This window comes from Lolium perenne, chromosome 2, assembly GCF_019359855.2.
Source record: "Lolium perenne isolate Kyuss_39 chromosome 2, Kyuss_2.0, whole genome shotgun sequence".
Classification (NCBI taxonomy): domain Eukaryota; kingdom Viridiplantae; phylum Streptophyta; class Magnoliopsida; order Poales; family Poaceae; genus Lolium; species Lolium perenne.
This window is the reverse complement of record NC_067245.2, coordinates 38943268-39015356: the sequence shown is the minus strand read 5'-3', so window position 1 is coordinate 39015356 and position 72089 is coordinate 38943268. Positions and strand designations below refer to the sequence as shown.

General features: G+C 43.4%; 3 protein-coding genes across 3 annotated transcripts; 1 reads left to right on the top strand and 2 right to left on the bottom strand.

Moving 5' to 3' along the window:
• Positions 1 to 25707: 25707 nt before the first annotated feature.
• Positions 25708 to 27932, bottom strand: LOC127331848 (large ribosomal RNA subunit accumulation protein YCED homolog 1, chloroplastic). Its single transcript, XM_051358056.2, has 2 exons — positions 27371 to 27932; positions 25708 to 26420 (listed from the first exon to the last, which is right to left on the bottom strand). The coding sequence occupies exons 1-2, from the start codon at positions 27898 to 27900 to the stop codon at positions 25997 to 25999; spliced, it is 954 nt and encodes a 317-aa protein (XP_051214016.1). The 5' UTR covers positions 27901 to 27932; the 3' UTR covers positions 25708 to 25996.
• Positions 27933 to 38296: 10364 nt separating this feature from the next.
• Positions 38297 to 40140, top strand: LOC127331845 (uncharacterized). The gene is made up of 3 exons (XM_051358054.2): positions 38297 to 38436; positions 39599 to 39758; positions 39851 to 40140. The coding sequence occupies exons 2-3, from the start codon at positions 39600 to 39602 to the stop codon at positions 39896 to 39898; spliced, it is 207 nt and encodes a 68-aa protein (XP_051214014.1). The 5' UTR covers positions 38297 to 38436; position 39599; the 3' UTR covers positions 39899 to 40140.
• A 2743-nt stretch (positions 40141 to 42883) lies between these two features.
• On the bottom strand, positions 42884 to 44893 carry LOC127329888 (uncharacterized). The gene is made up of 3 exons (XM_051356300.2): positions 44537 to 44893; positions 43655 to 44456; positions 42884 to 43031 (listed from the first exon to the last, which is right to left on the bottom strand). Exons 1-3 carry the CDS (start codon positions 44891 to 44893, stop codon positions 43009 to 43011), a joined length of 1182 nt encoding a protein of 393 aa, XP_051212260.1. The 3' UTR covers positions 42884 to 43008.
• Between the last annotated feature and the right edge of the window lie 27196 nt (positions 44894 to 72089).

The following is a 72089-nucleotide window of genomic DNA, read 5'->3' as shown; positions in this document are numbered from 1 at the left end:
TGCTTGCAAGGAAGATGCATGATTGTTTCTATCACATGTATATTTGTTTGTTTCCCTCGACTCTTATGCTTGCTAATTAACCTTGCTAGCCAAAGACCTGTACTGAGAGGGAATACTTCTCGTGCATCCAAACCTTAACCCAAAACCTATGTCATTTGTGTCCACCATAACTACCTACTACATGGTATTTCCTGCCATTCCAAGTAAATACTTCGTGTGCTACCTTTAAATAATTCAAAATTGACTATCTCTTATTTGTGTCAATGTTTTATAGCTCATGAGGAAGTATGTGGTGTTTTATCTTTCAATCTTGTTGGGCAACTTTCACCAATGGACTAGTGTCTTCATCCACTTATCCAATAACTTTGCAAAAAGAGCTGGCAATGGGATTCCCAGTCCCAAATTAATTAACCTAAATAGACACTCCTCCATGGTATGTGATTGATGGATGGCACCCGAAGGATTCGGTTAGCCATGGCTTGTGTAAGCAAAGGTTGGGGGGAGTGTCATCGTAATAAAACTAAAATAAGAAGGCACTCCTTCATGGTATGAGATTGTTGGCAGGCACCCGAGGATTCGGTTAGCCATGGTTTGTGAAAGAAAGGTTGGAAGGAGTGCCACACAAAAAAATAAAATGGGAGCCGCTCTTTGAAGGTTTGTCCGGCAAGGGGGTTAGAGTACCCGCTACCAGTCGTTGACAACAAAAAACACCTCTCAAAATGTTACTTTCATTCTCCTTATATGATTTCAAAACTGAAAAAGCTCTAGCACATGATTTAATCCCTGCTTCCCTCTGCGAAGGGCCTGTCTTTTACTTTATGTTGAGTCAGTAAACCTATTTCCCTCCATCTTAAGCAAGCATTTGAGTTGTTGTGATCAAACCATTATATTGTGATTTACCTCATCATGTCTTTTACTTTTCCTTGTTTAGTACAAGTTTTATCTGCATGAATATAGCTTTGAAAGTTATCAATGATCATGAGGAGATTATTATGATTGAGTATGCAAGTTGTGCCATATAAACTTTAACATGAGAGCGCTGCTCAATAAGATAAGTATAACCTGTTAATTGTTCTCTGACCAAGAACGAAGTTTGCCATCACCAACTATGATTTCTTATGCACCATTATTTGTGATTACCTTATACTTGTTTCAAGTTGAATTATATGAGGAAGTTGTTTGCTAGAATGTCTTGTGTGAATGAATATGATGCTTCTTGTCCGTATTTTATTTATCGACTCTTCACTCCATAAACATGTGGTCCTGTTTACCGAGTTCAGCTTCGCTTGGGGACAAGCGAAGTCTAAGCTTGGGGGGAGTTGATACGTCCAATTTGCATCACTATTTTATATCATAATTTGCTGTTATTTATTGATATATTTCATATTTGGAGATGATACTTATGTTATTTCATCTATTTTGCATGATTCATGATTATTGGAGGATCGCGCACCGGAGTCAGGATTCTGCTGGAAAAAGCGCCGTCAGAATGCAATATTTCGGAAGATCAACAGTTGACAGAAATTATATGAAAAATCCTATTTTTCCAGATGACGAAGGGAGCCAGAAGGGGGAGCCGAGGGGACCCGAGGTGGGCCCACCTCATAGGCCGGCGCGGCCCAAGGCCTGGCCGCGCCGCCCTGTGAGGAGGGGGCCCACAGCCCCCTCTCGCCTCCTTTTCTTCGCGAACGTGTTCGTCCCGAAAACCTAAGCTCCAGGGGATAGGTCGCGAAGAGTCACAGCCGCCTCTGCGAGGCGGAGAACACCAGAGAGAAAAGAGCTCTCCGGCAGGCTGAGATCCGCCGGGGAAATTCCCTCCCGGAGGGGGAAATCGACGCCATCGTCACCGTCATCGAGCTGGACATCATCTCCATCACCATCATCATCATCTCCATCATCATCACTGCCGTCTCCACCGCTGCACATCGTCACCGCTGTAGCAATTTGGGTTTGATCTTGATTGTTTGATAGGGGAAACTCTCCCGGTGTTGATTTCTACTTGTTATTGATGCTATTGAGTGAAACCGTTAAACCAAGGTTTATGTTCAGATTGTTATTTATCATCATATCACCTCTGATCATGTTCTATATGATGTCTCGTGAGTAGTTCGTTTAGTTCTTGAGGACATATGTGAAGTCTAAATGTTAGTAGTGAAGTATGGTTGAGTAATATTCAATGTTATGATATTTAAGTTGTGGTGTTATTCTTCTAGTGGTGTCGTGTGAACGTCGACTACATGACACTTCACCTTTATGGGCCTAGGGGAATGCATCTTGTACTCGTTTTCCAATTGCGGGGTTGCCGGAGTGACAGAAACCTAAGCCCCCGTTGGTATATCGATGCAGGAGGGATAGCAGGATCTCAGAGTTTAAGGCTGTGGTTAGATTTATCTTAATTACTTTCTTGTAGTTGCGGATGCTTGCAAGGGGTATAATCACAAGTATGTATTAGTCCTAGGAAGGGCGGTACATTAGCATAGGTTCACCCACACAACACTTATCAAAACAATGAAGATTAATTAGCCGTATGTAGCGAAAGCACTAGACTAAAATCCCGTGTGTCCTCGAGAACGTTTGGTCATTATAAGTAAACAAACCGGCTTGTCCTTTGTGCTAAAAAGGATTGGGCCACTCGCTGCAATTGTTACTCTCGCACTTTACTTACTCGTACTTTATTCATCTGTTACATTAAAACCCCCTGAATACTTGTCTGTGAGCATTTACAGTGAATCCTTCATCGAAACTACTTGTCAACACCTTCTGCTCCTCGTTGGGATCGACATTCTTACTTATCGAAGATACTACGATACACCCCCTATACTTGTGGGTCATCAGTATGCCTCTTAACTAGCTTGTTGATTAATGGATGATTAGTTTCATAATCATGAACATTGGATGTTATTAATAACAAGGTTATATCATTGTATGAATGATGTAATGGACACACCCAATTAAGCGTAGCATAAGATCACGTCATTAAGTTATTTGCTATAAGCTTTCGATACATAGTTACCTAGTACTTATGACCATGAGATCATGTAAATCACTTATACCGGAAAGGTACTTTGATTACATCAAACGCCACTGCATAAATGGGTGGTTATAAAGGTGGGATTAAGTATCCGGAAAGTATGAGTTGAGGCATATGGATCAACAGTGGGATTTGTCCATCCCGATGACGGATAGATATACTCTGGGCCCGCTCGGTGGAATGTCGTCTAATGTCTTGCAAGCATATGAATAAGTTCATAAGAGACCACATACCACAGTACGAGTAAAGAGTACTTGTCAGGAGACGAGGTTGAACAAGGTATAGAGTGATACCGATGATCAAACCTCGGACAAGTAAAATATCGTGTGACAAAGGGAATTGGTATTGTATGTGAATGGTTCATTCGATCACTAAAGTCATCGTTGAATATGTGGAAGCCATTATGGATCTCCAGATCCCGCTATTGGTTATTGGTTGGAGAGAGTACTCAACCATGTCCGCATAGTTCGCGAACCGTAGGGTGACACACTTAAGGTTTGATGTTGAAATGGTAGAACTTGAATATGGAATGGAGTTCAAATATTTGTTCGGAGTCCCGGATGAGATCCCGGACATCACGAGGAGTTCCGGAATGGTCCGGAGAATAAGATTCATATATAGGAAGTCATTTTATAAGATTTAAAATGATCCTGAAGGTTCTATGGAAGGTTCTAGAAGGTTCTAGAAAAGTCCGGAAGAAACCACTTTGGAAGGCGGAGTCCCAAAGGGACTCCACCACCATGGCCGGCCAACCCTAAGGGGGAGGAGTCCCAAGTGGACTCCCCTAAGGGGGCCGGCCACCCCCTCCCAAGGAAGGGTGGGAATCCCACCTCTAGTGGGAGTCCTAGCTTGGGTAGGTTTCATGTGATATGGAAGGTTTTGGTTTGGGGTCTTATTCGAAGACTTGTAGACCAACTCTTGGGTGTTCCACCTATATAATGAGGGCCAAGGGGAGGGGGCCGGCCACCCCAACACCACAAGGTGGCCGCACCCCATAGTGGCCGCGCCCCCCTCTCCCAAACCCTAGCGGCTCTCTCTCCTCCAACACTTCCCGCACGCTTAGCGAAGCTCCGCCGGGTTTCTCCACCACCATCGCCACCACGCCGTCGTGCTGCCGGATTCAAGAGGAGACTACTACTTCCGCTGCCCGCTGGAACGGGGAGGTGGACGTCGACTTCATCAACACCGAACGTGTGACCGAGTACGGAGGTGTTGCCCGTTCGTGGCGCCGTGATCAAGATCTTCTACGCGCTTTTGCAAGCGACAAGTGAACGTCTACCGCAGCAACAAGAGCTTCATCTTGTAGGCTTTGGAACTCTTCAAGGGTGAGTCTCGATCATCCCCTCGTTGCTACCGTCTTCTAGATTGCATCTTGGCTTAGATTGCGTGTTCACGGTAGGAAAATTTTTGTTTTCTATGCAACGAATCCCTACAGTACCCCGGTGATGATGGTGAGCTTGAGAAGTTGCGGCTGGCGAGATGCTGGCTCCACTCGGGCTGGCCGCCGCCCAAACTGAGGCACGCTTCCGCATCGGACGCCGCTTTCGCTACCTCGAGAGCGGCTACGCGGCGCTGATACGTCTCCGACGTATCGATAATTTCTTATGTTCCATGCCACATTATTGATGATATCTACATGTTTTATGTACACTTTATGTCATAATTATGCGTTTTCCGGAACTAACCTATTGACGAGATGCCGAAGGGCCAGTTGCTGTTTTCTGCTGTTTTTGGTTTCAGAAATCCTAGTAAGGAAATATTCTCGGAATTGGACGAAATCAACGCCCAGCACCTTAGAATCCCCGGAAGCATCCAGAACACCCGAGAGTCGCGAGAGGGGGGGCCACAGGCCCACCAGACCATAGGCCGGCGCGGCCTGGGGGTGGCCCGCGCCCCCCTATGGTGTCGTCGCCTCGTTGACCTTCTGACGCCGCCTCTTCGCCTATTTAAGGGTCCTCGACCTAAAACCACGATACGGAAAAGCCACGGTACGAGAAACCATCCAGAGCCGCCGCCATCGCGAAGCCAAGATCTGGGGGACAGGAGTCTCTGTTCCGGCACGCCGCCGGGACGGGGAAGTGCCCCCGGAAGGCTCCTCCATCGACACCACCGCCATCTTCATCACCGCTGCTGTCTCCCATGAGGAGGGAGTAGTTCTCCATCGAGGCTCGGGGCTGTACCGGTAGCTATGTGGTTAATCTCTCTCCTATGTACTTCAATACAATAATCTCATGAGCTGCCTTACATGATTGAGATTCATATGAGGATGCTTGTAATCTAGATGTCGTTATGCTAGTCAAGTGAATTTTACTTATGTGATCTCCGGAGACTCCTTGTCCCACGTGTGTAAAGGTGACAGTGTGTGCACCGTGTGGGTCTCTTAGGCTATATTTCACAGAATACTTATTCACTGTTATGAATGGCATAGTGAAGTGCTTATTTATATCTCTTTATGATTGCAATGTGTTTGTATCACAATTTATCTATGTGCTACTCTAGTAATGTTATTAAAGTAGTTTATTCCTCCTGCACGGTGTAATGGTGACAGTGTGTGCATCCGTGTTAGTACTTGGCGTAGGCTATGATTATGATCTCTTGTAGATTATGAAGTTAACTATTGCTATGATGGTATTGATGTGATCTATTCCTCCTACATAGCGTGAAGGTGACAGTATGCATGCTATGTTAGTACTTGGTTTAGTCGTGTTGATCTTTCATGCACTCTAAGGTTATTTAAATATGAACATTGAATTGTGGAGCTTGTTAACTCCGGCATTGAGGGTTCGTGTAATCCTACGCAATGGTGTTCATCATCCAACAAGAGAGTGTAGAGTATGCATTTATCTATTCTGTTATGTGATCAAAGTTGAGAGTGTCCACTAGTGAAAGTATGATCCCTAGGCCTTGTTCCTAAATACTGCTATCGCTGCTTGTTTACTGTTTTACTGCGTTACTACTGCTGCGTTACTACTGCTTGTTTACTGTCCTGGGCAAAGCACTTTTCTGGTGCCGTTGCTACTGCTCATACTTATTCATACCACCTGTATTTCACTATCTCTTCGCCGAACTAGTGCACCTATTAGGTGTGTTGGGGACACAAGAGACTTCTTGCTTTGTGGTTGCAGGGTTGCATGAGAGGGATATCTTTGACCTCTTCCTCCCTGAGTTCGATAAACCTTGGGTGATCCACTTAAGGGAAACTTGCTGCTGTTCTACAAACCTCTGCTCTTGGAGGCCCAACACTGTCTACATGAAAAGGAGGGGGCGTAGACATCAAGCTATTTTCTGGCACCGTTGCCGGGGAACGAAGGAAAGCTACACCATTTCCTCCCTCATCAATCACGCGTCAGTCCTGGACAGCATCAAGCTATTTTCTGGCGCCGTTGCCGGGGAGGAAAGGTAAAAGGCACTCATACTCCGGTTCCAGGTAACAGTACTTTTCTGGCGCCATTGTGTTTGTGCTCGAAGCTATTTCTTTAGATCCTGCAATTGCATCTTTTTGTTTCTTGTTTACACTAGTTAGGCATAATGGAAAACAACAAAAATATAAGAGATCTTTATGAACTTTATCTTGAATTAGGACATGATGTGTTTGAAGAGAGAATTAAAAAACCCATGGAACTTTATATGCATGCTAATGGGAATGTTATTAATATGAATGCTTTGAACACTATTGTTGCTAATGCTATGGAAAATTCTAAGCTTGGGGAAGCTGGCTTTGATGAGCATGATCTTTTTAGTCCCCCAAGCATTGAGCAGAAAATTTACTTTGATGATACTTTACCTCCTATTTATGATGATTATAATGATAGTAGTCTTTTGGTTCCACCTGTTATGGAGGATAAATTTGATTATGATTACAATATGCCTCCTATATTTGATGATGAGAATAATAATAATAGCTACTTTGTTGAATTTGCTCCCACAATTACTAATAAAATTGATTATGCTTATGTGGAGAGTAATAATTTTATGCATGAGACTCATGATAAGAATGCTTTATGTGATAGTTATATTGTTGAGTTTGCTCATGATGCTACTGAAAGTTATTATGAGAGAGGAAAATATGGTTGTAGGAATTTTCATGTTACTAAAACACCTCTCTATGTGCTGAAACTTTTGAAACTACACTTGTTCTATCTTCCTATGCTTGTTACTTTGCTCTTCATGAATTTGTTTATTTACAAGATTCCTATGCATAGGAAGCATGTTAGACTTAAATGTGTTTTGAATTTTCCCCTTGATGCTCTCTTTTGCTTCAAATACTATTTCTTGCGAGTGCATCATTAAAACTGCTGAGCCCATCTTAATGGCTATAAAGAAAGAACTTCTTGGGAGATAACCCATGTGTTTATTTTGCTACAGTACTTGGTTTTATTTTGTGTCTTGGAAGTTGTTTACTACTGTAGCAACCTCTCCTTATCTTAGTTTAGTGTTTTGTTGTGCCAAGTAAAGTCGTTGATAGTAAAGTTCATACTAGATTTGGATTACTGCGCAGAAACAGATTTCTTTGCTGTCACGAATCTGGGCAAAATTCTCTGTAGGTAACTCAGAAAATTATGCCAATTTACGTGAGTGATCCTCAGATATGTACGCAACTTTCATTCAATTTGAGCATTTTCATTTCAGCAAGTCTGGTGCCTCGATAAAATTCGTCTTTACGGACTGTTCTGTTTTGACAGACTCTGCCTTTTATTTCGCATTGCTTCTTTTGCTATGTTGAATGGATTTCTTTGTTCTATTGACTTCCAGTAGCTTTGGGCAATGTCCAGAAGTGTTAAGAATGATTGTGTCACCTCTGAACGTGTGAGTTTTTGATTGTGCACTAACCCTCTAATGAGTTTGTTTCGAGTTTGGTGTGGAGGAAGTTTTCAAGGGTCAAGAGAGGAGGATGATATACTATGATCAAGAAGAGTGAAAGCTCTAAGCTTGGGGATGCCCCGGTGGTTCACCCCTGCATATTTCAAGAAGACTCAAGCATCTAAGCTTGGGGATGCCCAAGGCATCCCCTTCTTCATCGACAAATTATCAGGTTCCTCCCCTGAAACTATATTTTTATTCGGTCACATCTTATGTACTTTACTTGGAGCGTCTGTTTGTTTGTTTCTATTTTTGTTTTTGTTTGAATAAATGCTTAGGTGGGAGAGAGACACACTCCGCTGGTTCGTATGAACACATGTGTTCTTAGCTTTTAATGTTCATGGCGAAGGTTGAAACTGCTTCGTTAATTGTTGTATGGTTGGAAACGGAAAATGCTACATGTAGTAATTGGTATGATGTCTTGAATAATTTGATACTTGGCAATTGTTGTGCTCATGTTTAAGCTCTTGCATCATATACTTTGCACCTATTAATGAAGAAATACATAGAGCTTGCTAAATTTGGTTTGCATAATTGGTCTCTCTAAGGTCTAGATAATTTCTAGTATTGAAGTTGAACAACAAGGAAGACGGTGTAGAGTCTTATAATGTTTACAATATGTCTTTTATGTGAGTTTTGCTGCACCGGTTCATCCTTGTGTTTGTTTCAAATAAACCTTGCTAGCCTAAACCTTGTATCGAGAGGGAATACTTCTCATGCATCCAAAATCCTTGAGCCAACCACTATGCCATTTGTGTCCACCATACCTACCTACTACATGGTATTTCTCCGCCATTCCAAAGTAAATTGCTTGAGTGCTACCTTTAAACAATTCAAAATTTATCACCTCTGATTTGTGTCAATGTTTTATAGCTCATGAGGAAGTATGTGGTGTTTATCTTTCAATCTTGTTGGGCAACTTTCACCAATGGACTAGTGGCTTCATCCGCTTATCCAATAATTTTGCAAAAAGAGCTGGCAATGGGATTCCCAGTCCCAAATTAATTAAGAAAAATAGACACTCCTCCATGGTATGTGATTGTTGGACGGCACCCGAAGGATTCGGTTAGCCATGGCTTGAGAAAGCAAAGGTGGGGAGGAGTGTCATCATAATAAAACTAAAATAAAAAGGCAGTCCTTCATGGTATGAGATTGTTGGCAGGCACCCGAGGATTCGGTTAGCCATGGTTTGTGAAAGAAAGGTTGGAAGGAGTGGCACACAAAAATAAAAATAAAATGGGAGCCGCTCTTTGAAGGTTTGTCTGGCAAGGGGGTTAGAGTGCCCACTACCATTCGTTGACAACAACAAACACCTCTCAAAATTTTACTTTTATGCTCTCTTTATGTTTTCAAAATCAAAGCTCTAGCACAAATATAGCAATCGATGCTTTCCTCTTTGAAGGACCTTTCTTTTACTTTATTGTTGAGTCAGTTCACCTATCTCTCTCCACCTCAAGAAGCAAACACTTGTGTGAACTGTGCATTGATTCCTACATACTTGCATATTGCACTTGTTATATTACTTTACATTGACAATATCCATGAGATATACATGTCACAAGTTGAAAGCAACCGCTGAAACTTCATCTTCCTTTGTGTTGCTTCAATACCTTTACTTTGATTTATTGCTTTATGAGTTAACTCTTATGCAAGACTTATTGATGCTTGTCTTGAAGTACTATTCATGAAAAGTATTTGCTATATGATTCATTTGTTTACTCATGACATTTACATTGTTTTGATCGCTGCATTCATTACATATGCTTACAATAGTATTATCAAATTTATGATGGCATGTCACTCCAGAAATTATCTTTGTTATCGTTTACCTGCTCGGGACGAGCAGAAACTAAGCTTGGGGATGCTGATACGTCTCCGACGTATCGATAATTTCTTATGTTCCATGCCACATTATTGATGATATCTACATGTTTTATGTACACTTTATGTCATAATTATGCGTTTTCCGGAACTAACCTATTGACGAGATGCCGACGGGCCAGTTGCTGTTTTCTGCTGTTTTTGGTTTCAGAAATCCTAGTAAGGAAATATTCTCGGAATTGGACGAAATCAACGCCCAGCACCTTAGAATCCCCGGAAGCATCCAGAACACCCGAGAGTCGCCAGAGGGGGGCCACAGGCCCACCAGACCATAGGCCGGCGCGGCCTGGGGGTGGCCCACGCCCCCCTATGGTGTCGTCGCCTCGTTGACCTTCTGACGCCGCCTCTTCGCCTATTTAAGGGTCCTCGACCTAAAACCACGATACGGAAAAGCCACGGTACGAGAACCCATCCAGAGCCGCCGCCATCGCGAAGCCAAGATCTGGGGGACAGGAGTCTCTGTTCCGGCACGCCGCCGGGACGGGGAAGTGCCCCCGGAAGGCTCCTCCATCGACACCACCGCCATCTTCATCACCGCTGATGTCTCCCATGAGGAGGGAGTAGTTCTCCATCGAGGCTCGGGGCTGTACCGGTAGCTATGTGGTTAATCTCTCTCCTATGTACTTCAATACAATAATCTCATGAGCTGCCTTACATGATTGAGATTCATATGATGATGCTTGTAATCTAGATGTCGTTATGCTAGTCAAGTGAATTTTACTTATGTGATCTCCGGAGACTCCTTGTCCCACGTGTGTAAAGGTGACAGTGTGTGCACCGTGTGGGTCTCTTAGGCTATATTTCACAGAATACTTATTCACTGTTATGAATGACATAGTGAAGTGCTTATTTATATCTCTTTATGATTGCAATGTGTTTGTATCACAATTTATCTATGTGCTACTCTAGTAATGTTATTAAAGTAGTTTATTCCTCCTGCACAGTGTAATGGTGACAGTGTGTGCATCCGTGTTAGTACTTGGTGTAGGCTATGATTATGATCTCTTGTAGATTATGAAGTTAACTATTGCTATGATGGTATTGATGTGATCTATTCCTCCTACATAGTGTGAAGGTGACAGTGTGCATGCTATGTTAGTACTTGGTTTAGTCGTGTTGATCTTTCATGCACTCTAAGGTTATTTAAATATGAACATTGAATTGTGGAGCTTGTTAACTCCGGCATTGAGGGTTCGTGTAATCCTACGCAATGGTGTTCATCATCCAACAAGAGAGTGTAGAGTATGCATTTATCTATTCTGTTATGTGATCAAAGTTGAGAGTGTCCACTAGTGAAAGTATGATCCCTAGGCCTTGTTCCTAAATACTGCTATCGCTGCTTGTTTACTGTTTTACTGCGTTACTACTGTTGCGTTACTACTGCTTGTTTACTGTCCTGGGCAAAGCACTTTTCTGGTGCCGTTGCTACTGCTCATACTTATTCATACCACCTGTATTTCACTATCTCTTCGCCGAACTAGTGCACCTATTAGGTGTGTTGGGGACACAAGAGACTTCTTGCTTTGTGGTTGCAGGGTTGCATGAGAGGGATATCTTTGACCTCTTCCTCCCTGAGTTCGATAAACCTTGGGTGATCCACTTAAGGGAAACTTGCTGCTGTTCTACAAACCTCTGCTCTTGGAGGCCCAACACTGTCTACAGGAAAAGGAGGGGGCGTAGACATCAGGCGCCTTTTGTGGTCGGCCATCACAAAGGAGCAGCGGCGTATCTCCTCCTCCCACTCCTCCTGCGACATGGTCGCCGGTTCTCCTTCGGCGTCACGGTGCGCGGCTTCGGCCGCGCCTTTGTCGGCGGCTTCGCTGCCTTCGCCGGAGCCTTTCTCTTCGGTGGCATGGTGGCGGCGAGGGTTTTTTTTGGGTTGGAGGCCAGATGGGAGATGGAGTGGCGGGCGGGAGAAATGAGCGGTGGAGGGAACAGAGTTTTGGTGGAAAAGATGTATAATTTTGGAATGTGTGGCTGACAGGCGGCTCCCATCCCAAAAACAATTCGCCAAGCGCTGGCGCGCTTGATTCGCGCCCTTCGCTAAGGGTCCGGCACGGGTTGCCGGTGCTTCTACTGGGCTTGAAAAAGCACCGCCGCTATTTGGGGCGCGCCGGTGTGAGCCCATTTTCGCTCCCGGCCCTCAAAACACTATCGGGGCAGCTATGGGGCGCGCGGGTGGAGATGCTCTAAATTGTTGCACATTTGGCACATGAGGGCATTTGGTTGTTGGAAGATTTTCAAGTTGTAGGCGGCATGGTTTTTAAAGCACCTTCAGAGACCTGTTTTGGCAAGAACAGTCGAATCACCCGTTCCCAGCGAGTCGTCATCGTCTCATCCAAAAGCTCATACATGGCCACCAAAGGGAGATAGCGCGAGCTCGCGCGTCATAGCGAAAAAGCAGCAGGATGAATTCGGTCACCACTCGTGAAAAATTTCGCCAGCATATTTAGGGACGATCCTCCCATGGCGAAATCAAAATCCCTCGTTTTCCCCATTTCAAACTCACCATTCAAGATCTAGCGACAAGGTCCCCGAGGTCGGTGGCGGCAACTCAGCTGTTGCAGCGGCGACTAGCCACGGAGAGTCCGCTTCTTCCTCTGCATCTGTTCATCCAGTTGTTGTAAGAATCCCAACCCCTACCTCTAGGTCAGATCAAACTGAGTGGTACATAGGGGAAGATCTGGTAGCTTCGATTCGATTGTAGGTGATCCCTTCTAAGACGCTCGCCCTTCCTGGGTCTTCGTCGAGCACTGCGATGTTGGTTCTCCTTGGATCTTCGTCGTCTATGGAGACGATTGTGTTGCCTGCCTCTGTGCGGGGGTATCCTTCTTACCCTACATCCTGTGCTATATTTTTGGTTTTTCAGTGGTACAATGCTTAGCAATGTTCTTCATAGCATATTGTAGGTGATCATTCTTGTTAGCTCCCCGATATGTCAACTCCGTCAATTAAAATCATTGCCATGACCTCAAATGAGCCCACCCCTTTTATGCATGACGAATCATTGTATGCACACAAACCTGTAACGGTTTGGCGACCTAATATGTCTGAGTTCGTCCTGAACCGGTTAGTTGAGCTTCTGAAAAGCGGAGTATGCTTTAACCAAGGCTTCAAAGAGTCCTAGATGAAGAAGGTCACCAATGATGTTCTTGATTTCATTGGCATCGTTGTGAGCACTCTTCAGATCTACAACCACATCAGAAAGTGGGGGAACATGTGGAACCTCATTAGCAGGCTGAAAAGTGATGGCAAGCTCAAATGGAGCGAACAAGGCACTTGCTTCATGTTTGAAGATGAGGACAACCTGCATGACCACCTTAAGGTAATAAACCTCGTCATGCTTTCTTGTTGTTCTTTCGTGCACATTGATATGTAGTGACACTAGCTCCATGTATATTGCAGAACACAATCCGAAGCACCTTGAGTTCTTAAATAGTACTAGCCACACTTGCTTATCAAAGCAGTCAACTTCATTGCTGATAACAAAGATGAGCGTGCTAAATATCATGGGTTGCAAGCATGGGAGAGGAGGACCTGGCCTAGGACCTAGGACCTAGCTACGCAATCAATTTTCTTAGGGTTGTTCCTGTAGGGATTCGTTGCATAGAAAACAAAAAATTTCCTACCGCGAGAACGCAATCCAAGCCAAGATGCAATCTAGAAGACGGGAGCAACGAGGGGATGAACGCGACTCACCCTTGAAGATTTCCAAGGCCTACAAGATGAGGCTCTTGTTGCTGCGGTAGATGATCACTTGCCGCTTGCAAAAGCGCGTAGAAGATCTTGACGGTGCCACAATAGGGCAGCACCTCCGTACTCGGTCACACGTTCGGTGTTGATGAAGACGACGTCCTTCTCCCCGTTCTAGCGGGCAGTGGAAGTAGTAGCTCCTCCTTGAATCCGGCAGCACGACAGCGTGGTGGCGGTGGCGATGGAGAACTCCGGCGGAGCTTCGCTAAGCTTTGCGGGAGAGGTGGAGGAGAGGGGCGGCTAGGGTTTGGGAGAGGGGGAGGTGGCCGGCCACTATGTGGGGGTGCGGCCACAATGGCTTTGGTGTGGCCGGCCCCCTCCCCTTGCTCCTCATTATATAGGTGGATGTAATGTCCCAGGTTTAGAGACGATCGAGGGGTAGATTTTAGAAAGGGATGTGCATTGCATGGTAAATTCTGGGGAAATTTCGCGCTTTTAAACAAAAACTGCATCGAAGGGGAACAAGTTTTTCTCTCGACACCTTACAGGGTTAGGGTTTCGAGAGTGCGACAAACTTGCATCTCACTTAACTAGTTAGGGTTTTGAGAAGAGAGGGGAGAGTTTGCATCAAACTTAAGTTGCATGATTGAATTCTAAATGAAGTGGCATGGTTGAATTTAAACCAAAGTTGAATTTGAATTTCAAATTCAAACATTAAATAATTACCCTAAATATTTGAATTGTGAGGAAATTCATTAAGTAAATAATACATAACACACCTTATGAATAATTTAAACAATAAGACAAGCTCATTAGAGAAAACCTTGAGCTTTATTGATTAACACACAAGATACATTGTCTTTACAATATTCATAATGGAAATAAATGAATTTTACAACACATTACAAGAATTGGAGAAATTGAAAAATAAAAGAAAATAAAAAGAAAAGTACAAGGATGGATCCTATCCTAAATACTTCAAGATCATCTTCACTTGATCTTGGATTTGATGACTTCCATATCCATTTTGATCAATTGTTGATCCCTGCACATAATCACAACAAAAAGAAGTTATGCCAAGTGGCATATCCACTTGGCAGGTTAGAAGAACAATGAAAATAAGGGGATATGGATCAACTCTGTCGAAGCTGATCATCTCTCAGCAGAGCACATGCCAGATACCAAGTATCTGGTATACACGCACACACAAGCAGCTCACACAGCCTGTGTGCATGCTCAACACCAAGCCACTGAGTGTGCATGTAGCACAACACACACACACATCAGCAGTGAGTCACAAAGTGTGCCAGACCAAGCTGTCGACCAGGGAGAGCAAGGGAGCACCAAATATAAGCTTTTCAGAAGCAAACCCTAAGCCATATCCATCGACAGGCTTCACTGGGTAAGTCACCAAGAACACAAGAACACAAGAACACAAGAATAGCCACTGCTGTTCAATCTGCCTAACTCACCACAGCACTAAATCAAGCATCACAAGATTGCAAGGAGGAGCAGGGCAAGCACAAGCTCAACACTGAAGAAATCCTCTACACCAACAAACAATCTAGGAGCTGGAGTGAGGTATAAACCAAGTCAACCTCAGCAAAACCAAGTTTTGCTCATAAATAAGCATACAATGCATCACAGGAGCACAGAAGGGTAGAATACCCTGTTTGTGTCATCATCTGGCTACCAAGCCATTTGGTGCAAGCAATTATGGGTAAGACCACTAGGTAATCATCCTATGGGAACATCAGTTATGCAAATCAGTGCATAACTAAAGGAATCCAGCCAAGAATGAATTCATAGCTAGCCTAGCCCACACACTAAGCACCTACAGCTAGCTAGGCCATCATACTATAGACAAATCCTTGTCTATATAATTTCTCAACATCAAAAGCCACTGGAAGTCCAGTATTGGATCAAGCCAGTGAGTAGTTGTGCAAATCCAGCAAGCAATTACCAACTAGAGCAAGCCACAGAAGAAGGGAGCTACCCTTGACAGCATCACAGTGCTGCCAGGGCTACCTCAACCCACAGCCAGCACAAGAACCTACACATCACTATCCATTTGGATTCAGTAGAGGGCTAGGGTACACAACTGAGTGTTGGCATCCATCTAGCCCTGTCACAATTAATTGGATGATCACAACTGCAAAGCAGATCACATCACTTATCCACTTCAGTAAAATTCAGGCAAATACAGATAAGTGAACTAAACAAATAAATCAAAGCACCAGGGCTTTGCAGTGATCCAATGGATCACTGCAAGCAACAGCAGTTGCTTCAGCCAACAACAGTACACACCAGGCTAAGCCTGTATGAAGCACAAACAGCACTGGTTGAGTATCAGTGAATCACAGAGAGAAGCACACACTTGCTCACAAGCAAGTAATGATCAATTGATCATCAGAGCATCACCTGCTCTTGCTACAGGTCATTATAAGCCAAGCATAGCATCATCACAAGGCCCAGACAAATAAATTAACCATATAATTGAACAATTGCATCACAGATAATGAATAGAGCATTATAATTGTATCCAGAAGCACTCCATCAAGGGATGGAGTTGTTAATGCAACAGTTAGGCTCAAATGAGCATGTCCAGGAATTAGAGCACATATAATAGCACATTTGGAGCACTGGCACTTGCCAAATGCAAGGATCATCACAGAATGATCAAGCCAAGGGCAATCCATGGCATATACAGGAGAGGAATGTTATACAGAGAATCAGCAGGAGCCACTAAATTACACAGAGCACCACAGCATGTTCATAAGCAATAGTTCATGAGTTGCAACAGTAAGCAATTGAGCAAGAACAGCAGCAGCACAGTCACACAGCATAGCAGCATGCGCACAAGCTAGCAAGCCATAGCAGCGCATCGGCACGGCCAACATCTCCACATGGGGAATGAGGCCAGTAGTCGAGCCAGACGCAAGGGAGAAGAGAACAGAAGAAAGAGAGAGAGAGAAGAGCACTTACAGGTGCGCAGACAAAGGACACGGTCATGGCGACCACGGCGGCACACGCCGGGCGCACGGCAGCGCCAGGCCAGGCCAAGCCAAGCCCGGACCAGCGCCGCAACACCCAGCACCACCGCGGCGGGACCACGGAGGGCACCGCAACGCCAGGGACGCCGGCGAGCGGCGAATCGCCGCGAACCCGCGCAACCCTAGTCGCAGTAGGGTTGGGGGCGAACAGGGAGGGCCTCCAATCGCAAATCGACGCGGGCCATCTGATGCGCCGTCGAAAGGCGAGTCAGATGCGACCGATCTCACCGCCGGAGCTGGCCGGAGACGGCCGGATTAATTCGGCGGCGGCGACCACGGATCGCCAGAGCGACGGGAGAGGATTAGGGTTTGGTCGCGCGAGAGAGGAAGAGAGGGGATTGAGCTGGTCAAGCCGGACCGGGCCGGTCGGTTCGATCTAACCGCTGGGCCACCCTGACAGGTGGGCCCAGGGGCAAATTTGGTATTTCACAAATGCCAATTAAACCAGAAACTTTGAAATTTCATAGAAAATTATTTATAGCTCTAAAAAAATAAGTAAAAATATGAAAATTAATCAGCATAAAATTCTCTATCTAAATAAAATATCAAAGAAAATTTTTGAAGACAAATAAGAATAAGACTTCATTTGATGATTTAAATAATCATTTAAATCACACATATAATTTTCAATAATAAAAATAAGTCCATTAATACATTTGGACTTTAAAAACACCTTGACAACATTTCAAGGTTGTATTTTACTTTAAATCAAGTATCCCCAAATTATTATTAGTTTTAACCTCTTACATGAAATAATAACGACATCGGAAGGGGGGAACAAACCCTAAAAATGGAATCATGCATAATTGCTTCTTTAACCATTGCCCTTATCGGACAATGATGCTATTTTTCAGAACCAGAGGACAAGGGTCAGTCCACACCATCCAACTGCAAAACTTTGCAGTGTTCAGGCAAGTTCATCACTTGCTCATGTCATTTGAATATTTTTATCAAATTACTTGCAAAGTATTATGGTTATCACTATTGCAAAAAAATCAAAACCACTACTTTCATAACTATGAATATGACTATGTGGTGGGCAATGGAACCATGGATTGTGTTGATATGGTGGAGGTTCCATTGCACGGGTTTATATCCATCTAGGATTAAACAACAAATGTCGCCAGTGATTCTTGTGCCGTAATACTCGTGTTAACCATAAGATCCGGAGTGGGACGGAGTAGTCAAAAGTGTTTCCACCTCTCGTTCATCAACGGATGCGCTTACCGTAGCAGTTGTGTCTGGCGGAACAACCGGAGGGTGGGGATCCCATTCTAATTCCCCACGGTAAAGCATTGCTTGCCGTAGCAGTTGTGTCTTGCGGAACAACCGGAGGGTGGGGATCCCATTCTAATTCCCCACGGTAATGCGGTCTATGATGGGTTGCAGCTACCGGCGTAGGAGTGTATGGTAGAGCCCAGCACTGTCGTCGTGGTCGGGGTCCACCCTGAAATTACGGGAATAATGGGACCGGCGTGGACCCAGGGTCGGGGCATGCAACAACGGGTGGGTGTTCGAGGTAGCGGAGGAACATGATTGGCTAGACCTTATACCGGGCCTCACACCATAGGAAGTGTGGACGGGGAAATTGCCCGGTTGGCACCAAGGTTAAGATCTCTTATGGGTAAAGCAACACACCTCTGCAGAGTGTAAAGAACTGTGACCTGTCACTCCCTGTTCCGGGATGAGGAACTGCGAACGCGGCCGGAAAGGAGCTCCATGAAGTTCTAGTAAACCGGTGAAGGCTGACGGACATAGCTCTTTGAAATAAAAGCAATCTCTTGAAGAAATGTTTATCAAAACTTGCATTGGTATTAGACTTTCTGGTCTAATACCGTAGCTAGAGCATTAAACACCTCTTATCTATAATGAACTTGTTGAGTACGCTCGTACTCATACCACTCTTAAATCCCATGCTTAGATTGTCTGAATCATCTGGAGGAGGACTACAACAACCATGAAGGAGCCGAGATCATCGGCTACGAGGAACCAGACCTCTCAGGAGGTGTTGAAGGCGTAGACTACCTCATAGTCTACGGATTCGGGGAGGCTTCCGGAGGAGATCAAGCCTAGAGATATCCGATAGTAGTAGTAACCGAGCAGCCCGAACTCTTAGTATTTAGCTGCTCGAGGAAATAAATGTATGACTTAAAGAGACTTTTATATTGTAAACTAAGTTGGGTTCGCCTCGAACCCAGGAGTATTCCTCTTAGGACCCAAGAGGAGCTCCAAGACGACATGTGTATGATAATTGTAATAATAAGTGAATGAGTTATGGACCTGCTATGTTCTGCTGTACTACTCTGAGGGATGTAATATTTGCGGAATGGTACTTCGTGAATGTTATATCAACGACTGGCATACTACAACATGCAGTGGTATGCAGGGTCACCACAGTGGAACCCCCAAGTGTTGGACTACAAGTCTTCGAATAAGACCCCAACCCAAAACCTTCCATGTGTAGGGAAACCTACCCAAGGTGGGACTCCCACCTCAAGTGGGATTCCCACCCTTCCATGAGGGGGGGTGGCCGGCCCCCTTGGTGGAGTCCACCTTGGACTCCCCCCTCTAGGGTTGGCCGGCCATGGGGAGGTGGAGTCTCTCCGGGACTCCTCCTTCCTTAGTGATTTCTTCCAGACTTTTCTAGAACCTTCCATAAAAATCACCGGATCATTTTAAAAACTTATAAAATGACTTCCTATATATGAATCTTATTCTCCGGACCATTCCGGAACTCCTCGTGATGTCCGGGATCCCATCCGAGACTTCGAACAATACTTCGAACTCCATTCCATATTCAAGTTCTACTATTACAACATCAAACCTTAAGTGTGTCACCCTACGGTTCGCGAACTATGTGGACATGGGTGAGAACTCTCTCCGACCAATAACCAATAGTGGGATCTGGAGATCCATAATGGCTCCCACATATTCAACGATGACTTAGTGATCGAATGAACCATTCACATACGATACCGATTCCCTTTGTCACGCGATATTTTACTTGTCCGAGGTTTGATCATCGGTATCACTCTATACCTTGTTCAACCTTGTCTCCTGACAAGTACTCTTTACTCGTACCGAGGTATGTGGTCTCTTATGAACTTATTCATATGCTTGCAAGAAATTAGACGACATTCCACCGAGAGGGCCCAGAGTATATCTATCCGTCATCGGGATGGACAAATCCCACTGTTGATCCATATGCCTCAACTCATACTTTCCGGATACTTAATCCCATCTTTATAACCACCCATTTACGCAGTGGCGTTTGATGTAATCAAAGTACCTTTCCGGTATAAGTGATTTACATGATCTCGTGGTCGAAAGGACTAGGTAACTATGTATCGAAAGCTTATAGCAAATAACTTAATGACGTGATCTTATGCTACGCTTAATTGGGTGTGTCCATTACATCATTCATATAATGATATAACCTTATTATTAATAACATCCAATGTTCATGATTATGAAACTAATCATATATTAATCAACAAGCTAGTTAAGAGGCATACTAGGGACTCTTTGTTGTTTACATAACACACATGTATCAATGTTTTGGTTAATACAATTATAGCATGGTATATAAACATTCATCATAAACATAAAGATATATAATAATCACTTTTATGCCTCTTGGGCATATCTCCAACAGTCTCCCACTTGCACTAGAGTCAATAATCTAGATTACATTGTAAGATACTTCACTTTGGAATTCCTTAAACTTCTCGTAAGTTTCGGATTTATGTTTCATAAAATAGATATACCCATATCTACTCAGATCATCTGTGAAGGTTAGAACATAACGATAACCACCGCGCGATGCTACACTCATTGGTCCACACACATCTGTATGTATGATTTCCAATAAGTCAGTAGCTCGCTCCATAATACCAGAGAATGGAGTCTTAGTCATTTTTTCATTAGACATGCTTCGCATCTATCAAGTGACTCAAAGTCAAGTGATTCAAGTAACCCATCGGTATGGAGTTTCTTCATGCGTTTCACTCCAATATGACCAAGACGACAGTGCCACATATAAGTAGAATTATCATTCAATTTAATTCGCTTAGCATCAATGTTATGTATATGTGTATCACTACTATCGAGATCTAACAGAAATAAGCCATTCTTTTCAGGTGCTCGACCGTAAAAGATATTATTCATAAAAATAGAACAACCATTATTCTCAGACTTGAATGAATAACCGTCTTGCATTAAACAAGATCCAGATATAATGTTCATGCTCAACACGGGTACAAAATAACAATTATTAAGGCTTAAAACTAATCCCGAAGGTAGATGTAGAGGAAGTGTGCCGACAGCGATCACATCGACTTTGGATCCATTTCCAACGCGCATCGTCACTTCATCCTTTAGTAGTCTTCGTTTATTCTTTAGTTCTTGTTTCGAGTTACAAATATGAGCAACCGAACCAGTATCAAATACCCAGGTACTAGTACGAGAACCAGTAAGATAAACATCTATAACATGTATATCAGATATACCTTCTTTCTTCTTCTTGACAAGGCCGCTCTTCAGATCAGCCAAATACTTGGAGCAATTACACTTCCAGTGTCCCTTCTCCTTGCAGTAATAGCACTCAGCATCAGGCTTAGGGCCGTTCTTAGGTTTCATAGGAGGCGTGGCAGCTTTCTTGCCACCCTTCTTGAATTTTCCCTTAGACTTGCCCTGTTTCTTGAAACTGGTGGTCTTGTTGACCATCAACACTTGGTGCTCTTTCTTGATCTCAATCTCAGCAGACTTTAGCATGGCGAAGAGTTCAGGTAACTCTTTGTTCATGTTCTGCATATTGTAGTTCATCACAAAGTTCTTATAACTAGGTGGCAGTGATTGAAGGACACGATTAATCCCCAGTCTGTTAGGAATCACTATTCCCAAGTCACTGAGTTTCTTCGCATGCCCGGTCATGGCGAGCATGTGCTCACTAACGGAGCTGCCTTCTTCCATCGTGCGGTGAAGAAGTGTTTCGATGCTTCATAGCATTCCACGGCCGCATGAGTTTCAAATATAGCTTTCAGCTCATTGACCAACTCATGAGGATCGTGGTGCTCAAAACGTTTTTGAAGATCGGCTTCCAGACTGCACAGGATGGCACACTGAACTTGAGAGTACCGAGTTTTCCGAGTCGCGTAAACATTCTTTACTTCATCGGTTTCAGTTTCTGCAGGAGGGTCACCTAGCGGTGCATCAAGCACATATTGCAGGTTTCCACCAGCGAGGAAGATCCTCACATGACGGAACCAGTCGGTGAAGTTGCTACCGTTGCTCTTAAGCTTTTCTTTCTCTAGGAACTGGTTAAAATTGATTGGGGACGCCATATCTACAACATATATTTGCAATAGTTTAGACTAATTTTATGACAAATTGAGTTCAAATTTTAATTCAATATAATTAAAAACTAGGTGAACTCCCACTCAAAACAATATCCCTCGAATTGTCTTAGTGATCACACGAACCAAATCCACCACACCTAAGTCCGATCATCACGAGACAAGATGTAGTTTCAATGGCGAACACTCAAAGTGTTCATCATATCAATCATATGATTCATGCTCTACCTTTTGGTATCACGTGTTCCGAGACCATGTCTGTACATGCTAGGCTCGTCAAGGCCACCTTAGTATCCGTATGTGCAAAACTGGCTTGCACCCGTTGTATGCACTTGTTGATTCTATCACACCCGATCATCACGAGATGCTTCGAAACGACAAGTCTTGGCAACGGTGCTACTAAGGATGAACACTTTATTATCTTGACATTTTAGTGAGAGGGATCATCTTATAATGCTACCGTCGCGATCTAAGAAAAATAAGATGCATAAAAGGATTAACATCACATGCAGTTCATATGTGATATGATATGTCCCTTTTGTCTTTGCGCCTTTGATCTTCATCTCCAAAGCACGGACATGATCTCCATCATCTTCGGGCATGATCTCCATCATCGTCGGCGTAGCGTCAAGGTCCATGGCGCCGTCTTCATGGTTGTTCACCTCATGTAGCAACTATTACAACTACTTTGAAATACTACTCAACATGAAATTTAAAGACAACCATAAGGCTCATGCCGGTTGCCACAATACAATAATGATCATCTCATACATATTCATCATCACATTATGGCCATATCACATCACCAAACCCTGCAAAAACAAGTTAGACGTCTCTAATTTGGTTTGCATATTTTACGTGGTTTAGGGTTTTCGAGAGAGATCTAATCTACCTACGAACATGAACCACAACGGTGATACTAGTGTTGTCAATAGAAGAGTAAATTGAATCTTCACTATAGTAGGAGAGACAGACACCCGCAAAGCCTCTTATGCAATACAAGTTGCATGTCGAACGAGGAGCAAGTCTCATGAACGTGGTCATGTAAAGTTAGCCCGAGCCGCTTCATCCCACTATGCCACAAAGATGCAAAGTACTCAAACTAAAGATAACATAAGCATCAATGCCCACAAACCATTGTGTTCTACTCGTGCAACCATCTATGCATAGACACGGCTCTGATACCACTGTAGGGATTCGTTGCATAGAAAACAAAAAATTTCCTACCGCGAGAACGCAATCCAAGCCAAGATGCAATCTAGAAGACGGGAGCAACGAGGGGATGAACGCGACTCACCCTTGAAGATTTCCAAAGCCTACAAGATGAGGATCTTGTTGCTGCGGTAGACGATCACTTGCCGCTTGCAAAAACGCGTAGAAGATCTTGACGGTGCCACAATCGGGCAGCACCTCCGTACTCGGTCACACGTTCGGTGTTCATGAAGACGACGTCCTTCTCCCCGTTCCAGCGGGCAGCGGAAGTAGTAGCTCCTCCTTGAATCCGGCAGCACGACGGCGTGGTGGCGGTGGCGATGGAGAACTCCGGCGGAGCTTCGCTAAGCTTTGCGGGAGAGGTGGAGGAGAGGGGGGCGGCTAGGGTTTGGGAGAGGGGGAGGTGGCCGGCCACTATGAGGGGGTGCGGCCACAATGGCTTTGGTGTGGCCGGCCCCCTCCCCTTGCTCCTCATTATATAGGTGGAACCCCCAAGTGTTGGACTACAAGTCTTCGAATAAGACCCCAACCCAAAACCTTCCATGTGTAGGGAAACCTACCCAAGGTGGGACTCCCACCTCAAGTGGGATTCCCACCCTTCCATGAGGGCGGGGTGGCCGGCCCCCTTGGTGGAGTCCACCTTGGACTCCCCCCCTCTAGGGTTGGCCGGCCATGGGGAGGTGGAGTCCCTCCGGGACTCCTCCTTCCTTAGTGATTTCTTCCGGACTTTTCTAGAACCTTCTAGAACCTTCCATAAAAATCACCGGATCATTTTAAAAACTTATAAAATGACTTCCTATATATGAATATTATTCTCCGGACCATTCCGGAACTCCTCGTGATGTCCGGGATCCCATCCGAGACTTCGAACAATACTTCGAACTCCATTCCATATTCAAGTTCTACTATTACAACATCAAACCTTAAGTGTGTCATCCTACGGTTCGCGAACTATGTGGACATGGGTGAGAACTCTCTCCGACCAATAACCAATAGTGGGATCTGGAGATCCATAATGGCTCCCACATATTCAACGATGACTTAGTGATCGAATGAACCATTCACATACGATACCAATTCCCTTTGTCACGCGATATTTTACTTGTCCGAGGTTTGATCATCGGTATCACTCTATACCTTGTTCAACCTCGTCTCCTGACAAGTACTCTTTACTCGTACCGTGGTATGTGGTCTCTTATGAACTTATTCATATGCTTGCAAGACATTAGACGACATTCCACCGAGAGGGCCCAGAGTATATCTATCCGTCATCGGGATGGACAAATCCCACTGTTGATCCATATGCCTCAACTCATACTTTCCGGATACTTAATCCCATCTTTATAACCACCCATTTACGCAGTGGCGTTTGATGTAATCAAAGTACCTTTCCGGTATAAGTGATTTACATGATCTCATGGTCGAAAGGACTAGGTAACTATGTATCGAAAGCTTATAGCAAATAACTTAATGACGTGATCTTATGCTACGCTTAATTGGGTGTGTCCATTACATCATTCATATAATGATATAACCTTGTTATTAATAACATCCAATGTTCATGATTATGAAACTAATCATATATTAATCAACAAGCTAGTTAAGAGGCATATTAGGGACTCTTTGTTGTTTACATAACACACATGTATCAATGTTTCGGTTAATACAATTATAGCATGATATATAAACATTCATCATAAACATAAAGATATATAATAACCACTTTTATTATTGCCTCTTGGGCATATCTCCAACAGTTCCTTCCTTCTTCATCACGCCGTCGACTACGGTCATGATCTGCTGAAGAGATCATGTATATTTTGGGAGGTGGTCTTATATCCCTCCATTAGGTATCTTCCAATGAATTGATGTTGCTGGATGTGCTCTTATTCAGCCAGCTGCTAGTTAACCTCACCGCTCCACTGAAAGAGGTTACGTACACCTACACTAGGAGGGCAAAAATGCATATATGCAACCTACCAACCGGGAGGGAGGGGGTGCAATGTCCCCTTGTCGGTGCACAAAATTCCTTCATGAGCAACCAAATGAACCACCGAAAGTGACCCGTAGCCCCTTTGCAACAGGCTAAGAGCATCTCCAGTCGCATCCCCCAAACGACGTCCGGCAATAGCGCCGAATTTTCGTTTGGGGGACGTCCGGACGAAATTTTCGTTTGGAGGAGGTCTCTTTCCTAGCCACTTCCCCCAAACGTGATCTCCAAACAAAAAGCAAGTGTAAAAATCGTGTCTGGCGTCCCCGATGGAGCCTCTATATACAGGGGATGGGCTAGGGACGCCGGACAATATTTGAGGGACGTCCGGAGCGAAGCGACCTTTGAGGCATGCGACTGGGACGTTTTTTTGGCCGGCGTCCCCCAAATCCCTTTGGGGGACGCGGCTGGAGATGCTCTAACACCCACCCCCATGGAGCCCTAAATTCGGCTCAGTCTACTAAACTCGTCCATGGTGTGGCAAATATGCAATTTGTAGACAAAGATTCCTTTATAATTTCATTCATCTATTAGTTCTTTTTAATCATTGGATCCATCACTGACGAAAACATGACGCAAACGAGCTGCTGGTATTGTTCCCAATCGACCAGAACATTGGCCTGGATTTCTACATACAAAATATCAAAAGCATTACTTCAGGCTTCTTGCCAGCAACAGTTTCTGTCAATTCTTTCTGACAACATATACAGATAGATGTTACAGGATGAGCGTAAAGACAACGATTTCGAGTAGCCTTTTCGTAAACCTGAACCTATGATCCCTTCTAAGAGCAGCAACTTTTGAACACCAAAAACACAGTTCAACAAAGACGTTACAAGATTATTATCACGACACATCACAAAATTCCTTCTATAAAAAACATCACAAAGTCCCTACCTAAGCGCCGCCATTCACAACGTCATCATCGTCGATTTTGCAACGGCTTCAACAGGTTTTTGAAAGTACCCACTCTCTTGGCATCCTTGTCCTGCAGCTCTTCCTCCTCGCCGCAGCTGCAGCTGCCCGTGTTGAGGTTCATGCCGCAGGTAAGGCACAGGCCCTTGCAGCTCGTGCTGCAGAAGGCGTCCAGCGTGATCTCCAGGTGGATGATGTCCCGGATGTGCTTCGAGATGTCCACCTCCTTCTCGCCAGCCGGAAAGTGCACGCGGTCATCCCAGTCGATGTCTTCGTCGTCTTCGTCCTGGCTGCCTGTCACTGAAGGGAACTTGGTCGCGTCTTCTTCATATACAGTGCCGAGGTCGACCACGTCAGGTTCCTCCACCAGGTCTTCTGTCAGTAAGAGGGAGAAGTTGGCGAATATACCTTGTGGCGCTGGATCGGCACACCTGTAAAAGGAAGCATAATAATGGGTTCAAAATAAGGGAACCAACCACAACCTTACAAGAGTTGTGCAACAAATCAACCGAGTTTGAATGATAGGTTTCCACTTTCAGACAATTCAGGCATTCACCTAGGCCGTGCAATACCAGTCTTATACCAAAATATTTCTATGTTGTGACAGTTAAGTTAAGTTGGACTAGAATTTTAAGTGCTTATCGTCTGTGGCAAAGGCATCAGTACATGTCAGCTCCAGCTTAAAGGATTCTATTACTCTCCAGGAACAACATAACTTTTCTTGCTTTGTAAAACATAACATGGACTATACATGATACAGAGACCATGGAGGCAAGTCTGTCCTTATAGTCTCAAAATGCTGGACATCCTCCTTGAGCCATTACATGCCAAATTACCCTCAAACTAGCTAGCTAGTTGTACAAAGTAGTTGAAATATCCTCGGCTGATTGCAAATGGCCGAAGCAACAGGTTTTTAAACTGAATGTTTGGGCAAGTCTAAGCTGAAATGCCATCAGCAGTTTAAACGCAGATTAGGTGATGACAACAGAGCGATGCTACTTTTCTGTAGGCTAAAATGGTGTCAAGATGGTCACTTGGCTCTGAAATTTCTCTAGTCTGAAGATGCCAGATTATCAAAACTAGCTAGTACATATTGTTCGACATTTTGTTGGATGGTTTGCTACTTTCTGCAGGGAGCTAGTATCAAGACTGCCACTTCCCTCTCTCCGATTCAGGCAACAGATGATCGTGTATCAATAGCACAAAATTGGAAGTTATGCAAATGTAAGAGCAAGAGAAGTTATGCTAGTATTATTCTGTAGAATATTAGAGTCAAAGCAGTAGTGGTAATAAAATGTCACTCTGCTCTGCAATTTCTCCCCATGATACACATACAGTGAGGAAACACTGACAGGGCGAGGCAGCATGGATTGGGTCTTACCGGTAGCAGCCGAGGGTGATGACGGTGCGCACGATGCCGTCGAGTCGCAGGCGGCCGCGGCGCCTGGTGACGTCGACGGAGACGAGCACGGGCGTGGTCTCGGCGCCGTCCCTCGGCTTCGTCTTGGTGGAGGGGAGGATGCCCATGGCGGCGGCGCGGGCCCTGGAGTGCGAAGTGGAGAGGTCGGCGAGGCCCAGGCGCTCGAGCGTGGTGGCGTACTCCACATGGTGCGCCGCCGCGTCGCGCCGGTACACCAGCGCGCCCTCCCACGGCGACGACCCGTCCTCGTCGTCCTCCTCCCCGTCAAGGCCCTCGAACTCGTCGAGGTCGAGCGTGAGGAAGTCGTCGTCGGGGTCGACGGCGCGGCGGCGCCCCCATGGCAGCCCAGCTGAGGAGGGGGGCCGACGGGGTTGGAACCACGGATGGAGGAGGCGGCGCTGGAGGAGGGCGGTCGTCGCCGGCGTGCGGTGGGGGAGGGGGAGCGGGCAGTGGCAGTGCGCCGCGGCGCCGACCGGATAACACGCCATCATCTCTCCTCTTTTCTCTCCCAAGTGAGCAGGGAACTTTTATTTTCTTTCCAAGGCTGAATTACAGGAAGATATTTTTACAATAACCATTAATCATGGAGTAATATGAAAAAATAAGAAAACATCCTGTTACAAGAAGACCAAATGGTATATTTTTTTGTTATCTAGAATTTGCAAGTAAACAGAGATATCATGACATGAGCACTGGAGCATAGCTACTCACTTGTTTGTGACATTTAATTGGTACATTGCATTGAACACTTTATAAAATAAGAGTGTCCATAAGAAATACACCTGTTTCAGACAATATCACCTGCACACAGGGCGGCGATAGGGGTATTCTTACGTATGCAGCTGAATACCCAAGATTTTGACAAAACCTTAAAATTTCCTCATAAATCAGGATTTTTTTTTGGCAAATACATGAGGATTTTGGCAAAATGAATACACATGTTGAAAATGAATACCCAACACTTCATCTCTGGCGCCGTCACTGCCTGCACACAATAGGAAATATATTTGGTACATATGACTCATCCTCTGCACGCCACAAGTATGTGCCAAATACACCACATGCACCAAATGGTCTAGTGGCCTCTGAGTTAGTAAGCCACGCCACTATTTTTCTTTTTCAAACTGAAACGAAATTCTTGCTTTTATTCAAGTCGACAACAAAGAGAAATACAAGAAGCATATCCATAATAAATTGTTAACACATCCAGCAAGCATTCATGTAGGTTAATCAAATATATACCTGCTCACGTGCATATCCCTCATCATATCCGCCACCAGGAGGATGCAGTGCAGGTCTGCCACGGGGAGAATGCCATGAGGAGGATGGCATGTAGAAAGGTGAGTTGCTTAAGGACGTTGGGAATACGAAGTAAGAACTTCCTAGACAAGAAAGAGGATCTTTCTCGTCCGTGAAGAAGTGATACCTCTTCTCTTAGGCATCTTCGTAGATCTAGGGTCTGCCAAAAGGACGAGGGGCTCAAAGCCCATTTTCTCAAATTTTAGATGCAGATTGAAATCACGACACGTGTGAAATTTATAAAAGAATTAACTACATAGAAATGAAATGGAATTTAGATCTGAATAAAATGAAGCAAATGAAGTTGTAGATTAAAATAAGTGTGGTCATTTGACCTTGATGTATGAACGGCTTCAGCAAAAACAAGGAGGCTACGTCCCGAAAGCCGGATCAAGGATCGGTTACAACGGTTCGACAAATCGTTGAGAGGGTATAAACGCGCCGAGATCACCTTTCGAGTCGTTGTTAGAGACCCAAAACCTTCATACATGGGGTATACTTAGCATTTTTTGTTTCCCTTTCTTTTTAGAACACCTAAATTTTTCAATGTTCACCTTTGTCAAGAAAAACCTTTTTTGTTAGATACTCCATAAAGCAACACTTTCTTTTGTAATGTTTATCTCCTGTACATGGCCAATATGTTGCACTTCGTGGCCCATTCGAAAATGTGTGTGTGTGTGGGGGGGGCAGCTGCCCCCGCAGCTTACACGATGGGTCCGTCAGTGGCCAATATGTTCTTCCTTCCTTTTCTAATTTCTATTTTTTCTTCTGTTGCTTGATCACGTACTTGCATATCCCTTGTCACATCCGCCACGAGGACGATGCGGTGTAGGTCTGCCACAGGGAGAGAGAGCAATAAGCTTCATGGCATGTACAATGGCGAGTTGCTTAAGGACGTTGGGAAGACAAAGTAAGAACTTCCTAGACAAGAAAGATGATCCCATTTATGTAGAAATAAATGTATAAACGAATTAACTATACAGAAATGAAATGGAATTTAGATCTGAATAAAATGAAGCAAATGAAGGTGTTATCACCAGATTTTGGCCAAATCAGGAGATGGGCCGTAAGTGAAGATGGGCTTGAAGGATACACGCGTGGAGCATCTTTGAAGCGGCCTTGCATGAAGAGTTTGGGCTTAATTGCCCGTGTATCTGTAATATAGTAGATCGTATTTTAGTTTAGATTAAAAGATAGAGTTTAACTCATGCACGGTTAGGTGCACGTCCCAAATTAGAAAGTCCCTTGGACTATAAATATGTATCTAGGGTTATCGGAAAAGGAGGACAATCACGTTCACAACAAACACAAATCAGGCGCATCGCCACCCCTTCTTTCGAGGGTTTCTCCCGGGTAAGCATCATGCTGCCTAGATCGCATCTTGCGATCTAGGCAGCACACGTTTATTCGTTTACCTTGTGTTGCTCGTGCTGAAGCGTTGTTGATGGCGAGTAGCACTACTTATCGTAGATGTTTTGGGGCTTGCATAGATGCTTTTCTTACGCATATCTGCTTAGCTGTGCCGTCCCTCGATATCTAGCTGGCCTTACACCTATCCAGGTGTAAGGGCAGCATCTTGCTTGTTCGTTGTTTAGTAGATCCGATCCGTTATAGTTGCTCCTTGATTCTTCAAGGATTGGTTTAATATCCGTATGGTTAGGCCTTGCAAATGGGTTGAACGATCCGGTAGTGCGTTAGGTATGGTTTGTTAGTCCTAAGAGGGATGTTCCGGGAATTAACTTAATGTTGGTTTTTAGGCCTCTTTTAGGGTTAGTTTTCCATTATCTTTCGTGTCTATTAGGCTCAACTACGCGTAGGATGTTCCGATCATACGGTGAAAACCCTAAACTGTCGTAGATTGGTTTAGCTTTATACTGATCAAGCAGGAGCCCCATGTCAGCGTTAACCCTACGTGAAACATGGGGCGATCGGCTTTGTGAGCCGATCCACAGGGCAACCTGAGAGCCGATCGGGCTCGTATTTAATATTTACGTGTCTGCCATGCAGGGAACTAATCGAAGCAATCCAACACCTTCCTGACCAGGTATAGGTCAGGTGGCACGCCCTTGCAAATGCCAGGACGTGTGCCGGAGCATTTGCGGGACGACGTCGAGGGACCAGGGCCCACTGCAGCCTTGGAAGCCTCCCGGCTCTTCGTGTTGCTTAACCACTGCTCGCCGGTGGGTTTTGGCAGGCAACACATTCTGACACGCCCGGTGGGACATCGGGACAATCTTTTGCAGCAACCACGTCGACATCTGCATCTGAGATGGCGGAAGAACCGGTCAAGTACGAAGATCTGCCTCCTGAGCATAAGAAGAAATACGATGATCTCAAGGCCATCCTGGAAGCCGATCTCATCGGCGCTTTTGAGAAAACCCGTTCACACGGGATCAAGTTCAAAGGGTTCCAACCCGGAGGCGCGCTAGATGGACTAGATCTATCTCTTCCTTCGGACGAACGTACCAGAGCCCTGCGACAGGAAGTCAACTATGCCGTTGCTCACTCCCTTCATCGGCATTCTGAGAGCTTGGTGAATACTCTGGAGCGTGTCGCGCTCAATGTGGTGCAAGAAGTCATGAAGCACAAGTACTCTCCGTCAGGACCTGCTCTAGGAACTCATCAAGGAGAGATACCGCTCTATACCAGGCCGCCACTGACATACACGACGGCAGCTCCACAGCAACCAGGTTCACCGGCGTACGTTGTCTACAAGGTTGGAGGTGATCCGGGCGATTACCAATTCCTGTATGAGCCGCCCAAGGAGATTCCACATGGATACGTGTGCACATACGTGCCGGACTGCAACGACTGGATGACCCAGGTTACAGCAGGAAGGACTGCCACGGCAGGAGGGAACGCTGGAACAGGAGTAGTTGCCGGAGCAGGAAGCAGTTCTGCAGCAGATGCTGAGAAACAGGCGTGGTTAGCCAAATATACCACCGGTACAAGTCATGCACGCTCAACTTCTGCAGCTCCTACGCTGGATGAGATCACCGCAATCATGAGAGACCAGTTCGGCATCCTGCCGAAGAAAAGAATGATCGGCTATTCCAAGCCGTATCCCGACGACTATGACCTAATCCCACTACCGCCTAAATATCGGCTCCCTGACTTCACAAAATTCAGTGGATCAGAAGGAACCAGCTCAATCGAGCACGTGAGCCGATATTTGGCACAGTTGGGCGTGGTCTCAGCTTCAGACGAGCTGCGTGTGAGGTTCTTCTCACAATCTCTCACGGGTCCAGCCTTTGGGTGGTACACCTCGTTGCTACCAGATTCGGTTCGGACGTGGAAGCAGCTGGAGGAACAATTCCATGTACAATACCATTCAGAAGCTACTGAAGCTAGCCTTGCCGATCTGACCCAGGTTCGGCAGAGACGAGGAGAGACGGTATCTGAGTACATCCAGAGGTTCAGGACCGTCAAGAACCGATGTTATTCGGTTCGCCTATCTGAGAAGGAAGCAGTCGAGCTGGCGATAGCAGGATTATCAGCGCCGCTCAGAGATGTGACCTTCCAAGCAGAGTACAATTCATTGGCGCATATGGTTCAGAAATTGACATTGTATGAACAGCGCCACCCAGAATTGCACCAGGACAAGTTCAAGCGCGTCGCCCTAATCGAGATGGAAGAAGATGATGATTCTGTAGGAGATCAGGAGGTCGCTGTAGCCGAGTGGACTCGGGGGGCAAAGCCCGTGTCCTGCAAGTGGGTGAAACAACCAGGGCCTGCGAAAGGGTTTGACTTTGATTTGAGCAAAACGGAGCAAATTTTTGATTTGCTACCGAAGGAGAAACAACTGAAGTTACCCGAAGGCCACAAAATCCCCACGCCACAAGAGATGAACGGCAGGCCATATTGCAAATGGCATCACACGTTCACCCATGCCACCAACGACTGCAAAGTCTTGCGCGGACAGATTCAGATGGCGATAGAACAAGGCCGATTACTCTTCGGTCAGTTTGCCATGAGAGTTGACACGCAGCCATTTCCGGAAGTCAACATGGTCGATCTCAGTCACTGCATAGGACGCGAGCCAGGTTTCTCGTTTGATATCAATATGGCAGGGCTTGCAGATCGCCATGGCGAGGATAAGCCAGAGAGCAGTCGCTCTCGCGGCAAAGATAAGAAGGAGGCCGATCCACGCGACCGGCCCCAGCATGACGACAGACGGTATTTGACTGAGGAAGAGGTGATAAGCGTGCGGTATGAACGACCACTTTCCGCGCACCTCCTTAACAAATATGAACAGCAGTACGACCGACGTCGACACTACGACGTAGATGATGATAGATATCGTCGGTCTGATGCAGACAACAGGAAATACCGTCGATACGAAGGGTATGAGCGTCACGCCAGGGGGAGGTCAAGGGAGCAAGAGGACATGGATAGGCATTGGAACTGTCCTTTCTTCAAACACTGCTGGGACTCAGGAATGATCCGATTGCCTACAATCGAGAACTGCCCAGAATGTAAACCGAAGAGGAAGGGAACGAATGAAGTTTCAGTGTTCAAGCGTCTAGGACCTCTCCCACCTCAGGACAAACGAGCTGAGTCATCCCAAGATGAAGACTTCGAGGAGTCAGAGGAAGAAGATAGATATCACCGACCAAGGTGGTGTCCTGATGGACTCAGCCACTCCCAAAAGCGCAGAGTGCAACGGCTACGAAACTTGGAGGAAGCCGAGGCGCAGTACCTGTACACGTTGAGGAAAGCACGGCCTGATCTGGCCGTGAAAATTCAGCAAACACTGGAGACAGAAGCTCGCCCACCAAAGAAAGTGTGGCGACCCAAGCAGACGAAAGCCGATGCAGGGACATCGGCTGATACAAACATGGTGTTCGTGCTCCCATGAGAGTTTTGTGCTCCAAGAGATGAGGAAGTGTCAGTGGGACAGTTTGATTGCGGGCCACGACCAGTTATCTTCGAAAAGCCACGAGAGAAGAGCTACACGCATCTGAAAGCCCTATACCTGAAAGGTTATATCAATGGGCAGCCTATGAGCAAGATGCTGGTTGACACGGGAGCAGCAGTCAACATAATGTCGTACTCCATGTTACGACGTTTGGGACGTTCTACTGAAGATCTGATCAAGACCAACGTCACGCTAAGCGATTTCAACGGCCAACCGTCAGAAGCCAAGGGTGTGCTGAACGTGGACTTAACTGTCGGCCGAAAGACCATCCCTACGTCCTTCTTCATTGTCGACAGCAAGAGCACTTACGCTGTCCTGCTAGGAAGGGATTGGATCCATGCTAACTGTTGCATTCCATCCACAATGCATCAGTGCATCATACAATGGGATGGAGATGAAGTGGAGGTTGTTCATGCAGACGACTCGATCGACATTTCTTTGGCTGCCATGAACATCTGGGAAACAAATGACCAAGAGCCGCTCTCCGGAATCAATCTGGACGGCTGTGAGCGCATCGAAGCTACAAAAAATGGGGTGAGGCTGGTCTTATCCACTGGCCTAACAGAGTAGCAAGATCCAAGTCTATGGACGAACGTGGCAAGGCCGATCCCTGCGATCGGCCCCAAAAAATAAGAAACAAGGATCTCACTTCAAGCATGCCACGTCGTTGTAGCAGAGAACCAAGAAGTTGTAAACCCTCGTTAAACATTGCACTGGAAAAGGAGGCCGATTCTAGCAATCGGCCGCAAATAGTCTCAACATGCCTTCTGCCTGTGTTCCTCATTGATTTAGCAGGCGATGGAAAGCTGGGGTTTACAGCAGCTGATGGACTAGAAGAGATCGAAATTGGTCCTGGGGATAAGCCATGGCCAACATTTATCAGCAAATAGTCGGATCGACAACTACAAGGGAAGCCGATTCCACCAATCGGCTAAAATTATTCGCACCACGCGTGTTCATTGATGTGCTATTTGGCATGGTGAGTTGCGAAGACAAGCTTGAATTGGCTGAAAAGCCGATATCTTCAATCACTTGAAGGATTCGGCTCGGGGGGCATACACACAGAGAAGGTACAAGGCCACAAAGTATGTACCCAGGAGAAGCCGATTCATGAGATCGATCGGCTAATAAAAAATCAAAAATACAAAAATTTTAAGCACAGCCGATGCGCGGACATCGACTTTAGAATTCCAGAGTTTAAGCTGCCACTTGATCAGGCCTCAGTGAAGGGAAATGACCTGAAGACAGGCAACGTCACGATTGGCCAAGGCTTCAACTGCAGCGTCATCAAAACGTGGGGCTGAATTTCGTCAAGAATGGTGAGCCGATCTAAGCAGCAAAGCACAATAATTGAGCCAGAAGGAGTTAGAGAGCCATTGCATGAGAAGCTTCTTGGTTCAAAGAAGGGATTTGCTGGTCCTGCCGAGCCCTCGTGGTGCATCGACTCCTTGTGCGTAAGCTTTCCTACCTTGTTTTGATGGGAGTTGAGGGCTGACCCTTTTCTTGGAAGCCGATGGTGACATATCTGGCTAGTTTTATATGGTGGTGTACCCGGAGGTGCCCAAATTGGAGCTTCGTCGGCTGGACTGCGTTTCCTCTCTGGAATTATCTTCAGTAAGGTCTACAAGAGCAGGATTAATGAGCTAACATGTTACTGAAGCCTAGAAGGATCTTGCCCCTCAAAAGTTCCTGGTGGTCGCCTATCTCCCTGTTGTTCTCGCCTTGACTGAGTCTCGGGGGGCACTGGTCTTGAAAATCCATGACCAAGTTTCATGGTCCTGTCTGAAGTAGTCATACCGGCGGGGAGGAAGCAGGAACGGATCATGAGTAAAATTGCCAGGTGCTGTCGTCATCGGCAAGGTGGTCTAACCTGGGGAAGACCATATTTTTAAATTTTCAGACTCCTGATAAGGAAAGTTCTGAACCATTCTGATACTTCCTTGGGTTCGGGTTGATGTCTGGAAGATTGTGCAAGGTTGCCCTGGTGATTTGGAGTGGTTAAAGATTGCCGTTTAAGGATCGGAGTTGGGACAAGGATCGCAGGCTATTATTTGAGGGATAACTCGATTAACCTGTCTCGCAATTCATCCAGAAGGACTGCTGCGTTGCCATTGTCTCATTAAAGCGTTGACCACCTTTGATAATCAGAAAAGTGGCAAGGGGTGAAATCGGATGATTGGAAATTGAATTGGAAGAACATCTTCATCTTCATTGATTAAAAAAGGTGATTTCTTACAAAGAAAAGCCGATTGCTTAAAGGGAACAAATTACTACTGCTAATCTTATGCTAGTAAAGCCCTACTCTAAGGGCTGTTGCCGTCTTCGCCGTCGCTGGGGTAGCTGCCATCATCGCTGCTGTCGACGATTTCCTCGTCGCTGCTACTGTAACCTTCAGCTGAGGCTTCTTTCTTTTCGTCATCGTTGTCCTCATCTGACCAAGCCCAACCACGGATGCGCTTTGGCGGCGGTTCGTCGGAGGAGGTGTCGTCCTCTTGTTCTTGCTTCGTGTCAGAGGAGACGTCTTCGTCTTCATCGTCTTCTTCTACTTCTTTGGTAGAGGAGGTGAATTTGCCCCGGAAGGGGGGGGGGTCGTTGCTGTCGCTCTCCGCCTCCAGTTCTCCGTCGATCAAGAACCGAAGGTCATCTTACCCGTCAGTCAGGGGCATGTCGCCATCTGACCAGACGAGGTCCTCGGGTCAGCCCTCTGGCACGAAGTTGAAGTCGAACTCCTGCTCATCCCAGTGCTCGGGAGCGCACCGGTTGTACGCTTCCATTTGATTGACCTCCGGCTCTGCTTCGCTCGAGGAAGAGGATTGGGAGGAGGAAGAGGAAGACATGGTTGCAGAGGAAGAGGGTTTTTGGCTGACGGCTGGTTTGGAGTAAGGGGATGAAGAGGTGAACTGTTCGATGCGGTTAAATAAAAGGGGATATATTGGAGATTCAATGCTCGAACAGTTTCCGAGGATGTGGGGCCAAAACTGTCAAGTCGTGCAGAGAAGTTGAGAAGGCAGGCTGTCATGATGAAGAATACTGCGACGGTTCTGCTCTGCCACGACATGACCCCTCGAAGGAAAAACAGAGTGGTTTTGAAATTATCATTACCAAAACCAGGGGGCATGTGTTATCACCAGATTTTGGCCAAATTAGGAGATGGGCCGTAAGTGAAGATGGGCTTGAAGGATACACGCGTGGATCATCTTTGAAGCGGCCTTGCATGAAGAGTTTGGGCTTAATTGCCCGTGTATCTGTAATATAGTAGATCGTATTTTAGTTTAGATTAAAAGATAGAGTTTAACTCGTGCACGGTTAGGTGCACGTCCCAAATTAGAAAGTCCCTTGGACTATAAATATGTATCTAGGGTTATCGGAAAAGGAGGACAATCACGTTCACAACAAACACAAATCAGGCGCATCGCCACCCCTTCTTTCGAGGGTTTCTCCCGGGTAAGCATCATGCTGCCTAGATCGCATCTTGCGATCTAGGCAGCACACGTTTATTCGTTTACCTTGTGTTGCTCGTGCTGAAGCGTTGTTGATGGCGAGTAGCACTACTTATCGTAGATGTTTTGGGGCTTGCATAGATGCTTTTCTTACGCATATCTGCTTAGCTGTGCCGTCCCTCGATATCTAGCTGGCCTTACACCTATCCAGGTGTAAGGGCAGCATCTTGCTTGTTCGTTGTTTAGTAGATCCGATCCGTTATAGTTGCTCCTTGATTCTTCAAGGATTGGTTTAATATCCGTATGGTTAGGCCTTGCAAACGGGTTGAACGATCCGGTAGTGCGTTAGGTATGGTTTGTTAGTCCTAAGAGGGATGTTCCGGGAATTAACTTAATGTTGGTTTTTAGGCCTCTTTTAGGGTTAGTTTTCCATTATCTTTCGTGTCTATTAGGCTCAACTACGCGTAGGATGTTCCGATCATACGGTGAAAACCCTAAACTGTCGTAGATTTGTTTAGCTTTATACTGATCAAGCAGGAGCCCCATGTCAGCGTTAACCCTACATGAAACATGGGGCGATCGGCTTTGTGAGCCGATCCACAGGGCAACCTGAGAGCCGATCGGGCTCGTATTTAATGTTTACGTGTCTGCCATGCAGGGAACTAATCGAAGCAATCCAACACCTTCCTGACCAGGTATAGGTCAGGTGGCACGCCCTTGCAAACGCCAGGACGTGTGCCGGAGCATTTGCGGGACGACGTCAAGGGACCAGGGCCCACTGCAGCTTTGGAAGCCTCCCGACACTTCGTGTTGCTTAACCACTGCTCGCCGATGGGTTTTGGCAGGCAACATAAGGTTTAGATTAAAATAAAATGTGGTCATTTGACCTTGATGTAGGAATGGCTTCAGCAAAAACTAGGAGGCCACGTCCCGAATACCGGATCAAGGATCGGTTACAACGGTTCGACAAATCATTGAGAGGTTATAAACCCACCGGGATCACCTTCGTTTCCCTTTCTTTTAGAACACCTAAATTTTCCAATGTTCACCTTTGCCAACAAAAACCTTTTTCGTTAGATAAAGCAACCTTTTTTTTGTAATGTTTATCTTTTGTTCATGGCCAGTATGTTACACTTGCGGCCCAGCTCAAATCAAATGAAGCTTTACGGCCCATCCAAAACTACCGTGCCCTTGACGGGCCAAAGAAAAGGCCCAACTGACCGAACGCCGCCGCACCCAGTTGGACTCGACCCCTTCTTCTCTCCCATTCCTCCTCTCGTCCAGGTCAGAAGGCTACCCCCAAATCCCCAGCCTCCAGATCCACCCGCCGCCGCCGGCCACCACCGTCGCTTCCCGTCCCCGCCAGCCAGGTACGCTTCGATCTCTCCCTTTCCACTCCTGACCTGATCCTTCCTCGATCTGCTCCGTCGACGCGACGTCAGGCGAGCGAACGAGCCGTCGCGATTCTGTTTCATCCCTGCGTATTCGTGAGGGGATCTAGCCGGTGGTCTGCGACGCGCCGGCGATCCGCTAGACGCGGTTTTCCTGGGTTGGGATTCGCCTCGCGGCGCGGACCTGTGGACGCATCTTCTCGCGCTGTAGGGTTATTATTAGATGACTAGTTGTCTCCTCGGAATTGGGTATCGGTCCGTTGTGGTGATCTGGTGTTGGGTTTAACCTAGTTTGAGATTGGGTTATCTGGTTGAAATATCTATCGTTGGAATTATGTCGTGGCTAGGCTGGTAATACTGTGCGAGCTCAAATGAATTTCTTCGGTTGACTAGATTTACTTGAATTTGGAGGACACAAATGTATTTTGTGGGCTTGTCAGTCGATCTGTGTGAGTTGTTCTCGTCATGATCAGCGATAGCCTAGAAAGTGCTTATTATTTGTAGGTGTAAGATACTCAAATTTGCTTAGCATGGAAATGTTGTCTTATAGGGCTGTGTGCTAAATTCAAATATAGTTGAGATGCACTGAAACCAATTCAAAAACGCCTCTTAGATCACCTAATGTAGTGGATTGTATATTAAGCGATTATTCCCCATTTCGGTAGTTGCTCCTTGCTGAGCAGCTGAGCAACTGTTTGAAGCCTGTATAGAAGCTAAATCAGTCTCACGAATTCAAGGCCCATGTTGCTGAATCTTAGGGTTTGCAGCCATAATGTAATGATTATACTAGAACATCTCAAGGTTAGAAATGAAAGAGCAGCTTTTAAATTGTTAGTTTGCTAAATTCAAATAGTACATTAAGATTCTTTGAAACACCAATTTCAAAGATGCCTGTTTGATTACCTAATGTAGTGGATTGCACAGTAAGTAATTTTTTTCTCCATTTCGGTTTTTTGCTTCTGCGAGTAGCTGAACAACTGTTTGGAGCCTGTATAGAATTTTAATCAGTCTCACGAATTCAAGGCCCATGTAGCTGAAACTTAGTGCTTTGCAGCCATAATGTAATCCTGTATAGAACTGTCCATTGCAAGGTTAGCAATAAAAGAGTAGCTTTCAAATCGTGCTATATGTTTTTATGCAGGATGACAACGGAAGCACCATTTTACCCACGTGAGAAGATTGTGCAGCAGCAGCAGTATTTCCAGAAGTTGAGCAAGCACACCCACCTTAAAGGGCGTTACGACGTGATCACATCCGTTGCCATTCCCCTTGCGCTTGCTGGCACCAGCTTGTTCATGATTGTAAGTTCTAAATCTCTACTGGGGCTTTGTTTACTGTATTCTTTGAAATTGCTTCTACCCAGCGAGTGACATGTTTCTTGATTTATAAACAGGGCCGTGGGATCTACAACATGTCCCACGGGATCGGGAAAAAGGAGTGAAGTTCTGTGGGCTTGCTAGTTACCCCAGTACGAGGCATGGAAGCGATACTGTCCAAGCTATGACATCTTCTTTGTTTGCAAATAATTATTGTCAAAGAACGAGGGTCCATTTCCAGTTCTCTTTTGTTGGTGTTTGTGGATATTCCATGTCAGCAAATTGATGCTACACTGGCAATGATGGTGCTATAACATCGGCATTGTTACCTTTTCAGTTAATCTCATATTTTCTCCTATATGATTTATTTCAGCTTGTGCTTTCTCTGTGAAATCCTTTGCGTGCATGTTCATGATATAACTTGTTGTGCAGCAAGTTCCTGACAGTTTCAGGTTGAAGCCGTGAATAGTTGCATCTGAAAACATATTGGCTAATCTGAGCTCAAAGAGCTGATAGATCATACAGCTCGACTTGTTGGTCTCTTGCATGATAGTGACTTCTTAAGAAATAATGGACATAATATAACTAGCTCAAGCTATTAGTCTGATTTTTGGTAGATGAATGTATTCTCATTAAACTCGTTCCTAAACCAATTGGTTTTAGGTGCTGTTGGTTCGTTTAGAGAATCGGAATGGAACGTCCTAATCGTTTGGAATGGAATGGACAAAATTGTCCATTATTCGTGAGCCATGCCATCCTGAAAGGAATTATGAGCGTCTTATTCTGAGGAATGCCAAGCTTTACTCCGTCATAGGATAACCTCGCTTACATAGGGTATCAGGCCGTCACAGGGCATAGATATTAGAGGGACGCAAGGAACTATTTACATATGTACAACTAAAATTTCAAATGTCACTGCATCAACTAGACTGAATTAGTACTTCTACAGCTCCATTCCTCCTATGTCGCTGCAAGTTAAAATCGGAGAGATTGCCCACCTGAAAAAGGGGATGAACAAGAATCAGCTTCACTAGAGACGAGATAGCATTCCAGATCATTTGATTCCGTCAAGTCTGAACAAGAAGATTAGCAGAAAATATAACAAACAATCAAGGACAAACCTTGCATCAGAATGATAGTATCGATTTTCAAACAGACTTATGCAGTTTAATCCCTTCTAGGCAAGCATTAAAGAGCATGGACCGATCTTTTGAATCTGCGCAAGCAGGTGGCAATATAGTTTTTTTTTTTTTTTTTTTTTTTTTTTGGGAGAAAGTGGCAAGAGGGGAGTTCTCGCTGAAACCCTGGTAGTAGCGACAATCACTCTACAACTGTTGGTTATGGTACATGTTTGACAGATCCAGTTCCAGGTATGAGCTTGTATAAGTTATTAAGTTGATAATTATCCTTAAATACTACTCCTAAAACTATTAAACAACTCATGTAGCACATACCTTAGACACACATTATGTAAAATATGAATAAACATGCAAGTCTACAACAAAAGCTAATAAACCAGAACATTATTAATCCGTATATACTAATCGTTTAATTGATCGGGAATGTAGGATACAGATATATCCAAAATGCCTATGTTAGACCAAAGAATATTGAGAATAATCAAGCTTGAAACTTTTATTACAATGAAGTGTAATCTGACCATATAGGATTTGAGGATCCCTTAACATACCATTAAGCATTCGGAGTATGTACTCCCTCTTGTAGATTTCAGGGAGGGCTAGAAACATGCCCATTTGGTTTGGTTCCTTTGCGAAAACAGTTGCAGCATTGACCACTTCGCTTCCAGTAAACCCAAGCTTTTGCATTTCAGCAATAGCTCTTACCCTGGCATTTCAGTATGTACTCCCTCTTGTACATTAAGCAATTATTTCCCATTTCGGTAGTTGCTCCTTGCGAGTAGCTGAGCAACTGTTTGGAGCCTGTATAGAAGTTAAATCAATCTCACGAATTCAAGGCCCATGTCGCTGAATCTTAGTGCTTTACAGCCATAATGTAATCTTGTATAGAACTGTCCATCTCAAGGTTAGAAATAAAAGAGTAGCTTTTAAATCGTGCTATATATTTCTATACAGGATGACAACAGAGGCACCATTTTACCCACGTGAGAAGATTGTGCAGCAGCAGCAGTATTTCCAGAAGTTGAGCAAGCATACCCACCTCAAAGGGCGTTACGACGTGATCACCTCTGTTGCCATTCCCCTTGCGCTTGCTGGCACCAGCTTGTTCATGATTGTAAGTTCAAAATCTCTACTGCTGCTTTGTTTACCTGTGTTCTTTGAAATTACCAGTACCCAGCCAGTGACATGTCTCTTGATTGATAAACAGGGTCGTGGTATCTACAACATGTCCCACGGTATTGGGAAAAAGTTGTGAAGTTCTGTGGGCTTGCTAGTTATCCCAGTACGAGGCATGGAAGCGATACCGTCCAAGCTATTACGTCTTCTTTGTTTGCAAATAATTATTGTCAAAGAACGAGGGTCCATTTCCAGTTCTCTTTTGTTGGTGTTTGTGGATATTCCATGTCAGCAAATTGATGCTACACTGGCAATGATGATGCTATAACATCGGCATTGTTACCTTTTCAGTTAATCTCATATTTCTGCTCTATGGTTTATTCCAGCTTGTGCATTCTCTGCAATTCTTTGCACACCCTTTCATGATACAACTTTGTGTGAATTCATCAGTTTATTTGTGTGGTTGACAGCAAGTTCTTACAATTTCTGAATAGTTGCATCTAAAAACATATTGGCTAATCTGAGCTCAAAAGGCTGATAGATTGTATGATTTGTTGGTATCTTGCAGAGTTGCAGTGACATAGTAATATAAATAGCTAAAACTATTTGTCTTTTTTTGGGTTAGAAAAAAGAATATCAGGACATTAAATAGTACTTTTGATACAAATGCATTCTCATTAAACTTGTTCCTAAGCCATTTGATGTTGACTGTTGGTTCATTTAGGAAGTCGGAGTGGACAAAATTGTCCGTGACTTGTGCGCCATGCATACCATCATGAAATGAATGACGAGCGTCTGATTATGAGGAATGTCATGGGATAACCTCGCTGACATAGGTTATCAAAACGTCACACAACATAGATGTTAGACGAGCGCTATATAAGGAACTATTTACACATGTACAACCATTTCAAACTGTCACTGCAGAAACTAGACTGAATTAGTACTTCTAAGCTTCATTCCTCCCATGTTGCTACAAGTTAAAATTGGAGAGATTGCCCACCTGAAAAAGGAGATGAAACATGAATCAGCTTCACTAGGGTAGGAGATAACATTCCAGATTATTTGATTCCGTCAAGTCTGAACAAGAAGATTAGCAAAAAATATAACAAACAATCAAGGAAAAGCCTGTTGCACAGAATGAGAGTATTGACTTTCAAACACACAGATGCAGTTTAACCCTTCTAGGCAAGCATAAGGAGCAAGACAGTTTTTTTGTTTTGTTTTTGGAATAAGTGGCAATGGGGAGTTCTTGCTGATAGCAACAAATGTTGGTTATGGTAGATGTTCAACATATCCAGTTCCAGCTATGAGCTTGTATAACTTACTAAGTTGATAATTGTCTTCAAAATACTACTAAAACTATTGAACAGCTCATGTAGCAGATACCGACATACATTATGTCAAAAATGAATAAACATGCAAGTCTAAACAAAAGCTAATAGACCAGAACACAATTATATACTAATCGTTTAATTGATTGGGAATGTAGGACACAGTTTCTACTTTGTTATATCCAAAATGCCTATGTTGGACCAAAGAACATTGAGAATATCCAAGCCAGGAATTTCTATTTACAATCAAATGTGATGCGTCCATATAGGAATTGAGAATCACTTAACATACCGTTAAGCATTCGGAGTATGTACTCCCTCTTGTACATCTCAGGGAGCGCTAAGAACATGCCCATTTGGTTTGGTTCCTTTGCGAAAACAGTTGCAGCATTGACCACTTCGCTTCCACTAAACCGAAGCTTTTGCATTTCAGCAATAGCTCTTACCCTTGCATTCTGTTGGGGCACCTCAGGCGACAACCTTCCTTGCAGATCAGTATGGCACTCAATCACTGCTGCAGCCATGCCGCCACTCTGAGCGATGCTTTGAAAATGATCATGTGCATCCTTGAACCGTTCCATGGCTGATGTGGTGGTGCTCACATTCTGTACAACACTCTGAAATTGAGTGTATGCATCCTTGAACTTCTCCATTGCTGCTGCCATTGAGCTGGCATGTTGAACAACACTCTGGAAGTGACGGTGTACATCCTTGAACATCGCAACTGCTTCAGCCATTGTGTCGACATGCTGACTGGCACCTTGATAGTGGCCACGTACATCCTTAAGCATGTCCAGAGATGGGCAATTTGATTCAGTTCTCTTCCTTTTCCCACCATGCTTACATTTCTTCGGCTTCTCATAGCTTGATGCAGCATCCAAGGCCACAGGGCGACCGGATGGTCCTGCGGACATCCTATCCACCTCCGCTTCCTCATCTGCACCTTCACTCGTATTTCCATTCTCCAAGTTAGCAGTTGCTTCTTCGGACACTTCCATCCCTTCTCTAGCAGTTCTATCCTTGCCATATATCGCATCAAACGCATCAAAATGTGGAAATGGAATACCATTCAGACCCTTGGCTCTAGGATTATCCTGCAGAGATGAAAACAAGTCAATACAAACAACATATTCCGAACATAGATGCAGTGCCTAAAACACCAGGAATGGCTTACTCTGCAATACTGATCGTACCGTTCCTTCTCACACCGGACGACCTTTCTCGACCCATCCCAGGAGAACCCCGGCGACGCCAGCATGTCTTTGATCGAGTAGAACTTGCGCTTCAGCACTTTGAGCCGAGAATCGACGTGGGGGCTGGCCTTGATGCCGCGGCCGGGCAGCCTCTGCGCGAGGAGGCTCTCGATCCCTTGAGAGTAGCAGTTCTTGAAGCCCCCTCCCTGGACCCTGAACCTGGGGTCGAGAGAGACCTCGCACAGGGCTTTGACGAGCTCCTCGTCCTCGTCCCATGTCCACTTCCTCTTGTTCCTGCCTCTGCCTCGCATGATCGTGGAGCTCTCGGCCTGATTCATCCCTGAAACGTGAAGAAGGAGGAATCAGTTGATGAAAACTGCAATGATGAGCTTAGCGAAAGGAACCTGAAACACTAGCCGTAGCCGTAAAGCAGAGCATAGCGTGATTAAGAGAAAAGAAAATTACGGAAATATATGAACTGCATATAGACCTGCCAAGAACAGATGCGAGGACAAGAACGGAGCGGGAGCACTTTGAGCTTGAAGTAATCTGAAGGGGGGCAGAAAAGAACAGTAGAAAATTCGCGTCAGAGAAGAAAAATGCAGTTCCGAACGCGGTAATCTAGAGGAGGAGGGGATTGGGGCTATGTACCTCACGAGCGGTGGCTTCGAGACGGCGGTGGCGAGCGGCGGTGGCGGAGCAGGCGGCGACCACGAGAGACGTCGGAGGCTAGCAGCGGGGAGAGACGGGATTGGGAATGGGAATCCGGGTTCGAGGTGGGGATTACCGGACTAGGGTTACTGCAATTGCACAGTTGGGAGTTGGGGCTTTGGTGTGGCCGAGCGGCAGTCTTCAGAGTGCGACTAGTACAAATGCCCGTGCGTTGCCACGGGTCCTCAAATTTTATTTCTCAATACACATATATAGTTTACAACTCACTATGAAACGACTAAAAGGGTGTGCCACTATTTTTCCTCGTAACATGTCAATACAATACATGCAAAACTTCACATGTCTGAAAAAACCACAATATATTCTACAAACCAATAAGATTATATCTCGTTTAACACATATTTTAACAACCAATACAGTTGACATCATTTAAATATGAAATAAGCACTTTAATAATACATTTGTATCAATAAATAGTTAAATGCTTGTGCTTTGCCACGAGAAAACAAGAAATAAAAAGGCAATTTGATTTTTTGGTACCCTTCATCGCTGGTGACTTATAGTTTGCTATCCCTTTTCATACCGTCATGTGTCTCATGTGCAAATACCACGACATCATGTCAGCCATCATTGCATAAAACAATTAGCAACACGTGTGTTTTGGACTCAGTTCTTACAAGGACATGAGTACTGTAAATATATATTTAACTAATCATTAAATATATAATTTTATTCTTTCAAGAACCCATAGCCTTATAGAAGCCAAAGATAATTACAAGATCATACCACATGACCAACAATATGGGGCAGAGAACACCGGCAAGCCATGGTACAAGCTATTGCAATATCAGATGTCCACACTCGGTTTTGCCAGGCAAGCCACAGTACAAGCTATTGCACAATCTACAACAAAGGTATGGTATTTCTTCCCTTCCTAGCATTATCTATAGAGATCAATCCATAAAATTATCTGCAAACAGGACAAGCTAATGTTGTTCTAGAGAAGATATAGTGCTTCTCAGTGGCTACTCCTTTTGTCTAACTTACTGAACACATTTCCAGAAAAACAAAAATAATTAAGTTCAGAAACAAATTTGAACCAAAATATAGAAAAAAAAAGTGTGCTTCTCTGATAGAAAAGATCTACCAGCATTCAACCCAAGATGATAGGACCTTGAGCAGATGATGTCAAACACATGCGGTTCCTTTGCATGGGGGCAGAGGGATCCAGCATGGAGTCGTTGACCAAGCTATGGTTTCAATCAAAGGAAAACATAAGAACGATCACAAATCATCAGACAGAATAAAATAGAATGGTGAATTCATTGCATATTCCAAAATATGTGCACCGCTGCATCTCACCGTGTCTATTTTTTTCCCAAAAAGGTACCACAAAGAAACTACCAAGGTATGCACCCAAAGTCACTTGGACCCAAATTTTTTTGTTTTAGATAACTCAGTTAGGTAGACAAAAAGAATCCCACGTTATTTTATAGATGTAATCAGTGGAGGAAAGATAAATAAGAAGAAACAATTAAATGGATAAATGAAGACGCAAAACCTATGCATATTGCAAGAAACTCCCATGGAATTAGAACATTATATCACACCTACATGGTATTCATTGGCTTCAGGGCCAAATCATTTGTCTTTATCATCTTGAAAGATATAGAGATTTCACAAATCATCTTTTACTATGAAAAATGGTCCAACCAAATACTTCGTACCTACCCATAGCTATGGACATTCTCAAATTGGGGACGTTTCCACTCCAAGAATCCTCCAATTTTTCTCCTCATGTATGCTTTGGGGTTGCAGCACAAGTGGCCAGTATCACATTCTTTCTCCTGAAGCGGTAAAGCCACACAGCAAACAAACACATGCTCGACTTTTATGCTAAAATTTAGTTTTAAGAGAAGAAACTACCATTCAACAATGGGAAAAAATAGTAACAAAATTGATTATTTCTGCAGTTGCGATATGTCTATAGTTAAGGATGTAATAAACCAGCCATAAGCAAGTATGCATACAGGTACAAAATGGTGATAGAAATGATAAATCATTTGTTTAGACAAAGTATTCGGAAGATGCATAAAGTGAGATCATCGTGAGTCCGTTGTTACCTCTCCATTTTGTTGTTGTTGTCATATCGCCAGTCTGCCAGATTCAACGGAACTCTTCGTCCATACGATTTCGGCCTCGTGTTTGAAATGCCTTGGTTAATCTGCCTCATGTCGGTTGCATGCTTAATATTAGGTTTTCAAAAGAAACATTAGCTAAATCAAAAAAATGTAATTTAATTAAGGATATTTTGTGTGATCCGTTAGCTTGACTATTTCACTCGAAGCATGATTCAGATCCACAACTACATTGAACACATGAAAAGGGGAAGTACTTCTAGAACCATGTAAGGATGTTTACCTTCTTGTTGGGTCCAATGATCCTCATGTACTTGTGCAGTCTTGCATGTTCCAGTAGGTCATTTCGGGGGACTCATTGTCTGCGGCCTTCTTCTTCCCGTAGATGACCATGGCAAGCTCATAACCTACATTGATGCCCCCGCCGAAAATAGCCACATGTACTTTCCTGTGTACCTTACATTTTAGCACAATATGGTCACTTGTAACTTGTATTTTCTCTAACTTCTAAAGAAAGAAGCAAGAAAAAATGTCACCTCTTTTCTTGACCGGTGATTCGAATCATTGCAATCCATTGGATTGCCTGTGAATTCAGCTAGCTGTGAGTAGTAGAATTCAGAGAAAAATATGTAAGTAAGGGGTAGCAAAATTCAGCGAGTAGTAAAAAACTTCTGGAAGGAACTCAAATTAACCCAGTCTATATCTATCACTTTTCGTGGAAATTTATCTTGAACCCACCGAAGGAATAAAACAAAGTAGCAGTAGCAGCAGCACCTGTCGAAGAAGAAAGTAGCAATATCAGCATCTCCCAACGAAAAAAAGTACTGTAACATAATGTAAGTGTACTAAGTATGCTCATTCTCTGAAAGTGATCCATCGATCTTCCATGTACAGAGAATACGTAGAAGTTACCTTCAGTGTAGCCAATCAATTTGGTTGCAACTTCACAATTTTGGTGACCTCCGGATCCGCGGGCCTCTGTTCTGTTCATGTCAATCCTCTCTGCTCTCATGTGCAGCAGCCAAACGAAGAAAATATGGCAGTTTAGCTCAACCCTCCCTGACCTTGACCAATAGCAGATAGCACATTAGCACTACACAAGTGTCTGATGTGAAAAATAACTCAAACACACCCGGCTGATCGGCCTTTGGTGCTCATGCTCATGTCGAGACAACCAAGTCCATTCAAAGAACAAGGTTGATCCTTTCAGCATTAGCTTCTGGCATCAGCCTACCGTGATAATTAAAAATACGCTCCCATAAAACTCACTGGGAGTTGCTGCTAACTGTCTCCTTGTAGTATGACCCAAACAAGCGGCCTTGAGAAGCTACCACTGCCATTGACAGCATCAGTGTCTTTATACCTGCTCATAGTACTGGAAGGAAAACAAAACATGCCGCCCGCCTCTAGCGGCCTTATCGACGGGAATCTGCTGGCCAAAACATAGATAGCTACAGCATGCCTAGAATTGAAGTCAAAGACATGTAGGTCATTCATAATAAAAGAAGAACTAATGCATCCAGATAGGTTGTAATAAATCATCGGCGGCACTTTGACTGGACGCGACGCATGCCTGAGGGCCTGCATCGGGCCATCAGCTCCATTTGGTTAATCGTCAGCATCCTATTCACGTTGATTCTCTGCTGCTTCAGCTCTCTTCACGATGACGATGCAGCTACCAGAGCGCCGAGGAGTTTGCCGCTGCCAGCGAACTCTCCCTTGAGCGTTCTCTGACGGGAATTGTTGCCATCTGGGTCTGCCTCGCCCTCCGCTTCTGCTGCTGCTAGTTGTCTGTTTGCATCATGGAGACACAATCGACAGCACCCCATACCGCAGATCGGGATGATTTGTTGACGGTGAGGCTGAGCGCGGCGGAGAAGGCCAGCTGCTTCGGCTCAGCGCCACCTGCAATGGCATCACAAAATCGTTAGATTGCTGTAACGGAACAAAATAGGGTTCAATCAGAACCGAGCAAACTGCGTAGACTACCTCAGATCACCGGCATCATGGGGTCGACAACCCAGGCGTTGATCCATGCGAGAGAAAACAACCATTTAGTGTGCACGTGCAACGCACGTCTTGTTTACCTAGATGCACATTTATTTTTGGCAACCCAAGATGATAGAGTAAGTGGCCACCGTCACCGATAATTCACAACAACAATGATGTAGTAGTACATCTCCTTTCATCAATAACATATGATTCACAAGCAATTCCAAACTTCCAAGACAATGACCAGTGAATCACAATGTTGCAGATTTACCATAATTTGTGTGTGATTTAGCATATGGGAGCCATTTGCTGATTTGCGTGCAGAACTCGACTTATTCATACAGATAGAAAAAGTAATACCATAGCGTTCTTTAAAGGAGATGCCCATCTTTCCAAAACTTACGTTGCCGTTGCCGCGAGGATGCAACCCCGTGGCGTCACCACCTCTCCACCAAGCATCGCAAAGAAGTAGGTACCTAGCTCGCCTCGCTGTGTAGGCTTGTTAGCGCTGCCCATCCCCTGTACTCTCCACAATACATTCCTGTGTAAAAAAAATCGGGCCTTGAGGCCTTTCACCTTTGTGATATGAAATATGTTCAGGTGAGGATTAACTCCTGCCATTGAAAATTAGAAAAAGAACATGTAGAAAACCTGATAATTTCATCGATGGAGGTCACGGTAGTAATATTGAGTATTGTGTCTCCTTAAATTCTTGAGGAAAGAAGCATTGTCTCCGGTTTTTTTTTCTGAGAATCAAACTCAAGTTCAACAATACACCATCACTTGGTAATCGACGAAGAAATGACGTCCGCAACCTGGAAATAAACAAATGAATAAATAAATATCAGAGTAAGAATACTGGATGGGAGACATATCAAAAGCATACAGCAAACATTGCAATCTGCGTTGACGATCTGATTCCAACACCCTATTGTTATGTCATGTAGCAGAGAAAAGGAAATGAAATTTTGAAGTTAATATCAGAGACTTCTTATGGAAAGACATACCTTTGTGTAAACCCCTTTTAAGGTGGGATATAGAAAGAAAAGAAATAACTGTTTGCCTTTCATATTATATTTTGCTAGCATCGAGTTGTTCTGAAAATATTAGTGATCCAGCTCACATTATATATATGGTATATGTTAGTATAAATATACTTCTATATATATAGCAAAATAATATCTCCATATCAAATATCTCGTATGGTAACAATATAAAACAGAAATACATATTTGTGCCAAATAGGATTAAATTGGGGATGGATCATTCATTAATGATAATATCCCCTTCTTGTACTCCAACAAATAATCTATGCTGCAAAACTGAAGTAGACGATTAATATGTAACTATTCATAAACAAATTTGGGGTTTAATCTCTCAACTGAACCAAAGAGTATCTAGAACAAAATCCAAATAGGAAGCTTTGTACCGATTTGTGGTTTAATATATCAATAATCTGGCCAATGCTTAATTAAAATGGCTTTCTCACTTTTCCTTCAGAGAATCTCTGTTCAATATAAGAGAAAAGAACAGAAAGAAAGATAATCTACAGAATAGATGACAAGTAGGAGCAAGAACATGGACTTTGGGGTATTGCAGTCAATGCACCAACTCACACACAACTAACCATTGGAAATTGGCGCGTGAAGTTTATAAACCTCATAACCAGAATACAAATGAAGACTAAATCAAGGGTTATTGCCAGCCAATGTGGAGCAGTATAATCATGCTGAGTACCTCATGGATTCCTGCAAGCATGCGACCAAGGATAAATAGCAAAATATCGTGCAGCCGAGTAGTATTCAACTCAAATCATTACCCAGCCGTACCAACAAATACGGGTCCTTTCCCCAGGTGCGCATGGTCGTTCATACTTCAGGCGCCGAACCTGTTGGAGGACGGCCATCATTTCTGTGAGACGCGATTCCTCCCTTTGGCTTCTCTGGCAGACGGCGCCGGGAGGGACTCACAGATTAGGCGTCGGCGGCTGTTCCGCAGATCGGCAACGCAGGAGCCATCAACGAACAACGCGAATTCCATCCGGGGACAGATCTGGATAGAGTTTGCGGATGGAGGAACCAGGAGGAGAGTAGTGCGGCGCGGCAGTCTTGGTCCGCGTGGTGACCTGAAGTGCGTCATCCCAGGAACGGTCGTGTGGTGGCATGCATCTCGGCGGAGGGCAGGGCGGCGGCGGCGACGGCGGAGGGCATGTCGAGGGAAGTGATTAGGAGCTGATTAGCCCGGTGCGGTCGTTGTCTGTGGAGCGGACGGATTTCCCATCCTCAGGTTGTCGCGGCCCAAGTTAGCGCGGCCCATATTGGCGCGGGCGGAACAGGAGACAGGGACGACGAAAGAGTTGCCGTATTGGATGGTTGGCAGAATAAGAAACCACTTTAGTCTTTTTAAGTAGTAGAGATTCCCACTACTACCTCACCTCGACCACGCGTCTGGGATTGGCTTTGACGTCTGGGATTAGGAATTCGTCATAAATCGAACTTTTGGAAACACGGGCACTCTTAACCCGATTAAATTTACAAGTTACAGAAAGTTGGGGAGGAGGGAGTTTTCTTTGGACTTTTTATTTAAACCTTGTGATTTTCGTCTAAGTAGTCGTTTGGTATCCATCATTTGAATCTGGAATCCTGAAATTCATTTTAGAATTCCATAGGTGGGCTGTTTGGTTGCCACAGAATTGAGCCATTATTTTATTTAGGAAATCCAGAAAATTGACGCTATGGGTAAACAAGATTCCGAGCTGAGACCTATCATTTGCGTTTCTTTATGGAAGTCATTTACAAATTTAATGTAGAATTCTGCTGTTATTTGCAATTCCTGTGACAACCAAACAAGTGTCCATTTCTAGAATTACAATGTAAATGAATATTCATTTCAAAATGCTACAAACGAAATGAAAGCCTGGCTTTCAAACGACTTCTAAGATAAATGCTTTCGAATTTGGTTACGAAAATTGGCATACATGCGTCCTCCCGCAATTTTTTTTACGTAGAATTTTTGGATCGGTAGAAGTACAAATTTAGGAGCCAACAAAATATAGGGTTCATGAGTACCCATGGTCACTACGTACTTTTGACGTGGCCTCATATGTGAGGGCATCTCCAGCCAACCAAAACGGCGCAGACATATAATACACAGTGGTCTATTTAGGTGATGCATCCAGCGTCCTGACACATGTTGCCCTCCCGTCCGCTCACGCTCTACCTCTAATTCCAGTCAAAGTTTTATACTAACGAGTTTCAATATTACAGATTAAAACTTTTTAGATAACAAACTTTAAAAAGTATGTCTATGTTTGTCTTAAAAAGAATTTGGAAGATGTTATTACCTTTTGGCATTACATATCTGTAATATTCCAGAACATAGGACCAACGAAGGGTAGATTTAGAAACGGGATGTGCATTTCATCGCAAAACTTCATCGCAAAACGGGGGAAATTTTCGTGCATTAGTGCATAAAACCTAAGAGGGATCGAGATTTCTCTCTCGTTGCTATTAGGGTTAGAGCAATGTGAGTGTTATGAATTTCGACATAACCTCTTTTGAAACTTAGAGTTTTGGGAGGATATTTGATTTAGCATTTCAAATTTGAATTCAAACAAAATAAGTATAAAGTAATCCATATATAAATGAATTATGAATTCATAATTCCAAAACCACATCACATTTACACAAATAATTCATAAATGAATATCAAATTTACATAAAAGCTCATACACAAAACCTTGAGCTTTATTGATCATACACACAAATTACATTGTCTTTACAATATTCAATATACAAGAATAAGCAATATAATAAAGAAAATAAAAGAAGATTACAAGTGTTGATTTATAAACAAAAATTATAAACTACTAGTCTTGATTTCTTTGTCCCTAGATCAATTGGAGCTTCAAACCTGCAAATACATGGAAACTAACCAGTATGTGAAATACAAGCGTCAATGCCACTTGCAAATGTCCAAAACCATGCCCAGAAGCGAGATAGGTATCAGCAGACCAAAGTTAGAGCAATGATGGGCTCAAGTTCCCATCCCAAGCACACACACAACTCACAAGAGCAACACCCAGGCAAGCAATGCATAGTCACCAAAGTGCATAGGCATGTGTGTCAAGGCAAGGATGAACCACCAGGGAGTATAAATAGGCAGAATCAACTGGAGTGGTCAATCCAGTCGACCAGATAGACATCAACTAGTAGCTAGCAGTGAATAGTAACAGTTCATAGATGTTCTTGCTCAAGAACACCAAATCAAATCCTAGAAACCATCCAGGTCTCCAAACCAACCAACCAAAAACCAACCAGAGACATGGGGACATAAGAAAGATCATCCAGGAGCTAGGAGGAGAAGGACAAGTAATCAAAACCATCAAGCAAAGCTCAACAACAACCAAACATGACCATCTAGGAGCTGGAGCAATATATAACTTATACCTGGAGTGGATCCAGTGGATCCAATCCATCTCTTAGCATGACACAAAGCATAAACATGAGCAGATGCTCATGAGGGGATAATATCACTTGGTTTTGACCAAGGATTGCTGGCAGAAAGTGAGCAGCTAGATCCAAATACTATCTAGAAGCTATTCTTGTGCAAATAGATACATATAGATGCACAGATAACAAACCAGTAGAGTAGTACATAGATACTAGAGGCTACAGAGACCACCTAGCTATTCCTAGCCAATTAAACCATCAGATTATGCATATTTTCTTCACATGCAAGTCACAGTGGCATTCATATGAACTATGATACCCTACTGTGCAAGCAACAATGAGTTTTGCCAACAAGAAATGATCCAACAGTGAGAGCAACCCAAGCAGTAGCAAGGCTATTGTGGTCACATCAACTACAAGACATCCAGCAGCCAAAATTAATAAGTCATCATGATCCAAGATGAATTCAGACTTTGTTTATCTTCCAATTGATATTGGAGATATCATTCCATACAAATCCATGCATATAATCAATGCTGCATAAGCAGTTCATACACAAATAATTCACCAAGGCATGAATACAAGATAATCCATCACTTGATAAGCAATAGCATCACTGAGAGGCAACCAGTAGGATGACCAAAGGCATCCTAGCCATTGAATTATGTTCAATGTGCTATGGACAGCAACAGCAACTCACCAACTCATGAGCAACAACTAGAGCTAGAGCAAGCTTAAACCATTGCAGTAGCTAGAGCAAGCACACAAATTATTCAAGAATGGAACCTGTAACCTAGCCACTAGCATGCATTGATCCTAATGGACCAATTAGATCATGTACAAGACACAGGAGAGCACCACTGGTATCACAAGTGTCAGGATTGTGAGCCACCGTCAATAGCAAAGGCCACCAGTAAGCAACTAAGCAGCACAGGAGCATGAACAGGTAGAATAGGACTAGCACAATCATCCAGTAGGATCAAACAAGCATGAGCATAACAGCAGTAGGTCTAGACAAGCATGAGCATGGCTGCAGTAGGCTTAGGCATGGCAGTAGAATAGTATAGCAAGCGCAGCAGCAACAACATAAGGATCAGAGAGACCAGTAGCCAGAGCTCGAGTAGATGGAGGAGATGGAGTAGAGAGAGGGGTAGAAGGAGATGCAGTAATACCTGGAGGTGTCCATGGCGGCGTCCATGGCAGCACGGTGGCACAGGCCAGCCACGGCGGCGCCAAACCGCGGCCAGGACGGTGTCAGCCACGCACCACCACTAGAGAAGGCGGCGAGCAGCACGAGCGTGTCCAAGGAGCTCAGATCGACGGAGTTCGTCGATGAACTCGTCAACACCTGGCACAGGAGTCCTTGCGCATGGCCAGTAGAAGAGAGGAGAACCAGATCGACGCGGATAGGAAGGAGCGCCGCCGTGCGCTACGTCCAACGCGACCGGTGGCGAGCCCTAGGACCGCCGGATCGGCCAGAAAGTGGCTGATACGTCTCCAACGTATCCATAATTTCTGATGTTCCATGCTTGTTTTATGACAATACCTACATGTTTTGCTCACACTTTATAATGTTTTTATGCGTTTTCCGGAACTAACCTATTAACAAGATGCCACAGTGCCAGTTCCTGTTTTCTGTTGTTTTTGGTTCCAGAAAGGCTGTTCGGGCAATATTCTCGGAATTCGACGAAACGAAGACCCAACACCCTATTTTTCCCGGAACCTTCCAGAAAGTCAAAGGGGGACCAGAGGAGGGCCACAGGGGGCCCACACATGTGGTTGGCGCGGCCCAGGGGGCGCGCCGCCCTGTTGTGTGGCGCCTCCGTAACCCCTCCGACTCCGTCTCTTCGCCTATATAAGCCCTTTCGACCTAAAAACGCGATACCGATTGACCAAACTCCAGAAAGACTCCAGGGGCGCCGCCGCCATCGCGAAACTCCAATTTGGGGGACAGAATCTCTGTTCCGGCACGCCGCCGGGACGGGGAAGTGCCCCCGGAAGCCATCTCCATCAACGCCACCGCCTCCATCATGCTCCGTGAGTAGTTCCCCCATGGACTACGGGTTCTAGCTGTAGCTAGTTGGTATTCTCTCCCCCATGTACTTCAATACAATGATCTCATGAGCTGCCTTACATGATTGAGATTCATCTGATGTAATCGGTGTTGTGTTTGTTGGGATCCGATGGATTGTTACATTATGATTAGTCTATCTATAAAGTTTGTGAAGTTATTGTTGCTACAATCTTGTTGTGTTTAATGCTTGTCACTAGGGCCCGAGTGGCATGATCTTAGATTTAAGCTCTATACTTATTGCTTAGATTGTATCTACAAGTTGTTTGCACATGTCTATGTCCGGAACCCGAGGCCCCAAAGTGACAGAAATTGGGATAACCGGAGGGGAAGGCGTAGGTATGAGGATCACATGTTTTCACCAAGTGTTAATGCTTTGCTCCGGTGCTCTATTAAAAGGAGTACCTTAATTTCCAGTAGATTCCCTAGAGGCCCGGCTGCCACCGGCTGGTAGGACAAAAGATGTTGTACAAGTTTCTCATTGCGAGCACGTATGACTATATATGGGAAACATGCCTACATGATTAATAGACTTGATATTCTGTCTTAATGCTATTTCAATCCTATCAATTGCCCAACTGTAATTTGTTCACCCAACACTTGTTATTGGAGAGTTACCACTAGTGTAGATAGCTGGGAACCCCAGTCCATCTCGCATCATCATATACTCGTTCTATATGTCATTGGAAGTAGTATCAACTATTTTCTGGTGCCATTGCTCTCATATTACTGCTACTGCTGTTGTGTTACTGTTACTACTGCTCTCATATTACTGCTACTTTCACATCACCACTGTTACTAGTGCTTTTCCAGGTGCAGCTGAATTGACAACTCAGTTGTTAAGGCTTATAAGTATTCTTTACCTCCCCTTGTGTCGAATCAATAAATTTGGGTTTTACTTCCCTCGAAGACTGTTGCGATCCCCTATACTTGTGGGTCATCAAGACTATTTTCTGGCACCGTTGCCGGGGAGGCATAGCTCTACTCATAAGTTCACCTGGGGAGTACACTCTACCTCTCTCTCTGCTTTTATTTTATTTTGTCTTGCTAGTTTACTTCTGTCTAGTTTATTTGTGCTTAGTTTATTTCTGTCTAGTTTTATTTTGCTTAGTTTACTTTTGTCTAGTTTATTTTTGTCTTGTTTTATTTTCCCTATATACCCGAAAATCCATAAAAATTTGAAAAACCTAAAAATTAAAAACTGCTATTATGGGAGAACCTACAACCTATTTGGAGCTTATAGCATTATATAATAATTATAGAGAATCAAGAACGGGAAAAGTTATGAGTGCTGTGATAGAAAAATTAAATACAATTGCTAAAATCTTGCTTAAACGCCATGATATAAACTGTTGCTCTAAACAGGATACTAAACATCTTAAATTTCAATGTGGCTTTAGTGAGGAAATTTTAATTAAGAACTATAATTGGAATAGCTATATTCATTATGGGTTCGAAGAGGTAGAATAATTTGTCATATTTATGGGAGCTTCTGAGATCGAATCATTCATGTCTAAAAATTATGAAACTTGTGCTGTTTGTAAGGACCTCAAAGATTATGTCTCTTCTATCCTTAATTTTTGCATAGAAAGCTACAGTGATAATCCTTATATCATTGATTATAAAGAGAGACTCATTAATGCACAAGAATGCACTCACAATTTGCAGGAACCTGTGGAAGAAGAAATTGATGAACCTGAAAGCTCATTGGATGAAAAAGAGGAGGAAATTGATGAACCTGAAAGCTCATTCGATGAAAAAGAAGAGGAGAGTGATGAACAAAAGAGGGGAGAATGGATTAGCTACCTGATGGCGTGTAACTCACACGTTCGTTGGGAACCCCAAGAGGAAGGTATGATGCGCACAGTAGCAAGTTTTCCCTCAGAAAGAAACCAAGGTTTAATCGAACCAGGAGGAGCCAAGAAGCACGTTGAAGGTTGATGGTCGCGAAATGTGATGCGGCGCAACACCAGGGATTCCGGCGCCAACTAGGAACCTGCACAACACAACCCAAGTACTTTGTCCCAACGAAACAGTGAGGTTGTCAATCTCACCGGCTTGCTGTAACAAAGGATTAAACGTATCGAGTGGAAGATGTTTGCAAAGAAAACAGTAAACACAATTGCAGTAGATTGTATGCTATGTAAAGAATAGGACCGGGGTCCACAGTTCACTAGAGGTGTCTCTCCCATAAGATAAAGCATGTTGGGTGAACAAATTACAGTCGGGCAATTGACAAATAGAGAAAGGCATAACAATGCATATACATGACATGGTAAATATAGTGAGATTTAATTGGGCATTACGACAAAGAACATAGACCGCCATCCAACTGCATCTATGCCTAAAAAGTCCACCTTCAGGTTATTGTCCGAACCCCCTCCAGTATTAAGTTGCAAAGCAACAGACAATTGCATTAAGTATGGTGCGTAATGTAATCAACAACTACATCCTTAGACATAGCATCAATGTTTTATCCCTAGTGGCAACAGCACATCACAACCTTAGAACCTTCTGTCACGATCCCAGATTCAATGAAGGCAAGAACCCACTATCGAGCATAAATACCCCCTCTTGGAGTTAAGAGCAAAAACTTGGCCAGAGCCTCTACTAATAACGGAGAGCATGCAAGATCATAAACAACACATAAACAATAGATTGATAATCACCATAATCATAGTACTCTCTATCCATCGGATCCCGACAAACACAACATATAGTATTACAGATAGATGATCTTGATCATGTTAGGCAGCTCACAAGATCCAACAATGAAGCACAACAAGGAGAAGACGACCATCTAGCTACTGCTATGGACCCATGGTCCAGGGGTGAACTACTCACTCATCACTCCGGAGGCGACCATGGCGGTGTAGAGTCCTCCGGGAGATGAATCCCCTCTCCGGCAGGGTGCCGGAGGCGATCTCCAGAATCCCCCGAGATGGGATTCGCGGCGGCGGCGTCTCTGTAAGGTTTTCCGTATCGTGGCTCTCGGTACTGGGGGTTTCGCGACGGAAGCTTTAAGTAGGCGGAGGGTCAACGCGGGGGGCCAAACGAGGGGCCCAGGGGATAGGGCCGCGCGGCCAAGGGCCTGGCCGCGCCGGCCACCCCCCTGGCTGCCTCGTGGCCCCACTTCGTTAGGTCTTCGGTCTTCTGGAAGCTTCGTGCAAAAATAGGACCCTGGGCGAAAGTTTCGTCCAATTCCGAGAATATTTCTTTACTAGGATTTCTGAAACCAAAAACAGCAGAAACAAAGAATCGGCTCTTCGGCATCTTGTTAATAGGTTAGTTCCAGAAAATGCATAAATATGACATATAATGTGCATAAAACATGTAGGTATCATCAATAAAGTAGCATGGAACATAAGAAATTATCGATACGTTGGAGACGTATCAGCATCCCCAAGCTTAGTTCTGCTCGTCCCGAGCAGGTAAAACGATAACAAAGATAATTTCTGAAGTGACATGCCATCATAATCTTGATCATACTATTTGTAAACATATGTAATGAATGCAGCGATCAAAACAAAAGTAATGACATGAGTAAACAACTGAATCATAAAGCAAAGACTTTTCATGAATAGTACTTCAAGACAAGCATCAATAAGTCTTGCATAAGAGTTAACTCATAAAGCAATAAATCAAAGTAAAGGTGTTGAAACAACACATAGGAAGATTAAGTTTCAGCGGTTGCTTTCAACTTATAACATGTATATCTCATGGATATTGTCAACATAAAGTAATATAATAAGTGCAATATGCAAGTATGTAGGAATCAATGCACAGTTCACACAAGTGTTTGCTTCTTAGGTGGAAGGAGATAGGTAAACTGACTCAACAATAAAAGTAAAAGAATGGTCCTTCAAAGAGGAAAGCATCGATTGCTGTATTTGTGCTAGAGCTTTTATTTTGAAAACATGAAACAATTTTGTCAACGGTAGTAATTAAGCATATGAGTTATGTAAATTATATCTTACAAGTTGCAAGCCTCACGCATAGTATACTAATAGTGCCCGCACCTCGTCCTACTTAACTTGGACTACCGGGTCTTCGCATGCCATGTTTCAACCAAGTGTCACAAAGGGGTACCTCCATGCCGCCTGTACAAAGGTCTAAGGAGAATGCTCGCATTTCGGATTTCTCGCTTTTGATTATTCTCAACTTAGACATCCATACCGGGACAACATGGACAACAGATAATGGACTCCTCTTAAATGCATAAGCATGTAGCAAAGTTATTATTCTCATATGAGATTGAGGATATATGTCCAAAACTGAAACTTCCACCATGATTCATGGCTTTAGTTAGCGGCCCAATGTTCTTCTCTAACAATTTTGCATGCTCCAACCACTAAAATGATAGACCTTCAGACAAGACGGACATGCATAGCAACTCACATGATATTCAACAATAGTTGATGGCGTTCCCCAGAAGCATGGTTATCGCACAACAGGCAACTTAATAAAATATAAAGTGCATAAGTACATATTCAATGCTACGATAGTTTTTAAGGCTATTTTGTCCCATGAGCTATATATTGCAAAGGTGAATGATGGAATTTTAAAGGTAGCACTCAAGCAATTTACTTTGGAATGGCGGAGAAATACCATGTAGTAGGTAGGTATGGTGGACACAAATGGCATAGTAGTTGGCTCAAGGATTTTGGATGCATGAGAAGTATTCCCTCTCGATACAAGGTTTAGGCTAGCAAGGTTATTTGAAGCAAACTCAAGGATGAACAAGTGCAGCAAAACTCACATAAAAGACATATTGTAAACATTATAAGACTCTACACTGTCTTCCTTGTTGTTCAAAACTCAATACTAGATATTATCTAGACCTTAGAGAGACCAAATATGCAAATCAAATTTTAGCAAGCTCTATGTATTTCTTCATTAATGGGTGCAAAGCATATGATGCAAGAGCTTAAACATGAGCACAACAATTGCCAAGTATCACATTATCCAAGACATTTTAGAATTACTACATGTAGCATTTTCCAATTCCAACCATATAACAATTTAACGAAGAATAAACTTCGCCTTGAACATTATGAGTAAAGCCTAAGGACACATGTGTCCATATGCAACAGCGGAGCGTGTCTCTCTCCCACAAAGTGAATGCTAGGATCCATCTTATTCAAACAAAAACAAAAACGAAAACAAACCGACGCTCCAAGTAAAGAACACAAGATGTGATTGAATAAAAATATAGTTTCAGGGGAGGAACCTGATGATGTTGTCGATGAAGAAGGGGATGCCTTGGGCATCCCCAAGCTTAGACGCTTGAGTCTTCTTAAAATATGCAGGGGTGAACCACGGGGGCATCCCCAAGCTTAGAGCTTTCACTCCTCTTGATCATAGTATATCATTCTCCTCTCTTGACCCTTGAAAACTTCCTTCACACCAAACTTCAAGCAAACTCATTAGAGGGTTAGTGCACAATTAATAATTCACTCATTCAGAGGTGACACAATCATTATTTTCACTTCTGGACATTGCATAATGCTACTGGACATTAGTGGATCAAAGAAATAAATCCAATATAGCAAAAGAGGCAATGCGAAATAAAAGGCAGAATCTGTCAAAAACAGAACAGTCCGTAAAGACGAATTTAGAAATGGCACCAGACTTGCTCAAATGGAAAAACTCAAAACTAATGAAAGTTGCGTACATATCTGAGGATCACGCTCGTAAATTGGCAGATTTTTTCGAATTTTCTACAGAGAATTGTGCCCAGATTCGTGACAGTCAGCAATGCTGTTTCTGCGCAGCGATCCCAAATATAACATCAACTTCGACATAGAAACTTTACTTGGCACAAAAACATGATAAGGAGAGGTTGCTACAGTAGTAAACAACTTCCAAGACTCAACAAAACAAAAAATTGCTGTAGGTAAAAACATGGGTTGTCTCCCATAAGCGCTTTTCTTTAACGCCTTTCAGCTAGGCGCAGAAAGTACAAATCAAGTAACATCGAGAGTAGAAGCATCAACATCATAACTTGTTCTAATAATAGAATCAAAAGGCAACTTCATTCTCTTTCTAGGGAAGTGTTCCATACCTTTCTTGAGAGGAAATTGATATTTAATATTACCTTCCCTCATATCAATAACAGCACCAACAGTTCGAAGAAAAGGTCTTCCCAACACAATTGGACAAGATGCATTGCATTCGATATCCAAGACAACAAAATCAACGGGGACAAGGTTATTGTTAACCGTAATATGCACATTATCAATCCTCCCCAAAGGTTTCTTTTTAGCATTATCGGCAAGATTAACATCCAAATAACAATTCTTCAATGGTGGCAAGTCAAGCATATCATAAATCTTTTTAGGCATAACAGAAATACTTGCACCAAGATCACATAAAGCATTACATTCAAAGTCATTGAATTTCATTTTAATGATGGGCTCCCAACCATCTTCTAACTTTCTAGGAATAGAAGTTTCAAGTTTTAGTTTCTCTTCTCTAGCTTTTATGAGAGCATTTGTAATATGTTTTGTAAAGGCTAAATTTATAGCACTAGCATTGGGACTTTTAGCAAGTTTTTGTAAGAACTTTATAACTTCAGAGATGTGGCAATCATCAAAATCTAAATCATTATGAGCTACAGCAATGGAATCATTGTTCCCAAGGTTGGAAAAAATTTCAGCAGTTTTATCACAAGCAGTTTCAGTAGTTTTAGCAATTTCAGGCAATTTTGTACGCTTTGCACTAGGAGTAGAAACATTGCCAACACCAATTATTTTACCATTGATAGTAGGAGGTGCAGCAACATGTGAAGAATTAGCATTACTAGTGGTGGTAATAGTCCAAACTTTAGCTACATTATTCTCTTTAGCTAGTTTTTCATTTTCTTCTCTATCCCACCTAGCACGCAACTCAGCCATTAATCTTATATTCTCATTAATTCTAACTTGGATGGCATTTGCTGTAGTAGTAATCTTATTATCAAGATCATTATTAGGCATAACTTTCAATTTTAGAAGATTTACATCAGAGGCAAGTCTATCAACTCTAGAAGCAATAGTATCAATTTTATCAAGCTTTTCCTCAACAGATTTGTTAAAAGCAGTTTGTGTACTAATAAATTCTTTAAGCATGGCTTCAAGACCAGAGGGTACACTCCTATTATTATTGTAAGAATTCCCATAAGAATTACCATAACCATTACCATTAGCAGAAGGATATGGCCTATAGTTATTACCAGAGTTGTTCCTATAAGCATTGTTGTTGAAATTATTATTTTTAATGAAATTCACATCAACATTTTCTTCTTGAGCAACCAATGAAGCTAAAGGAACATTATTTGGATCAACATTAGATCTACCATTTACAAGCATAGACATAATCACATCAATCTTATCACTCAAGGAAGAGGTTTCCTCAACAGAATTTACCTTCTTACCTTGTGGAGCTCTTTCCGTGTGCCATTCAGAGTAATTTATCATCATATCATCAAGAAGTTTTGTAGCCGCCCCCAATGTGATGGACATAAAGGTACCTCCAGCAGCTGAATCCAATAAATTCCGCGAAGAAAAATTTAGTCCTGCATAGAAGGTTTGGATGATCATTGATGACCCACAAGTATAGGGGATCGCAACAGTCTTCGAGGGAAGTAAAACCCAAATTTATTGATTCGACACAAGGGGAGGTAAAGAATACTTATAAGCCTTAACAACTGAGTTGTCAATTCAGCTGCACCTGGAAAAGCACTAGCAACAGGGGTGATGTGAAAGTAGCAGTGATATGAGAGCAATAGTAACAGTAACACAGCAGCAGTAATAGTAATATGAGAGCAATGGCACCAGAAAATAGTTGACATGTAGAACAAGTATATGATGATGAAAGATGGACCGGGGTTCCCAGCTATCTACACTAGTGGTAACTCTCCAATAACAAGTGTTGGGTGAACAAATTACAGTTGGGCAATTGATAGGATTGATAAGGCATTAAGAAAGAACATCAATTCATTAATCATGTAGGCATGTTTTCCATATTTAGTCGTACGTGCTCGCAATGAGAAACTTGCACAACATCTATTGTCCTACCAGCCGGTGGCAGCCGGGCCTCAAGGGAAACTACTGGATATTAAGGTACTCCTTTTAATAGAGCACTGGAGCAAAGCATTAACACTCCGTGAAAACATGTGTCCCTCACATCACCGCCATCCCCTCCGGTTGTCCCGATTTCTGTCACTTCGGGGCCTTTGGTTCCGGACAGTGACATGTGCATACAACTTGTAGATACAATCTAAGCAATAATTATAGAGCTCAAATCTAAGATCATGCCACTCGGGCCCTAGTGACAAGCATTAAACACAACAAGATTGCAGCAACAATAACTTCACAAACTTTATAGATAGACTAATCATAATGTATCATCCATCGGATCCCAACAAACACAACACCGATTACATCAGATGAATCTCAATCATGTAAGGCAGCTCATGAGATCATTGTATTGAAGTACATGGGGGAGAGAATACCAACTAGCTACAGCTAGAACCCGTAGTCCATGGGGGAACTACTCACGGAGCATGATGGAGGCGATGGCGTTGATGGAGATGGCTTCCGGGGGCACTTCCCCGTCCCGGCAGGGTGCCGGGACAGAGACTTCTGTCCCCCGAATTGGAGTTTCGCGATGGTGGCGGCGCCCCTGGAGTCTTTCTGGAGTTTCGTCAAGTGGTACTGCGTTTTTAGGTCGAAAGGGCTTAAATAGGCGAAGAGGCGGCGCAGGAGGGGCACCAGGGCGCCCTCCTCATAGGCCGGCGCGGCCAGGGGCCTGCCCGCGCGGCCCTATGGTGTGGGGGCCCCAGGCCTCCCCTCTGACTCCCCTTCGGTGTCCTGGTCCGTCCCGGTGAATTATGATGTTTGGTCTTCGTTTCGTCGAATTCCGAGAATATTGCCCGAACAGCCTTTCTGGAACCAAAAACAGCAGAAAACAGGAACTGGCACTGTGGCATCTCGTTAATAGGTTAGTTCCGGAAAATGCATGAAATCATCATAAAGTGCAAGCAAAACATGTAAGTATTGTCATAAAACAAGCATGGAACGACAGAAATTATGGATACGTCGGGGACGTATCAGCATCCCCAAGCTTAGTTCCTGCTCGTCCCGAGCAGGTAAACGATAAAAAGAATAATTTCTGTAGTGACATGCTACTTACATAACCTTGATCATACTATTACAAAGCATATGAAATGAATGAAGTGACTCAAGGCAATGATCTATAGTTGCTAACAAGTAGATAACATATAGCAAAACTTTTCATGGAGAGTACTTTCAAGACAAGCATCAGAAGTCTTGCACAAGAGTTAACTCATAAAGCAATAAGTTCATAGTAAAGGCATCGAAGCAACACAAAGGAGGATATAAGTTTCAGCGGTTGCTTTCAACTTTCAACATGTATATCTCATGGATATTGTCAACATAAAGTAATATGATGAATGCAAATAAGCAAGTATGTAAGAATCAATGCACAGTTGACACAAGTGTTTGCTTCTAAGATGGAAGGAAGTAGGTAAACTGACTCAACATAAAGTAAAATAATGGCCCTTCTACGAGGGAAGCATCGATTGCTATATTTGTGCTAGAGCTTTGGTTTTGAAAACATAAAGAGAGCATAAAAGTAAAGTTTTGAGAGGTGTTTGTTGTTGTCAACGAATGGTAGTGGGTACACTAACTACCTCATCAACCGGACTCACAAGAGCGGCTCCCATTTGTTTATTTTTGGGTGGCACTCCTTCCAACATTTTCTTTCACAAACCATGGCTAACCGAATCCTCGGGTGCCTGCCAACAATCACATACCATGAAGGAGTGCCTTTTTATTTAAGTTTTATTATGATGATGACACTCCCCCCAACCTTTGCTTACACAAGCCATGGCTAACCGAATCCTTCGGGTGCCGTCCAACAATCACAAACCATGGAGGAGTGTCTATTTAAATTAATTAATTCGGGACTGGGAATCCCATTGCCAGCTCTTTTTGCAAAATTATTGAATAAGCGGATGTGCCACTAGTCCATATGAGAGTCCGTCAAAAGTAAATGACAAGGTTGAAAGCTAAACACCACATACTTCCTCATGAGCTATAAAACATTGACACAAATCAGAGGTAATAAATTTTGAATTGTTTAAAGGTAGCACTCAAGCAATTTACTTTGGAATGGCAGGAAATACCACATAGTAGGTAGGTATGGTGGACACAAATGGCATAGTGGTTGGCTCAAGGATTTTGGATGCATGAGAAGTATTCCCTCTCGATACAAGGCTTAGGCTAGCAAGGTTATTTGAAGCAAACACAAGTATGAACCGGTACAACAAAACTTACATAAGAACATATTGCAAGCATTATAATACTCTACACTGTCTTCCTTGTTGCTCAAACACTTTTACCAGAAAATATCTAGACCTTAAAAGAGACCAATCATGCAAACCAATTTTAACAAGCTCTACGGTAGTTCTCCACTAATAGGTTTAAACTACATGAAAAAACTTAATCATGATCTACTTGAGAGCTCAAAACAATTGCCAAGTGTCAAATTATCCAAGACATTATGAGGCATTTTCTATTTCCAACCAAATACCAATAATTATTGTAGCTTCCAACTTTTATCATTGAACATTAAAAGTAAAACGAAGAACAAGTGTTCATATGAAAAAGCGGAGCGTGTATCTCTCCCAAACAAGGATTGCTAGGATCCGAATTTATTCAAACACAATCAAAAATAAAAACACACAGACGCTCCAAGTAAAGCACATAAGATGTGACCGAATAAAAATATAGTTTCAATAGAAGAAACCTGATAAGTTGATGAAGAAGGGGATGCCTTGGGCATCCCCAAGCTTAGACGCTTGAGTCTCCTTGAAATATGCAGGGATGAACCACGGGGGCATCCCCAAGCTTAGACTTTTCACTCTTCTTGATCATATATCATCCTCCTCTCTTGACCCTTGAAAACTTCCTTCACACCAAACTTCTCATAAACTTCATTAGAAGGGTTAGTACTCAAAAAACTTGAATCCACCTTGGTCCTGTAGTGACACATTGCAAGAACTCAATAAAACATTAGCTACAGCTCTCCACGTCTAGAAAGCCTCACATAAAGTCCACAAGAGACAATGCAAAAAACAGAGACATAATCTGCCAAAACAGAACAGCCAGTAAAGACGAATTTTAATAAAATACTTCCGTTGCTCAAATCAGAAAACTCAAAACTAATGAAAGTTGCGTACATATCTGAGGATCACGCACGTAAATTGGCAGATTTTTCTGAGTTTCCTACAGAGAAAACAGCCCAGATTCGTGACAGATAGAAATCTGTTTCTGCGCAGAAATCCAAATCTAGCATCAACCTTCGATTAGAGGCTTCACTTGGTACAACAAAACACAAAACTAAGATAAGGAGAGGTTGCTACAGTAGTAAACAACTTCCAAGACACAAATATAAAACAAAGTACTGTAGCAAAATAACACATGGGTTATCTCCCAAGAAGTTGCTTTCTTTATAGCCATTAAGATGGGCTCAGCAGTTTTAAATGATGCACTCGCAAGAAATAGGAGTAGAGGTAAAAGAGAGCATCAAAAAGCAAATCCAAAACACATTTAAGTCTAACATGCTTCCTATGTAAAGGAATCTTGTAAATAAACAAGTTCATGAAAAGCAAAGTAACAAGCATAGGAAGATAAAACAAGTGTAACTTCAAAATTTTAAGCATATAGAGAGGTGTTTTAGTACCATGCAAATTTCTACAACCATATTTTCCTCTCTCATAATAATTTTCAGTAGCTTCATGGATAAACTCAACAATATAACTATCACATGCAGCATACTTTTCATGATTTCCAAACACATAATTTTTATCAATCTCAAGAATAGTGGAATTAAAACTTTCAAACTTACTTTTATCAATAATATAACAAGGTAGTTGATCAATCTCAAGAGATATGGGACACATAGATAATGTCAAGAACTCTCGAATCCCATTTTCATTAGTAGTACAATTAATATTATCAAGTAACATAGGACCATCATCTAGAGCTTTATCATAAACATTTGCCAAGCAAAATTCTTTAGTACCATGCATTTCGACATCAGGCACAATCAAAGCATTATCATAAGATTTATCAAAGTAGCATGGATTATCATATATAACAGTAGCATAATCATTCTCACAAGTATTACTCATAGGTACTATTTCAAGAGAATCCACAGGAACATAACATTCAACCTCTTTCGGTAAGCATGGAGGACAATCAAATAATGTAAGAGATAAAGAGTTACTCTCATTAGAAGGTTGGCATGGGTAGCTAATCCATTCTTCCTCCTTTTGTTCGTCACTCTCCTCTTCTTTTTCATCCAATGAGCTTTCAGGTTCATCAATTTCCTCCTCTTTTTCATCCAATGAGCTTTCAGGTTCATCAATTTCTTCTTCCACCGGTTCCTGCAAATTGTGAGTGCATTCTTGTGCATTAATGTGTCTCTCTTTATAATCAAGGATATAAGGATTCCTACTGTAGCATTCTATGCAAGAATTAAGGATAGTAGAGACATAATCTTTAAGGCCCTTACAAACAACACAAGTTTCATAATTCTCAACCATGAAGGATTCTATCTCGGAGGCTCCCATAAATAAGACAAATTGTTCTACCTCTTCGAACCCATAATGAATATAGCAATTCCGATTATAGTTCTTAATTAAAAATTCCTCACTAAAGCCACATTGAAATTTAAGATGTTTAGTATCATGTTGAGAGCAACAGTTTATATCATGGCGTCTAAGCAAGATTCTAGCCATTGTATTCAATTTTTCTATCATAGCACTCATTATTTTACCAGTTCTTGATTCTCTATAATAATTATAACATTCTATAAGCTCCAAGTAGGTTATTGGTTCTCCCATAACAGCAGTTTTTAATTTTTAGTTTTTTTCAAATTTTTATGGATTTTCGGGTATATAGGGAAAATAAAACAAGACAAAAATAAACTAGACAAAAGTAAACTAAGCAAAGTAAAACTAGACAGAAATAAACTAAGCACAAATAAACTAGACAGAAGTAAACTAGCAAGACAAAATAAAATAAAAGCAGGGAGAGAGGTAGAGTGTACTCCCCAGGTGAACTTATGAGTAGAGCTATGCCTCCCCGGCAACGGCGCCAGAAAATAGTCTTGATGACCCACAAGTATAGGGGATCGCAACAGTCTTCGAGGGAAGTAAAACCCAAATTTATTGATTCGACACAAGGGGAGGTAAAGAATACTTATAAGCCTTAACAACTGAGTTGTCAATTCAGCTGCACCTGGAAAAGCACTAGCAACAGGGGTGATGTGAAAGTAGCAGTGATATGAGAGCAATAGTAACAGTAACACAGCAGCAGTAATAGTAATATGAGAGCAATGGCACCAGAAAATAGTTGACATGTAGAACAAGTATATGATGATGAAAGATGGACCGGGGTTCCCAGCTATCTACACTAGTGGTAACTCTCCAATAACAAGTGTTGGGTGAACAAATTACAGTTGGGCAATTGATAGGATTGATAAGGCATTAAGAAAGAACATCAATTCATTAATCATGTAGGCATGTTTTCCATATTTAGTCGTACGTGCTCGCAATGAGAAACTTGCACAACATCTATTGTCCTACCAGCCGGTGGCAGCCGGGCCTCAAGGGAAACTACTGGATATTAAGGTACTCCTTTTAATAGAGCACCGGAGCAAAGCATTAACACTCCGTGAAAACATGTGTCCCTCACATCACCGCCATCCCCTCCGGTTGTCCCGATTTCTGTCACTTCGGGGCCTTTGGTTCCGGACAGTGACATGTGCATACAACTTGTAGATACAATCTAAGCAATAATTATAGAGCTCAAATCTAAGATCATGCCACTCGGGCCCTAGTGACAAGCATTAAACACAACAAGATTGCAGCAACAATAACTTCACAAACTTTATAGATAGACTAATCATAATGTATCATCCATCGGATCCCAACAAACACAACACCGATTACATCAGATGAATCTCAATCATGTAAGGCAGCTCATGAGATCATTGTATTGAAGTACATGGGGGAGAGAATACCAACTAGCTACAGCTAGAACCCGTAGTCCATGGGGGAACTACTCACGGAGCATGATGGAGGCGATGGCGTTGATGGAGATGGCTTCCGGGGGCACTTCCCCGTCCCGGCAGGGTGCCGGGACAGAGACTTCTGTCCCCCGAATTGGAGTTTCGCGATGGTGGCGGCGCCCCTGGAGTCTTTTTGGAGTTTCGTCAAGTGGTACTGCGTTTTTAGGTCGAAAGGGCTTAAATAGGCGAAGAGGCGGCGCAGGAGGGGCACCAGGGCGCCCTCCTCATAGGCCGGCGCGGCCAGGGGCCTGCCCGCGCGGCCCTATGGTGTGGGGGCCCCAGGCCTCCCCTCTGACTCCCCTTCGGTGTCCTGGTCCGTCCCGGTGAATTATGATGTTTGGTCTTCGTTTCGTCGAATTCCGAGAATATTGCCCGAACAGCCTTTCTGGAACCAAAAACAGCAGAAAACAGGAACTGGCACTGTGGCATCTCGTTAATAGGTTAGTTCCGGAAAATGCATGAAATCATCATAAAGTGCAAGCAAAACATGTAAGTATTGTCATAAAACAAGCATGGAACGACAGAAATTATGGATACGTCGGGGACGTATCAATCATCCAAGTAGTCAGTCCATGGGTTGGGCAATTCTTTACCAAAGTTTTCATTCTCTCCCATGCTTGAGCAACATGTTCAGTATCTAATTGTTTAAAATTCATTATGCTACTCCTCAAAGATATAATTTTAGCGGGAGGATAATATCTACCAATAAAAGCATCCTTGCATTTAGTCCATGAATCAATACTATTCTTAGGCAAAGATAGCAACCAATCTTTAGCTCTTCCTCTTAATGAGAAAGGAAACACTTTCAATTTAATAATATCACCATCTACATCTTTATACTATTGCATTTCACAAAGTTCAACAAAATTATTGAGATGGGCAGCAGCATCATCAGAACTAACACCAGAAAATTGTTCTCTCATAACCAAATTCAGTAAAGCAGGTTTAATTTCAAAGAATTCTGCTGTAGTAGCAGGTGGAGCAATAGGTGTGCATAGGAAATCATTATTATTTACATTTGTGAAGTCACATAACTTAGTATTTTCAGGGGTATTCATTTTAGCAACGGTAAATAAAACAAACTAGATAAAGTAAATGCAAGTAATTCATTTTTTTGTGTTTTTGATATAGAGAGCAAGACAATAAATAAAGTAAAACTAGCAACTAATTTTTTTGTATTTTGATTTAGTGCAGCAAACAAAGTAGTAAATAAAATAAAGCAAGACAAAAACAAAGTAAAGAGATTGAGAAGTGGAGACTCCCCTTGCAGCGTGTCTTGATCTCCCCGGCAACGGCGCCAGAAAAAGAGCTTGATGGCGTGTAACTCACACGTTCGTTGGGAACCCCAAGAGGAAGGTATGATGCGCACAGTAGCAAGTTCTCCCTCAGAAAGAAACCAAGGTTTAATCGAACCAGGAGGAGCCAAGAAGCACGTTGAAGGTTGATGGTCGCGAAATGTGATGCGGCGCAACACCAGGGATTCCGGCGCCAACTAGGAACCTGCACAACACAACCCAAGTACTTTGTCCCAACGAAACAGTGAGGTTGTCAATCTCACCGGCTTGCTGTAACAAAGGATTAAACGTATCGAGTGGAAGATGTTTGCAAAGAAAACAGTAAACACAATTGCAGTAGATTGTATGCTATGTAAAGAATAGGACCGGGGTCCACAGTTCACTAGAGGTGTCTCTCCCATAAGGTAAAGCATGTTGGGTGAACAAATTACAGTCGGGCAATTGACAAATAGAGAAAGGCATAACAATGCATATACATGACATGGTAAATATAGTGAGATTTAATTGGGCATTACGACAAAGAACATAGACCGCCATCCAACTGCATCTATGCCTAAAAAGTCCACCTTCAGGTTATCGTCCGAACCCCCTCCAGTATTAAGTTGCAAAGCAACAGACAATTGCATTAAGTATGGTGCGTAATGTAATCAACAACTACATCCTTAGACATAGCATCAATGTTTTATCCCTAGTGGCAACAGCACATCACAACCTTAGAACCTTCTGTCACGATCCCAGATTCAATGAAGGCAAGAACCCACTATCGAGCATAA

Bases quoted from the DNA above. Each gene is read 5' to 3' on its own strand.
- LOC127331848 (XM_051358056.2), bottom strand. From the start codon at position 27,900: ATGATGGCGTGTTATCCGGTCGGCGCCGCGGCGCACTGCCACTGCCCG. The intron at 26,421-27,370 runs GTAAGACCCAAT...TTCCTTTTACAG, and splicing joins ATCACCCTCGGCTGCTACCG to GTGTGCCGATCCAGCGCCAC.
- LOC127331845 (XM_051358054.2), top strand. From the start codon at position 39,600: ATGACAACGGAAGCACCATTTTACCCACGTGAGAAGATTGTGCAGCAG. The intron at 39,759-39,850 runs GTAAGTTCTAAA...ATTTATAAACAG, and splicing joins GCACCAGCTTGTTCATGATT to GGCCGTGGGATCTACAACAT.
- LOC127329888 (XM_051356300.2), bottom strand. From the start codon at position 44,893: ATGAATCAGGCCGAGAGCTCCACGATCATGCGAGGCAGAGGCAGGAAC. The intron at 44,457-44,536 runs GTAAGCCATTCC...TCATCTCTGCAG, and splicing joins GGTACGATCAGTATTGCAGA to GATAATCCTAGAGCCAAGGG. The intron at 43,032-43,654 runs GTATGTTAAGTG...CTCCTTTTTCAG, and splicing joins CATACTCCGAATGCTTAACG to GTGGGCAATCTCTCCAATTT.